The 72,089-nt window shown below is 41.1% G+C and overlaps 1 protein-coding gene across 3 annotated transcripts; it reads left to right on the forward strand.

The window, feature by feature from the left end:
• The first annotated feature begins 25,418 nt into the window (after window positions 1-25,418).
• On the forward strand, window positions 25,419-58,794 carry Aadat (aminoadipate aminotransferase). 3 transcript variants are annotated; one of them, XM_052162560.1, is made up of 14 exons: window positions 25,419-25,638; window positions 26,446-26,614; window positions 32,076-32,208; window positions 35,053-35,127; window positions 42,248-42,457; window positions 45,376-45,441; window positions 45,570-45,578; window positions 47,701-47,774; window positions 48,199-48,295; window positions 50,195-50,256; window positions 51,903-51,967; window positions 54,866-54,972; window positions 57,697-57,798; window positions 58,753-58,794. In XM_052162560.1, the coding sequence occupies exons 1-14, from the start codon at window positions 25,560-25,562 to the stop codon at window positions 58,792-58,794; spliced, it is 1,290 nt and encodes a 429-aa protein (XP_052018520.1). In that variant the 5' UTR covers window positions 25,419-25,559. The 3 variants fall into 3 exon arrangements, with proteins under 3 accessions (XP_052018520.1, XP_052018521.1, XP_052018519.1); XM_052162561.1 differs by having other exon boundaries at window positions 25,419-25,626; XM_052162559.1 differs by lacking the exon at window positions 45,570-45,578 and having other exon boundaries at window positions 25,419-25,626; window positions 47,692-47,774.
• The last annotated feature ends 13,295 nt before the right edge of the window (window positions 58,795-72,089 follow it).

Here is a 72,089-nt window from a genome sequence, read left to right on the forward strand (position 1 = left end):
ATGGATGGAACTGGAAAATATCATCCTGTGTTAGGTAACCAAATCACAAAAGAACACACATGGTGTGCACTCACTGATAACTGAATATTAGCCCAAAAGCTTGGAATACCCACATAAAATTAACAGACCACATGAAGCTCAAGAAGAAGGAAGACCAAAGTATGGATAGTTTGGTCCTTCTTAGAAGGGGGGTCAGTGTTCTTTAAACTAGCCTTTGTTCCTATACTGGCTGGTTTTGTGTCAACTTGACACAGACTGGAGTTATCACAGAGAAAGGAGTTTCAGTTGGAGAAGTGCCTCCATGAGATCCAGCTGTGGGGCATTTTCTCAATTAGGGATCAAGCAGAGAAGGCCCCTTGTGGGTGGTGCTGTCCCTGGGCTGGTGTTCTTGGGTTCTATGAAAAAGCAAGCTGAGCAAGCCAGTGGAAGCAAGCGAGTAAGAAACATCCCTCCATGGCCTCTGCATCAGCTCCTGCTTCGAGACCTGCTTGAGTTCCAGTCCTGACTTCCTTTGATGATGAACAGCTGTGTGTAATTATGACCTGAATAAACCCTTTCCTCCCCAACTTGCTTTTTGGTCATGATGTTTGTGCGGGAATAGAAACCCTGACTAAGACACTTCCCTTATGCCATGGCCCTATTACGGCCATGACTTTCCTCTGGTTCAACCTCACCCATTCCTATTTCTTCCCTGACTCCCATGATAGTGCTGTGGGCTAATGATCAGACTCAAGGCTACACGGATCTATTATGATTGTTAGTAGAAGACATGAGTGGCAGATGATTTACTTAGGCTCTCTCTAAAATAGAAGTGAATTCACAGAAATCTATCAATGTAATCCACTATATAAACAAACTCAAAGGGGAAAAACACACACAATCATTTCATTAGATGTTGAGAAAGCATTTGACAAAATCCAACACCACTTCATGATAAAAGTCTTGGAAAGATCAGGAATTCAAGGCTCATACCTAAATATAGTAAAAGCAATATACAACAAACCAGTAGCCAACATCAAACTAAATGGAGGGAAACTTGAAGCAATCCCACTGAAATCAGGGACTAGACAAAGCTGTCCACTCTCTCCCTACCTGTTCAATATAGTACTCAAAGTCCTAGCCAGAGCAATTAAACAACAAAAGGAGGTCAAAGGGAATCAAATAGGAAAGGAAGAAGTCAAAGTATCACTATTTGCAGATGATATGATACTAAAGTGTCCCCAAAAATTCCACCAGAGAACTCCTAAACCTGATAAACAACTTCAGCAAAGTGGCTGAATACAAAATTAAATAAAACAAATCAGTGGCCTTATAGTACTCAAAGGATAAATAGGCTGAGAAAGAAATTAGAGAAACAGCTCCCTTCACAACAGTCACAAATAATATAAAGTACCTTGGAGTGATTCTAACCAAGCAAGTGAAGATCTGTATGACAAGAACCTCAAGTCTCTGAAGAAAGCAATTGAAGAAGATCTCAGGAGATAGAAAGATCTCCCATGCTCAGGGATTGGCAGGGTTAATATAGTAAAAATGTCCATCTTGCCCAAAGCAATATACAGATTCAATGCAATCCCCCACCAAAATTTTAACTCAACTACAAACATCCAGTGGAAAAAAGACAGCATTTTCAACAAATGATGCTGGATCAACTGGAGATCAGCATGCAGAAAAATGCAAATTGACCCATTCTTATCAAGCTCAAGTCCAAGTGGATCAAGGACCTACACATAAAACCAGACACACTGAAACTTATAGAGGAAAAAGTGGGGAAAAATCTTGAACACATGGGCACAGGGGAAAAGTTCTTGAATATAACACCAATGGCTTATGCTCTAAGATCAAGAATTGGCAAATGGGACCTCATAAAACTGCAAAGCTTCTGTAAGGCAAAGGACACGGTCAATAGGACAAAATGTCAACCAAAAAATTGGGAAAAGATCTTTACCAATCCTACATCCAATAGAGGGCTAATATCCAATGTATACAAAGAACTCAAGAAGTTAGACTCCAGAGAGTCAAATAACCCTATTAAAAAATGGAATCAAGGAAACTTAAATGGCTCTAAAGCACCTAAAGAAATATTCAGCATTCTTAGTTATCAGGGAAATGCAAATCAAAACAACACGGAGATTCTACCTCACACTGGTCAGAATGGCTAAGATGAAAAACTCAGGGGACAACAGATGCTGGAGAAGATGTGGGGAAAGAGGAACACTTCTCCATTGTTGGTGGGATTGCAAGCTGGTAAAATCACTCCAGAAATCAGTTTGACGATTCCTCAGAAAATTGAACATAGTACTACCTGAGGACCCAGCTATACCATTCCTGGGCATATACCCAGAATATGCTCCTACATGTAATAAGGACGCATGTTCCACTATGTTCATAGCTGCCTTATTTATAATAGCCAGAAGCTGGAAAGAACCCAGATGTCCTTCAACAGGGGAATGGATACAGAAAATGTGGTACATTTACACAATAGAGTACTATTCAGCTATTAAAAATAATGAATTCATGAAATTCTTAGGCAAATGGATGGAACTAGAAAATATCATCCTGAGTAAGGTAACCCAATCACAAAAGAACACACCTAGTATGCACTCACTGATGAGTGAATATTAGCTCAAAAGCTCGGAATACCCAAGATGCAATTCACAGACCACATGAAGCTCAAGAAGGAAGACCAAAATGTGGATACTTTGGTCCTTATTAGAAAATGGATCAAAACACCCATGGCTCACAGCCAACCAATAGAATGAGCATAGGGTCCCCGACAGAGCAGCTAGAGAAAGAACCCAAGATGCTGAAGAGGTGTGCAGTCCTGCAGGAGGAACAACAATGTTGTACCAACCAGTATCCCCAGAGCTCCCAGGGACGAAACTGCCAACCAAAGAGTACACATGAAGGGACCCATGACTCCAGCTACATATGTAGCAGAAGATGACCATTTCAGACAACAATGAGAGGAGGGGCCATTGGTTCAGTGAAGGCTAGATTCCCCAGAATAGGAGAATGTGAGTCAAGAAATTGTTGGGGGGGATGAGCAGGGGGAGGGGTGGAATAGGGGGTTTTCGGAGGGGTAGAGTGGAAAGAGCATAGATACCATTTGAAATGTAAATAAAGCCACTATCTAGTAAAAAAAATTGTTAAGAAAAAAAGAAAGAAGAAGAAGAAATGAAAAAGAAAAGAAAATTGTGAATTCAATACAATCTTTTTTGCTGTTGGTTTTTTTTTTTATTTACATTTCAGATGTTGCCCCTCCCTTCCCAGTCTCCCCTCCAAAATCCCCCCATTCCATTCCCCCTACCCTTTGCCTCTAAGAAGGTGCTCCCCTGTAGGACTATGAAAGGCAGCCTGGTTTCTGGTTGAGTTAAGGCTGGAAAGCCTGGTGACCCTGAGGGACAGTAGTTTTGCCACACTCCTGGATACTAGGCTTCTGACACTAGGCCACAGATCTCCATAGGTTTGTAGCCATCAGTCCAATAAGTGCAATGCCCCAAGCCACTCCACAGGTAGAGGACATGACCACAGGTCACAAGACAGATCTCCATTTTAATGAGGCACCCAAAGGAGGCTTAGCCAATAAACTCCCTTTCCCAAACACTCCTCCCTGCAAAAAGTATTTAACCTCAGGCCCGCCCTGAGAAAGTGGGGCATGGTTTTATTCATCGCCACTCTCCACCATAACAATAAACGCCTTAAAACCATGGACTGTCTTTTTTCATCCTGATCTGCCATGGGAGTAATAGCGCAGGCCTTAGCCTTAAGAGCCAGCCCTCTAATCTCTCCTAGGAAGCCTCTCAGTGCTCCCAACCACAGCCTCCACCAAGCCAAGCCATGCACTGGACAAACCAAGGACCCTCCCCAAGTGACCCAGATGGAGATCTCCCTCTTTTCCCCGTCAGCCCTGCACTAGATCCAGCCTGCAGCTCCCTTCTCCATTCTCAGCTCTTCAGCAGCTCCTAGCAGTGCCTGGCTGCTCCAGAGTCTGAGAACCAGACAGCCCTGGCCTCCCTGCAGGCCAGGGAATGACAACGAGCTAGCTCCAACTGTCCCTCAGACTGCACTCCTCCAGCCCCAGAGCAGTGTCCAGTGGCTTCACATAGCCCCAACGCCTGCCCGGAGCCGGCATGGGGTAAGCACAGTCAAAACTCCCACTTCTGGCGTCCGCCAGTGGTTTGAGGCCTGTGGTGGAGTGGACAGACACAGGACACCCAACACTCCCCTACCCATCCACCCACCCACTTCCACCTCAGCACTCTAGCAGCTACTTATGCTGGGGCATCAAGCCTCTATAAGACTGAGAACCTCCCCTCCCATTGATGTCAGATAAGGCCGTCCTCTGCTACATATGCAGCTGGAGCCATGTGTACTCGTTGGTTGGTGGTTTAGTTCCTGAGAGCTCTGGGGGGTTCTAGTTAGTTGATATTGTTGTTCTTCCTATGGGGTTGCAATCCCCTTGAGTTCCTTTAGCCCTTCCTCTAACTGCTTCATTGGGGTCTCTGGGCTCAGTCAGATGGTTGGCTGTATCTGAGAATTATTACAATATTAATAGAGCCTTTCTTACTCCATTTTAAGATTAAAAAAAAATTCAAACGTAAAAAACAAAAACAGAAAAACCCCAATCTTCTGGGTCAGTTTTCCCTTTTTTGTCCTAACATTACTTTGACATATGCATAGCCATGTGTTCTGCTTCCTTTTAAACCTGCTGTTCAACATTAACTCTATAACCTGTAATATTTAAATAAATCACTTATATTTCTAAACTTTTTAATCTTCTGCTCACTACCAGCAGTTTTTTTTCTGTCTGGTACAGTTAAGTTAGTTTTGCATTGAGTTATCTTTATTCAAAAATCCCCCCTAGGCAGGCTCATGATGAGACACTACCAAGAAAGTGCAGCTTACAACAGTGACAGAAAAGCACCTTCATGCTGTGATTCACAGTGAATTCTGACTCTGCTGCTCAAAGTACTGAGGAAAAGTAACTGTTGGGTGCTCGGCCCTAAGCAGGACATTTATAGCACACGCGCGCACGCACAAACACACACACACACATATATACTCTCCCCCTCTCTCACCCCCCACACTACACACTCACACACATACTCTCTCCCCCATCTCTCTCACACATACATACCACACACACATACACACACTCACACACATACTCTCCCCCCCTCTCTCTCACACACACACATACCACTCACACATATACACACTGACACAAATACACACACATTCTCTCTCCCCATCTCTCTCACACACATACATACTACATACACACACTTACAAATATACACACACAGATTCTCTCCCTCTCTCTCTCCCTCTCTCTCTCTCTCTCTCTCTCTCACACACACACACACACACACACACATACACATACATACTCTCCCCCTCTCTCACCCCCCACCACACACTCACACACATACACACACATACTCTCTCCCCCATCTCTCTCACACACATACATACCACACACACATACACACACTCACACACATACTCTCCCCCCTCTCTCTCACACACACACCACTCACACATATACACACTGACACAAATACACACACATTCTCTCTCCCCATCTCTCTCACACACATACATGCTACACACACACACTTACAAATATACACACATTCTCTCCCTCTCCCTCTCCCTCTCCTTCTCTCTCTCCCTCTCTCTCTCTCTCTCTCACACACACACCACACTCACACATATACACATGCACACATATTCACACGCATATTCTCTCTCCTCATCTCTCTCTCACATGCACACAGACTCATACATATACACACATACCCTCTCCCCCTCCCTCTCCCTCTCCCTCTCCCTCTCTCTCTCCCTCTCTCTCTCTCTCTCTCTCTCACAGACACACACACACACACACACACACCACACTCATGCATACACACACAAATACACATACACATACTCTCTCCCCCATCTCTCTCTCACACATATACACATACATACTCTCTCTCTCACACACACACACACTCACACATATACACACATACTTTCTCTCATATACACACACATACATACACACAGAATGAAGACACAGAGAAATATGGAAGAGTGAATGTAAATAGTTTTAGGCCAGATGCCATGGGGGATGTAAAAATGCTGTCTTCTGAGCAGCCATGAGTCCACAGCAGCTGGAGTTGGAGCTGGAGTTGGAGCTCCATACCCAGGGCTTGCACAAGACCGGGCATGTCTGCATGGAGTTAGGAACAGGGGCAGGGCTTGTTACGGCCCTACCCCCGGCTGCTGGTGGGTGCTCTGGGGACTGGAGTCGTTGGCTTCAGTAGTGTAGCTACTGACAAGTGCCCCATGCTTCAAGGGGTAGCTCCACATGCATGTGCACAGTGATGAGACAGAGGGTTGATTTGACAAGAATGAAAGGAGGAGACTAGGTGGGGGTAAAGTAAATATAATCAGAATGTGCTGTGTGTGTGTGTGTGTGTGTGTGTGTGTGTATGTTATGAAACTGTCAGGGAATAAGTTTAGTTTTTTAAAAAGAAGAAAGAGGAGGAGTATGAAAGTCATGTCTACATTTGGAAAATATTTGTCATATATCCAAAATTACCCGCAAGTCAAAATATATTCATGCATATACATAAGGAAGCATCACTTAAAGTTTCTATCTAGCTTCCAGAATTAGTTTCATGAAAAACTATTTCGTTATTTCTTCCATCTTCATTTCAAGAACAAGACACTAAATATTTATAAATAAATATATAAGTATAAATATGCATATAAATGTATATTTATATAAATAAAAATAAATATAAAGTATTTTTTAAAAGACAAAGCTGAGATGAAACAAGCAAACAAACCTTGGAATTTATGGAACCAGGGCTAAGATAATCCACCCGAAATGGAAACAGATCTATGTGTCTGAGCAGCAACCTCTGCCATTTCAGCCCCTCTAAGATGTGGTTCCAGAGGCAGAAAGAAGCCAAGACTCAAAACTATCATGGGGAAGAACTGAAGGTCTGAAAGTAAGACTCTTCCTGTGAAGAAAAGTTTAAAATGGCTAGGATCCTTTAACAAGAAGCACCTTGCCAATTAGTGGGTTAAAAGTAAGCTCTGCTTCAAGAAAACATCTACAACAACTCCTGCACCTAATGCTAAGTTTGTGAAAAGGTGGTAAGAGTTTTCTCTGAAATATGTCTCCTAGTAATGTCAAAAGCTACACCCATAAAGTCTCACCAATATGATTGCCTAACATGAGCTGAAAAAGGATGACATCAGTGGACTTGCCAAAGTGGACACGGAAAAGCATATGAGGCTTCAACCTAGCACACACACACAACACACACACACACACACACACACACACAGGCAAACAAGAGAAGCTAAGAGCAGAAAATGTGGTCCTCCCCAGGGAAGAGGACTCCAATTGATTATCTAATACTGTCTTAGTCATTATTGTTATGCTGCTGTGAAGAGACACAGTTAATTAGGGACACAATTACTTGGGGTTGGCTTACAGTTTCAACGGTTTAGTCCATTGTTGTCATAGTGGGAATCATGGCTGGACACAGACACACATGGCGCTGAAGAAGTAGTTTGACAGTTCTACATATGGATCCTTGGACCCCAGGAAGAGAGAGGCATTGGGCTTGACTTGAGCATTTGAAACCCCAAAGCTCACCCATAATGATGTACTGCCTCCCACAAGTACACACTTACTCCAACAAGGCTACACTTCCTAATTCCTGTTTAGTAATACCACTACCAAATGACCAAGCATTCAGATATATGAGCCTGTGGGAACTTTCCTATTCAAACCACCACAAATATCACATTATCAGCTCTGAAAACATACATACAAATATCAGTATACTATTGAATGAGTAGCATATATAAGCATATATATATGTGTGTGCATGTGTATGTATGATATATATGTATATGTATGTGTATGTGTATGTGTATGTGATTCATATGTATATGTACATGTATATGAATATGAGTATGAGTGTGGGTGTGAGTATGAATATGAATATGTGTATGAATATGAATATTGTATGAATATGAATATGTATGTGATGTATATGCATATGTATATGTGTGTATGTGTATGTGCATGTGTATATGTATATGTATGTGATGTATATGTATGTGATGTATATGTATATGATGTAGATGTATATGTATATGATGTATATGTATGTATATGTATATGTACATGAATATGTATGTGTATATGAATATATATGTGTATATGTATGTGTATGTGTATATGTATATATGTGTATATGTATATGGTGTATATGTGTATATGTATGATGTGTATGATGTGTATGATGTGTATGATGTGTATGTGTATGTGTATATGTATATGGTATATATGTATATGGTGTATATGTATATGGTGTATATGTGTATGTGTATGATGTGTATGATGTGTATGTGTATGTGCATGTGCATGTGTATGTGTATGTGTATGTATATGCATGCAATGGCAGTTGATGATAAAAGGGGTCATGAATTGCATGGAGAGAGGTATATGGGAGGAAAGGGGAGGAAAAATGCTATAATTATATTATAATCTCAAGAATAAAATAAAAATAATTAATCTGACTGCATTACTAAGCAGTGCCAGGCGCAGAGAATAGAAAGCATACTGTGAAGAGGAGGCTCAACAACTCTTGACAGAGTCTCCTCTGTGTTCTTGGGAAGCCAGAAAGGAAGGAAGAATGACGAGAGGAGACCCCCAAGCTCCTCATCTAAGAGGTCAAAGACACAGGGAAAGCAACTGCCATGGAGTTAAGAGATAAAGAAATTCAGCTGCAATGTACTATAAGGAAAATTGAAATGAGATTTATTTTATCTTATACATATGAGCTTTTCACTCACATGTTCATATGTGCATCACATGCATGTCTGATGCCCACAGAGGTCAGAGGAGGGTATTGGATCCCCTGAAATGGGAGTTATGAGTAGTCGAAGTTACTGTGTAGGTAGTAGGAACTGAACCCAGGTCTTCTGCAAAAGCAGCAAGTGCTCTTATCCTCTGAGCCATCTCTCCAAGTCCAAGTATCTACTTTTAAAGTCAGATAATACAGCAAACATATGAATGTATCATGAATATCAAAAGACCCATCACATCTCCAGAAATAAAAATAAATGCTGTCTCCAGAATTTTGAGCACAGGGGAAAACATGGAGTGAACAATTAGAAATGATTGAATAAGAAACTAATAATTTAAAAATAGAACTGCAGAATCTATCAGATGCAAAGTGGTAAGATAAATAAAGGAGATACAAGATGTGTTTAAATAAGTGAGTAATAACAGACTGAGAAACTTCATAATACATAAAACATGAAGGGTCATGCTAGGCCCGATGTGTGTCATTCAAATGCAGGACCACAAACGCTCCATCATCAACTCCCTGTCTGCCATGTGTCTGTACTATAAGTCAGTGGTCCCTATAGTGACAACCATTTCAGGCTCTCCTTGCAGCTGAAATCCACCCAAGAGCTAACTTCACCACTTTAGGCTTTACTAACAAGACTATCCCCATTGTAGCATTGACCTTCTACCTCCATTACCACGTGGACCATGCATCATGAGCCAAAACCAACCTCTTTGTTTTACCCAACCTTGGAGAGTTTTGTCAGGGCAGTGAGAAACTACTAATAGAGGTGAGGAATGATCCCACTTTGAGCTCTGTCTGTTTTTAAATCCATTGGTGATACCATGGCGCCACTTCAAACCAATGATTTTTCTCATAGTTTTAGGGGTGATGCTGCAGACTGAACCTAGCCAGAGTTCATGATCCTAGCTTCATGTATGCTAGATCAATACTCTATCACTGAACTGTACCCCAGCCTGCCCAGAGTACCAGTGCTAGGTAAGTACCTTATCACTAGCTCTGCCCTCAGCATGGCCTATGCTAGGTAAGTGCTATATCACTAAGCTATATCCCCAGCATACCTGTAGTGGGTGAATGCTCTGATATTGAGCTATATCTCTATGATATATCAATACTCTATCACTTAGCTATCACTCCAGCATACCTATGCTAGATAACTGCTCTGTCACTAAGCTATATCCCCAGTACTATCTTCACTTTTTTTTAACTTCCTAGGTACCATTCTACTTTTCATAAACACTAGGCACAGGGGTGAAATGTCACTGATACTGAAAGCCATGAGGAAACTGTTTGCTATTATGATTCTCTGTTGTAAGTCTTCATTTCTTCTCTCAGTCTGAGGCAGTATTTCTCTGTTGAGGTAGATCTGGAGGAGGGGTAAACCTCACTTTAGGTTCCAACTGTGTTAACCAAACATTGGTTGATTCCTCTAGTTAAACTACATCCTTAGTAGAACATCTTCTCCTTCCTCAGGAGCAATGCATGTTAATATAGCTCAGACCATACCTGTCCCCCAAAGGTCCATGTATTGAACGTCATGTTGGTGATATTGAGAGATAGCAGAGCCTTGAAGTGGTAGAGCCTCATCCGATATCTTTGAGTCTTTGGAGTCTGGACTGGAAGTGGATAGTTGAGCCTTAACCCCTTCTCTGTGCTCTCCTCCAAGAACATAAGGTGAGTGGTTTCCCTCAGCTCTACACCCCTGACATGATATCTGCATTATTTAAAGCAAAGAGATGAATCCATCATGGACTAAAATCTAAACTGAGACTAACTAAGCGTTTTCCATAAGATGATTATCTCAAGTATTTGTTAGATAGGGTAACAAAAAGCAGATTAACACACAAGTAATCAAAGTGTATGGACAAAGCTCTTACAGCTGGTTTCCATCTTTATTGGGATGATCCAAGAACAAAGTCAGAGTTGAATGGTTGAGGGTCAATGAGTGCTTAAAATCACCGAATAGCTTTGCTCTGGAAGTTACCTGGTTCTTTTCTTTTATCAGATTTAATCTCCATATTCTTCCTATAGGTCTCTTTTTGTTCCTATCAAGGATGTATCTGAATGAAAGTAAAATAAATAAATAAATAGATAGGTAGATAGATAGATAGATAGATAGATAGATAGATAGATAGATAGATAGATAGATAAATTTTGAGTGCAATAATGTTGCACTCAAATAGGATTTCCTATTATTCATTTTACACTGCAGAACTGGGAAAGGAATCCATACGTGGACTGGGGGGTTCCCATTTGCTATGGAGATCTATTCTTTGCTTTGCTTTCCCACTCTGCCTGAGACCAGAGGGCTCATCACTTAGCTTCAACAGTCCTCTTTGCACTGGCTTCCACGTGGGCACATTCAGTGGTAATCCCCAGGAAAAAAGTAAAGAAAAAAAAAGACAGGGAGATTGGGTGTCTAGTCCTTGCACTAGCTCTCTGCTGGCAGCTTCAACTCTAGGTGACAACCCCTGCCAAGCAGTTCTTCCCACACACCCCCTTCTCACTTCAGTATGTCCACTGGGGTACAGAGTGGAGTGCTGAGTTTAGCAATTCCTACAGATCAAGCCATGCCTTTGTGAATACTGATGCTCTTTGAATGTTCCATCTGCTTCCCCCCAGAATTCCATCTCACAGAGTAAAGATCTTCCATCTGCAAGAATGAACATCTGTTGCAACTGTTACAGCTTTTCAAGAACCTGTAACTGAGTCCAAGAGGGATACAAACAGAGAAAGGCTTTCCAAGGGATTGTAAGCCCCAGGTAGCTGTGGCTATTTCCTTACTTGAACCAGGTTTATAGTCTCTGCAAGATAAAGGCCCACAGTAAGCCCTGGTAACTGCTTAGCACTCATGCCAGGTTTGTAATGGATTCTTCCTTTACTAGAAAGGAATAAAGGAGGGTCAGGGAGATGACCGCTTGGCCAGACTTCAGCATCTGAGAAAGCACGGTGAGGGCTGCTGTCACATGCATCACCAACTCATACTGCATGTGATGGGCAGGGATGGTTGCTCTGTACTGAAAAGTGGTTTGTGGCACAATCTGTTCTCCTTTGTTTGGTTTTTTTTTCTCCTTAGATGACATTATTGAATGCTACAAGCAGATGGTACCTGCAGCAATTGACATCCTAAAGAACAAAAACAGTTTACATACCGGGTTTTGTTGCTTTTCTTGCTTTCTTCTTCTTCTTCTTCTTCTTCTTCTTCTTCTTCTTCTTCTTCTTCTTCTTCTTCTTCTTCTTCTTCTTCTTCTTCTTCTTCTTCTTCTTCTCCTCCTCCTCCTCCTCTTCCTCCTCCTCCTCCTCCTCCTTCTTCTTCTTCTTCTTTCTTGTTCTCCTCCTCCTTCTTCTTTTTGTTTTAATCTGATGTTCACATCTTTCCTGACACCTTGGCCCATGCCCCTGAGCCATTTCCCCTATTACACAGTCAGAAAGGATGTGCCAGTTTGTCATTAGAGATAGCTGCCAAGTCCTCAGGTGGTTATAAGTGTGCAGCTATGTTCTAAGCATTTTGACAGAGCCATAATGCAAAGTAAATTACATTTAGTTTGTTTCATTCCCTTATATGTATGTGTCACCATCTTACCAGAGTTATTTTCAGAAAGAAAAGACATGAATTCTGTTGGGGTCCAGGACTAGCCACACAAAAACCACTCAGACACCATTCTCGGTCAGATAACAATGATTTATTGAACGCACACCACAAGACTGATTAATCAGGGACACAGCCAGGAGTCAGGATCCAAAACTCCAACAGGCAGTCCTCAGAACCAGTTTTTATATGGGCAAAACAACAACAGGTACATTTGTAGCATTTACAACATCTAAACGAAGCAGTGCTGTCTGACCCTTAAGCACATAGGCTGGGTCTAAAGGCAAGCAGGCTAGGGGATGTCCAAAGTCCAGGACTCTCCATAATGAAATATAAGTTGTTTTGGTCAGGCCACGGAACAATAGGTCAAGTTAAGGTTATGTGCTACAAAATGAACTTTGAAGGAATATGGCAAGGCTATGGTCCACTTATAATATTTAACTAATTCCTATCCTACTGGACTTTTCCAGAGATGAGAAGGAACATTTGGACATTAGTTTATTGTAGATAGTACACCAATGGAGGATCAACAAAACTATTCTACTCAAGTCTAGCTTGAAGAACCAGTGGGTTTATTGAGATTATGATCAGAAACATAGGTGAACGTCACTCTCAGATGCATGGAAGGCTCAAACACAGCTGCTTTACTAACTTGCTCATCTGAGCATGTGTGATGGATGAATCACAAAAGCTGCATCCCTGGAATGTCCAGGCCATGGGCAGCCCCAGGTGGAAGCCTCCTGTTTTCCAGCATCCTTTCTCTCCTGCATCACCCTTCGAGTCGGACTGTTCTCTGGGCTTCTTGCTCCTTGTCTGTGTCCTTATCTCCCTGAGTCTCATGACCTTCCCCCCTCCCTTCAAGAAAGAGTGTTTTAATGCCCAGGAAACAGGGTACACAGCAAGCATTAAAGAAACACTGCTCTTAGAGACTAAATCAGGTTTATGAGAAACAACATGAAGGATTTCTATAGCACAAAGGGAAAAACCCAAGGCAGAGTGGAGGATGCTCATGTATAAGAATTACAGGGTGAACCCTTTCTTCAAGTATGAGATCACCCTACACCAGCACTGTAATGTGTGTGTCTTTTATGATGACCACTGAATCCTCGAAGTTCTTCACATTTCGATATCTGCCACAAACATATACATATACACATACACGTACACATATACATATATATATAAATATATGCTGCTTCTACCTGCTTTATATAACACTTTATATTCCTTATAAAGATCATTTCCACTTTGACTTTGTTTTTTCTGCAAGGTCAAAAGGAATGCATCTGTGCACCAAGGAAAGCAATTTTCAAATTGGAGTAGACTTTTGGTTGGATCTAACTCTAGAGTAGGCTGAGCATGAAACCGTTCAGGCTCGCATGTCCATCCAATAGACTGAGATGTTCAGGCTCTATAATTTATATTATATATACTCTATTTTATATATGTTATATGCATTATATCATATTATATGTGTCAAAATATTTTACTTCTCTGAGCCTAAGCTTCTTCATCTATAATAGTAAATACATCGGGAATTCAAAGGTAAAGCACTGAGCACACTGCCTGTCACATACTAAGCACGCCATAACTATCAGTCTGCACTAGCATCACACTAAAACATGTAGCAAGAACCATAAGTACAATAATCACGCCCATGGGTATGGTTTTCACACTACAAATGCTCCAGAAAACAAGAGGTCCTTGGAAGAATTCCCCTAACTTTAAACTTCTCCCAGAATAAGTAAGCACCATAATATGAACTTTATAGATTCTACTACAAAATTCTCTAGCAAGTCAGCATAGTTCATCTGCTGCAGTAGAGCTGAATATTTGTGCTGATTGTGTTAGATGAGGCAATAATGGGTATAATAAAAGTAACAGGAAAAGCCAGAACCAAGAGAAATAGTTCTTGGCAAAAATTTCCCCTTAGGTGGAAACAGTAAAAAATAAACACTGTGTTGTATGCAAAAGTCTCACTTTCTAGGACAAAGGGGTCTGTACTCTCGTTGGTGGACGTCTCTTACTGTCAGACAGATGATTCAGGCTGTCACAGTTTGGTTGCATGTTACAGTCTGTCTCCGGATAACCAGGATTCTTTGGTCCAGGAAGACACAGGTCCGGCTGGAAATGACAAACTGACATGACCACAGAGGTGGTTTGAAATCTGAGCGTATTTCTCTCTCCCAAAGTCCTGTCAAGTTAACATCTCAAATTAAGCATCATATGCATCTGTAAAAGGCTAGCTAGGTTTCCTCAGGCAATACAGGGTGTTTACCCAAAGTCCAGGGGGTATGTGGCTAAACTGCTTCTTCATCTTGGTCTTGATGTCACACCAGCCTGGGAGCTGAAGAAGGATGATTCTCGTGCCTAGCCTCCTGGCAAAAATGGTGACATTGTAGAGCTTGGGAAGCTGCCTGGCTCTCGCTGTCTTTCAAGAGTACTTCTACCCAGTCTGTCGATTGCATTCTTCTGTGCCATGCCCGGGGCCATCGCAGGCCCTGGGCGATCAGCTCTAGTGATTAGCTTTGGTAGCAGCCTCTAGCCTCCAGCCTGGATGAACTAACTAACTCATTTCTCCTCCAAGTGTCTCTCTCTGAGTAGAAAGTATATACTGTCTCTCTGCCTCTTCGAGTCTCAAATGAGTCTTTGTGAGTATTAAGTATAAACTGTATCCTGAATCACACCCGGATAAGCTAAGAAAAGGTTGTTTTGCCCAAAGAGTCCCTGGGTGGGGCCTGTAACAAAAGGCAGTTTCTCATAAACTTCCCTTGCTATTCAGGTGGGCCTGAGATAGCCTGTCTGCAAGCAAAATTAAGAGTTAAAGGCAGAACTTGATTAACTTGTGGGGGAAGGTAGCTAGGGAACCAACTGGAATGTAAATTCTTTCTACCTTGCCCAATATTCATTTGTAAGGCAGGGACCTTGTAAGATTTTTCAGATGTAAATATTCTTAGTCTGGGCCCAGTTTTTGAAATACACCTGCCCTGAAAGGCAGTGAATAGAAAACCAAAATCAGAACTTGTGACTGGAATTTCTGGAATGCCTTTTCTACCATAATAACATAAATGGTTGGAACAAAGCAAAGCAGAATTTTTTGGCTACAAGATGGATTCTTACATATCTATATTTGCTTGGTTACACCATGTCCCAGCCATCAGAATTGCCAATTGAGATTTTCAGCTTCTGAATGTAAGAAAGAGTTCCATTCTTCCCAGGAGACATTTTCTCGCCTCTGCCTGTAAAATATCATTTTACAGGCTATACTGGGCCACCGTGGCAGTTGCATACTTTTTTAAAGTTCTGTAGCAGGTAATCCCTTCCACAGAGTGACTTCACAGTGGTTCACATCCTGTATGCCCTTGGTGGTGTACCCTCACATCAAGAGAGCCTTATTTTTCTACTTTACTGAATCTCAGCTTTCCGCTGTGATCTCTTCGATTAGTTGAATGCCAGAAAAGTAATTCTGTGTCAGATGTAACCATGACTTGGCCTGACAGCATTAAAATGCCAAAGCCCCAAACAGAAGCCACCTGCTAGGCCTCCATGAGCCAGCTTCAGTCGGATTCTCAGTACACAGCTGCCAGTCAGGCATGGCGACTCTGGGTAATGACCGAGTCAAAGCTTCAGCTCACTCAACCCCTCACTGCCTCCTGGCCACAGACCAGACATTCCTCAGAGACAGGTACATGTTGAGAGCAGTCAACCCATAAAACCAGGGGATAACAAACTAGTTTAAACTCTGTGAGTTGGTTTCTTAAAATTTAACGTATAGCCAGGAAAAGTTTATTCAATTCAGCACAATTTACTTCCCTTTGTCTACCTCCATTTTCTCTTCCAACTAAAGCTAGATGCTTTTTCAAAATCTCTTTCCTCGATACACGGTTAAAAACAATTTATTTAAAATAATAGTAAACTGCATTAATGTATTTAGCCAAGACTGTTATCATTATTAACTAAGACATCAGAAACTCAATTTTAAAACTTTAACTTGAGAGCCAGTGAGGTGGCTCAGCAGGTAGAAGTGTTTGCCCACAGGTCTAAACACTTGAGTTTGATCATTGGCCTCACAAGGTCGTAGGAAAGAATTGACTCAGCAAGCTGCCCTCTGACCTCCACATTCACTATGTTAGCTCACACTCAGAAACACACACATTGTTTTTTAAGTTGAGACACTGATGTGAGTAAAATTTCCTGATACTGGTTGGTTGGACCAACGATAGTAGCTCAATAAGCAAATAATTCCTATCCATATCAATGCAAGTAGAGAGCCAATCTAATAAAGTAATCAGATCACTTTTGTAGTTATTGCTAGCCTGAAAAATATACCAAAAAGTCAACTAATGAAAAAGAGGCTATAAATTTAAGATAGAACTGGGGGAGGAGGTCCACGGGAGAGGGAAGTGAATGGGAAACATAACAAATGTTTGCAAACTATTTGCAATAGTAACATAAGGGCACAAAAAGTGAATTAGGAAGAAAAAAGGAAGAAAAAAAACTTTGTCATGATTGGTCTTACTTATGAACTTGACTGGTTTAGCATCCCCAAGAAAGTGTACCTTGGAGTGTGTCTATGATGGGGTTTCCAGAAATGTTTAACTGAGCATTGAAGAGCCACCCTGGAGATAGATGGCACCATCCATTGTCCTGGGTAGCAGACACACTAAAAAGTAGTCAGGCTGACACACCTATGGCCACTTGATCTTCGACAAAGCGGCTGAAAACATCCAATGGAAAAAAGATATCCTTTTCAACAAATGGTGCTGGTTCAACTGAAGGTCAGCATACAGAAGAATGCAAATTGATCCATCCTTGTCTCCTTGTACTAAGCTCAACTCCAAATGGATCAAGGACCTCCACATAAAGCCAGACACCCTGAAGCTAATAGAAAAAAAACTGGGGAAGACCCTGGAGGACATTGGTACAGGGGGAAAGTTTCTGAACAGATCACCAATAGTGTATGCTCTAAGATCAAGAATTGACAAATGGGACCTCAGAAAATTACAAAGTTTCTGGAAAGCAAAGGACACCATCAAAAGGACAAATCAGCAACCAACAAATTGGGAAAAGATTGTCACAAACCCTACATCAGATAGAAGGCTAATATCCACTATATACAAAGAACTCAAGAAGTTAGACCCCAGAAAACCAAATAACCCTATTAAAAAATGGGGTACAGAGTTAAACAAAGAATTTTCACCTGAAGAACTTCGGATGGTGGAGAAGCAGCTTAAAAAATGCTCAACTTCATTAGTCATTAGGGAAATGCAAATCAAAACAACCCTGAGATTTCACCTTACATCAGTCAGAATGGCTAAGATTAAAAATTTAGGAGACAGCAGGTGATGGTGAGGATGTGGAGAAAGAGGAAATTTCTTTCTGCTGGTGGAGTTGCAAATTAGTACAACCACTCTGGAAATCAGTCTGGCAGTTCCTCAGAAAACTGGGCACCTCACTTCTGGAAGCTCCTGCTATACCACTCCTGGGCATATACCCAGAAGATTCCCCAGCATGTAATAAGAATGCATGCTCCACTATGTTCATAGCAGCCCTATTTATAATAGCCAGAAGCTGGAAAGAACCCAGGTATCCCTCAACAGAAGAAAGGATGCAAAAAATGTGGTATATATACACAATGGAGTACTATTCAGACATTAGAAACAATGAATTCATGAAATTCTTAGGCAAAAGGATGGAACTGGAGAACATCATACTAAGTGAGGTAACCCAGACTCAAAAGATCAATCATGGTATGCACTCACTAATAAGTGGATATTAGCCTAGAAAACTGGAATACCCAAAACATAATCCACACATCAAATGAGGTACAAGAAGAACGGAGGAGTGGCCCCTGGTTCTGGAAAGACTCAGTGTAGCAGTATAGGACAAAATCAGAACAGGGAAGTAGGAAGGGGTGGGTGGGAGAACAGGGAGAGGGAAGGGGGCTTATGGGACTTTCGGGGAGTGGGGGGCCAGAAAAGGGGAAATCATTTGAAATGTAAATTAAAAATATATCGAATAAAAAAATGAAAAACAAAAAGAAGTCAGGTTGACTTTGTATGCCATGTGACCAGTCATCCCACACTCTTAATACTATGATTGCTCCCCAAGATGCACCCAAGTCTGGTCAACCTTGTGACACTGCAACAAGATATTGTCATCTATAAAATGTATATGCAAGAACCACAGTAGAAGATGTGGTCCTTATAATGAGATTAATGCCAAGATCTCAGGGTGCAAAATTAGGGGAAAAAAAGCCTATCAAAGATTGGGTTTTCCCCATATGAATGTAATGTGAGATCAATGGACCAAGAGAAGTGAGACTATTGGAAATAAGACAGAACCAATCAAAGATAGCAGCTGGTAGAGAAAGTATAGGGTCCCATGGTCTAAATGTGCCTGGAAGTTGGATGACCCCCTCCATGAAGCTCAGAGCTGCAAGAAAGGGATCTAGAGAGATGGAAATTGTGAGCAGAAGCTAAAAGCTTGTACTAGAATATTAGATGTGGGCTCCAAAGTGACACTAAATTTAAAAATACCTAGAATGGAAGCTAGAGGGAAAGATGAAGTGGAGCTTGGGGAGATGTGCCAGGCAAAGCCAAACACGACTCTGGTGCAATGGGCGTTGAAAAGAAGGGCAGTCTGTTCAGGAAACTTTCCCCTGTGCCCACGCATTCAACGATCTTCTTTACGTTCTCCTCTATTAATTTCAGTGTGTCTGGTTGTATGTGGAGGACCTTGAGCCACTTGGACTTGAGCTGTGTACAAGGAGATAAGAATGGATTGGTTTGCATTCTTCTGCAGTTGAACCAGCACCATTTGTTGAAAATGCTTTTTGCCACTGGATGGTTTAGCTCCTTTGTCAAAGATCAAGTGTCCATAGGTGTATGGGTTCTTTTCTGGGTCTTGAATTCTATCCCATTAATCTACCTGCCTATCACTGTACCAATTCCATACAGTTTTTATTACAATTGCTCTGTAGCAGAGCTTGAGGTCAGCAACGGTGATTCTGCCAGAAGTTCTTTGGTTGTTGAGAATAGTTTTAGCTATCCTAGGGTTTTTTTTGTTATTCCAGATAAAATTGGAAATCACTCTTTCTAACTCTCTGAAAAACTGAGTTGGAATTTTGATGGGGATTGCATTGAATCTGTAGATTGCTTTCAGCAAGATGGCCATTTTTACTATATTAGCCCTGCCAATGCATGAGCATGGGAGATCTTTCCATCTTCTGAGATATTCTTCAATTTCTTTCTTCAGAGACTTGAAGTTCTTGCCATACAGACCTTTCACTTGCTTACTTAGAGTAATACCAAGTTATTTTATATCATTTGTGACTATTGTGAAGGGTGTTATTTCCCTAATTTCTTTCTCAGACTGTTTATCCTTTGAGTAGAGGAAGGCCACTGATTTTTTTGAGTTAATTTTGTATCCAGCTACTTTGCTGAAGTTGTTTATCAGGAGGTTTAGGAATTCTCTGATGGAATTTGGGGGGGGGGGGTCACTTAAGTATAATATCATATCATCAGCAAATGGTGATATTTTGACTTCTTCCTTTCCAATTTGCATCCCTTTGACCTCCTTTTGTTGTCTAATTGCTCTGGCTAGGATTTTGAATAGATATTGAATAGATATGGAGAGAGTGGGCAGTCTTGTCTAGTGCCTGATTTCAGGGGGATTGCTTCCACTTCCTCTCCATTTAGTTTGATGTGGGCTACTGGTTTGCTGTATATTGCTTTTACTATATTTAGGTATGAATACCTGATCTTTCCAAGAATTTTATCATGAAGAGGTGTTGGATTTTGTCAAATGATTTCTCAGAATTTAAGGAAACAATCATGTGGTTGTTGGTTTGTGGGGTTTTTTTTTTTTTTTTTTTTTTAGTTTGTTCATGTAATGAATTACTTTGATGGATTTCCGTGTATTGAACCATCCCTGCATCCCTGGGATGAAGCCTACTTGATCATGACGGGTGATCGTTTGATGTATTCTTGGAGTCGGTTTGCAAGAATTGTATTGAGTATTTTGCATCAATATTCATAAGGGAAATTGGTCTGAAATTCTCTTTCTTTGCTGGATCTTTGTGTGCTTTAGGTATCAGATTAATTGTGGCATGGCCTGAGATCAAATGAGACCTCATAAAATTGCATAACTTCTGTAAGGCAAAGGACACTGTCAATAGGACAAAATGGTAACCAACAGATCAGGAAAAGATCTTTACCAATCTTACATCCAATAGAGGGGTAATATTCAATATACACAAAGAATGCAAGAAGAGCTCCTGATAATCCAATAACCCTATTAAAATGGGGTACAGAGCTAAACAAAGATTTTCACCTGAGGAATATCAAATGGCTGAGAAGCACCTAAAGATATGTTCAACATCCTTAGTCATCAGGGAAATGCAAATCAAAACAACCCTGAGATTCCACCTCACACCAGTCAGAATGGCTAAGATCAAAAACTCAGGGAACAGTAGATGCTGGAGAGAATGTGGAGAAAGAGGAACACTCCTCCATTTCTGGTAGGATTGCAAGCTTGTACAACCACTCTGGAAATCAGTTTGGTGGTTCCTCAGATATTTGGACATAGTACTACCTGAGGACCCAACTATACCACTCCTGGGCATATACTCAGAAAATGCTCCAACAGGTAATAAGGACACATGCTCCACTATGTTCGTAGCAGCCTTATTTATAATAGCCAGAAGCTGGAAAGAACCCAGATATCCATCAACAGAGGAATAGATACAGAAAATTTGGTACATTTACACAATGGAATACTCCTCAGCTATTAGAAACAATGAATTTATGAAATTCTTAGGCAAATGGATGGAACCAGAAAATATCATCCTGAGTGAGGTAACTCATTCACAAAAGAACACACATGGTATGCACTCACTGATAAGTAAGTGTATATTAGCCCAAAAACTCAGAATACCGAAGATACAATTCACAGACCACATGAAGCTCAAGAAGAAAGAAGACCAAAGTATGGATACTTTGATCCTTCCTAGAAGGGGGAACAAAATACCCATGGGAGGACATACAGCGACAAAGTGTGGCACCACCATCCTAAAAGTTGCTCTCCAAGGTAATTATGAGATGAGTATTTGGTGCTTAGGCCAAAGCTGAGGAGATATTCATACTCACTGTCCAGATTGGACACTATTATGAGCCCCATTTGCTACAAGTGAAGGAAGCACGAGGGGAGGTTTTATTCATCCAAGAAGGGGAACATTCTTACAAACTGCTTAGACACATAGATTAGATGGTCCTGGAGACTTGAGTTAAGTGAGCTGGTGCCTACTCATTCTATACCATTGCTTGGTAAAGTTTTGCTGGGCTTAAAGACAACTAAAAATGTGTACAGTCTGTACAGATTGGGAAGCATTTTCTAGTGTATTTTGTAGAAAGCCCTGGAGATAGAACTTATAACACACAATCAAATATGGGTCCCCCATTATAACTTCCGGACCCTGACAAACAGTTTCATCTTAGTATCAACAATAATACCAAAGCCCTGACTCCTTCTGTTTGGGATAGGAATTTTAAGGCGGTAAACTAAAGTTAAATGAGATCCTAAGAGTAGGCCTGATTTGATATAACTAGTATTCTTAAGAAAGAAGAAAGAGACATCAGGCATACAGTTCTCCCCCAAAGAAATTTCTATATGAGTACACAGAGAGAGAAAAGAAATCCACACAGTAAAGGGAATGCCCTCTGAAGAAACCAAGTCAGCTATCACCTTGACCTTGGCCTGACAGCCTCCCTACTGTGAGAAGAAAGTCAATTTCTACTTGGTGAGGTGCTTTGGAGTATTTTACTACAGAATCACTAATAGACTCATTCGATTGTGTTTGGGGACTGTGCTTCTTATAAATAGGCTCATTTTTTTCATCTCACCAGCCAAAACTATCTCAGCAACTTAGCCTCAATGTATGCAAATTCAAACATGAGAAAAATTCACCCGTGAGAAAAATTCATCTGAACACAATTATATTTGCTTATTTTGTTCTGTTTCTCTCTGCTCTGTGGCCCTGAGGACTAAGCCTAGGATTCTGTACATGCTCAGAGAGTGCTCTCTCTCTCTCTCTCTCTCTCTCACTGAGCAGTCTCTAGTCTTGAACATGGTGTTTAAAAGCATGGCTGTCTCTCTGCTTGCAGAATAAGACTCTGGTAAACTAAACACAAGCCTTTCTTTGTCCTCTAAGTTTTAAGAGAAGGGCTTGGGGATTTAGCTCCATGGTAGAGTGCTTGCCCAGCAAACATAAGGCCCTGGGCTTGTCTTCAGATCCTGAGGTGGGGGGAGACAAAATAACAAAAGTTTTAAGAGAATTTTTCAAACAATGACAATTACGCTGTGCGTGACCTTATTTGGTTTTGCAACCATGACAAAGATCATAGAAGAATACAAGTTTCCAATCCACTTGTGAAGTCTGCCCCCCTGGTCCCACCCCCACCCCATTCTCAAACTTGTATCCACCTTACAAGCAAGACACTGCCTTGTATAAAATCACTCAGCCCTTCTGCTCTTCTGTCTCCCCCACCCTTTAAAATTCATTACATTCCTTGGCAGAGAGTAAGGATTCAAGAAATGTTTGGATAAAGGATCTGGGCCCCTTGGTTCTATCCTCTGGCAATCCTAAACTAAGTCTTTAAAGACTCACCTGGAAGACTTGAGTGTTGCCCATTCATCTTACTCCCTGGAGACAACTGCTCCTGTTCTCTTGCCAAAGCCTTCCTCTCCAACAATCAGCTCTAACTTGTGACTCCAGATTGACTGCTGAGCTCTTCTCCACTTTAACTCTTGGCGGTCTGTGGTGGTTTGCTGTGAACTCTCCTGTAACACTCAGTGAGGCTATTTAGGCAAGTCTTAAAACCTTTAGATGAGGAGCCTCTCTGGAGGAGGCGGATCACTAGGGGCAGGCCTTGAAGTCTCACAGTCTGGTGCCAGCTCTCTCTTAACTTGCTGCTTCCCAACTGTAGATGTCATGTGACCAGACTCTTCATTCTCCTGCCCCCAGCTTCTCTGCCAATATGCCATTATCTCCCTGAACTGTAATCCAGAGTAGCACTCTGGTCCTTTACGTTGCTTCTTCACAGGATTTGGTTACAGCAACAAGAAAGACCAACGAATATGCAGCCTTTCCCATGAACTGTGGTTAGACTCTGTGATGCATATCTATAACCACAGCCCCAGGACCCCCACATCCCACCTTCTCTGATGGGCCACTTTGCTTCCCTACCTGGCCAGAATCATCATTCAGCATATAACCAGTCCGCATCTCAGGTGTTTTTCCCGTCTGATTCCAGAATATGGCTGCTTGAATGGGAACGGTCTCCATAGGCTGGTTATATTTAAACACTTTGCTCCCAGTTGGTAAGACTGTTGGGGAAGGTGGGGAGGTGGAGCCTTGGCTGGTTTCAAAAACCCACGTCTTTCCCAGTGAGCCCTCCCTGCCTCTTGCCTGTGAATCAAACTATAAGCTCTCAGCTACAGCTTCAGGGCCATGTCTACATGTCTGTCTGCTACCATGCTCCCTGCTGTGGTGGGCAAAGCATCTAGCCCTGTATAGAAAGGCGAACCCTGAATCAAATGCTTTCTAAGTTGCCTTGGCCATGGTGTTTTATCAAGACAGTATTTAATCTTAACTAAAACACAGAGAAGTCTGCATAGAAAATGCAGCACGCTTTTTGTTAAGAATCTTTATTTCATGACTTGATGGTCTTAGAGACTGTGCTTTCTGCTCTGTCTTCAGAGTGTAGGAGTGCAGCAAGAGGCTGACCTCCCATGCTGAGAGAAGTCAGGCTATTTGTGGCACATATTTCTTTTACTCTCAGAATGGTTACAACCTCCAAAGGCCCTCTTGCCAGTCCGAGGACCATCCTCCTGAGTGGAAAGTCCTCTACCGCCACAGCTGTTTTAAGCTACCATGGTCAAGTAAAGCTGACATCTCAAAAGTCATGAGATGTCCTGTTTCCAGGGACAAGTTTTAACTCTGTGTTCTCAGCTGTTCTTTAATAATCTTGGAATTCACTCACTATATGGCCCAGGCACCTCGACTGCCAAAAGGGCTCCCTGAGCAATTCGACCACCATGCCCTCCTTTAAATAACTGTGAATTTAAGACAATTTCTCTTTGTATGGTCATCGACCAGGCAGTTTCATACTTGATAATCGCTTTATCTCCACCATGTCCAACACGCTTTCAACCGAGTGCTTACACAGTGGAAACTCTGGAACTCAGTGGGAGAAGAGGCTGAGAATCGAGGAGACCGCAGATTGAGTCTTCAGATTTGGGAGATGGGAGTAATATCCCCACTCCCTCTATCTATCGGGCTTCTGTTTTGTAGTTACCTGAATTCATCTGGGTCCCCTTGAAGATTTGGGAGGTGGGGGGGTGAGAAAGAGGAGAAGATGAAGAAGAGGAGGAGGAGGAGGGGAGAGAGAGACAGAGACAGAGAGACAGAGACAGAGAAACAGAGACAGAGAGAGAGAGAGAGACATCTTGATACTGAGATACAAGGCTGAGAGCCTCTTATGATACCCGCTGCAATGGAACAAAGCCACCACCAGAGGGTACTGAAGGACCGGGATCCTGAGATCTGGTCCAGTTCCAGCAGCTCATTTCAAAAGTTCTGCCGGGGATAGAGAGGGGAGGAGGGGACGACCCTGTGCAGCAAGGTCAAGAATCAACGGCGCTTTTACGTGAATTCGGGCACCGTTCCCGGTTGCTACTGTGCATCACAGCAAGGCCTCGCGGTTTTCGTCTCGCCACGCCCATCCCTGATCGAAGACTTGGGCTGCCTACAACCAGCTCTCATAGGCCTGCCCGCGGGGCGGGAGAGGGCGTGGTCTACTTCGGTCCACTCGGATCAGCCACTGCCCCTCTGTTGATGGACTTTGTCCCTTCTGCTGCCTGACCCGGGCCTATTTAGATCTCCGACACCGACGGCAGCCGGTAGCCAGGCAGATTGAGTGGCACTCCGCAGGGACAGCTATCAGTGCAGCCTGAGTGAGCGGCGAGGCCATTCTAAGTGACTGGCTTTCCTAATCCTGCTCCACGCGACCAGCAGAGACATGAATTACTCACGGTTCCTCACTGCCACGAGCCTGGCGAGAAAGCCATCCCCCATCAGATCTACAGGTGAAAACCAAAGCCAGAGCGCCCGCGCGGCTCTGCAAGAGTGGAGTTTTCTTAGCCGAAGCTCTGCTCCGTGCCCTGTTTGGGCGCTCACCGCTAGGTCGCGCCCATTCATTAAAGTATGAAGACAATCTGTGAGCATTAGTGACGCGAGGCGTTATTTAACTTTTGTTCATTAAGAGTTTGGGCTGCAGGCAAGGAAGGCAGTGAGTACTTTTGCTAGGATGTTGGAGATGAGCCAAAGGGCCAAGCATGGGGCCCGTCTTGCAAGCCAGTTTTAGAGAAAAGCTCTACAGGGAAGACAGAACTGGGGAATGGGAGTCAGAGGTGGGGCTGGGACACGCACAGGTAGGTACTGGGCAACCGGGAGAAAGGTCTGCTACTGGGGCCCTCTCCATTTTTCTTGGCCATCCGCATTCTTGGATTCCTCCATCAGTGAGGAAGTCTAGAAAAAGTTATTTTGCATTTATTTCAGATTAGCATTCAGTCTTAGCCCAGTATGCTGCTATGTCAGACTACAGGAGCGGTAATTTAATAAACAGCAAGAGTGTACTCTCATTTCTGGAGGCTGCCATGCCCAACATCAGGTCCCAGTGAGGGCAAATCCAAATAGATGATGCTTCTCGCTGCAGCTCTGCCTCTTTTCTAAGAACACTAATTCCATTTCTGAGGGCAGAATAATATCTAATTATTATGATCTAATTCCATCTTTAATATATCGTATCAAGTACTAGAGTGTAGTATAGGACTTGGTCAGAGACATTTACGTTCAGACCTTGGGACAGTGGACACATTTTTTTCTTCTTTTCATATTTATCATAGTGGACATAATAAGCAGAGCACCAAAAACCCTCATCTCCCTGGCTCCTGGATCTCCAAACCCGAACACATTCCCCTTTAAGTCGGCTGCCTTCACTGTGGAAAACGGAAAGACCATCCAGCTTGAAGATGCCCTGATTAAAACAGCGCTCCAATACTCTCCGAGCTATGGGTAAGTGATCAATTGTAGCTGCCCACAGCTACATCGAAAGGGTTACCGGGTTTCCTGGAAGGAAAGCTGGGAATAGAAAGGGATGTCAAGAGGAAAATGAAGCCAAGACAAGATGTCCTTCCTGCTCAAGCTCCAGGTTTATTGGGGCGGGGGAGTCTCCAAATATATAGGCGAGGGAAGACCCTTCCCCCAAATGCTGGAAACAGGTCTGCAGAACTGGTTCGCTTGCTCTGTGGGTGGCCAGCATCAGGTGGCTGGTACCTCCAGAAACTGCAGATCCTCAGAGAACCATGGGCTAGAGCTACACCCTAGGTGGGAACTAGTGACTAGCATCTGAAATTACCCGCTCAAAGGCGGGGGAGGGGGGGCACAGTCAATAGACGGTAGGATTAATATTGGTTCATTTTCGAATGCCATTGATGAGGTGACTGAGTTCTTTTGTTAATTAACTGTACAATGACTGGGGAGGTTGGGAGAAGAAACTTTAAAACGCTAAAAGCAAAATCAGTACTAAATGCTTCACACAGCCCCGTGACTAGCTTTCAACCTTAAAGGATTGGGAGAGCCAGAGAAACATCTAGAAGAAAGTCCCATTTGAGCTGAGTATGATTCTAAAAAGAACGCTTGGTGAAGCATTATAGCGGGAAGAGAGGAAATGTATAGAACAGCCCTTAGCCAATAAATGTGGATTTCTTTTTTTCTATAGAAAATATATTCTTATTCTATCTGAACATGCCTTCTTCTCTGCTCCTCCGTTCCTTCCCACCTCCTCTCCTCTCTTGATCCATGCCCTTTCTGTCTCGCTCCTTAGAAAAGGACAGGCTTCTAAGAGATAACAACTAAACAAGACAAAATAAAATATAAGATGAAGCAAAAACTGTCATATTGAAGTTGAACACGGCAACCCAACAGGAAGAAAAGAGCCCCGAGAGCAGGCGAGAGAGTCAGAGACACACTTGGTTCTCATGGTCAAGAGTCCCATAAAAATACTAAGCTAACAGCAATAATATAAGCAGAGGAGCTGGTGTAGGCCCAGGTGGGGCCTGTGCTTGCTATTCTAGTCACTGTGAACTCCATTGATTCAGAGACCCAAGTTCTCCTGGTGTCCTCTATCCCCTCTGGCTCTTACCTCTTCCTCAAGATTCCCTGAGCTCTGGGGAAAGGGGTTTATTTGAGGGAGAACTCCAATTTACACTGTCTCCATATAACGTCTGGCTGTGGGTCTCTGCATCTCTTCCCATCTGCTGCTAGAAAAAAAGCCTCTCTGGATGCAGCAATGATCGATGACTATACCAGGATATCATTAGGAATCATTTTATTGGTTTGGTTTGGGTTTGGGTTTTACTGGTTGTGTTTGATTTTTTTCCCTTGGTCTTTGAGCTATCTAGTCCCAGGTTCCTGATTTCCCAAGCAGTGTTGGGTAAAGGCTCCTTCCCATGGAGTGAGACAGAAGTCAAATCAGACATTGGTTGGCTGCTCCCACAAGTTCTGCGCCACCATTGTCCTACAGATGGTGTCCACATTTCTCTTTTGGTACTCTGAAGAGTAGCTGCCCACACCAAAGAAACAGATGTAGGGAGGAAGGCTCCGCGTAGGCAGCAGCCTGGCTGCCTTGTTCAGTGAGTTGCGTGGACGCTGTCCTCAGCAACAGGACCCTGCAAAGTTTTCCCATTGTCTTAGTAACAGCCTTAGTCGCTTGAGGATCTCCGTGGGACACCCTTGGCTGACAATTGAATGCAGCCTGGTCCTGCCACTAGAAGCCTCACCTGGCAACAAGAGATAACCTGTCAGAACTCCTTTTCCGCCATTACTAGAAGTCATCATTCCTTCCTCTTCTCTACGCAGACTGTTTCTCTTCACATAACCTCTCCGGGTCTATGGATTATGTCTTGTTTATTGATTGTTTAACTAATATCTACTTATAAGTGAGTATATACCTACATGCCATATTTGTCTTTCTGAGTTACCTCACTTAATTTGTTCTAATCCCATCCATTTGCCTGCAGATTTCATGATGTCAATATTTTTAAGAGTTGAGTAATTTTCTAGTGTGTAAATGTGCCACATTTCCTTTGTCCATTCTGTTGCAGGACATCTAGGCCATTCCCAGTTTCTGGCTATTATGAGTAAAGCCACAGTAAACATGGTTGAGCAAAGTGTCCTGTGGCAGGATGGAGCATATTGGGTTTATGCCCAAGAGTGGTATAGCTTGGGTCTTGAGTTAGATCATTTCCCAATTTTCTGAGGGATTGTAATACTGATTTCCATAGTGGCTGTGATTCCTTTGCAGATAATTCTCTGTTTAGATCTGTATTTCCATTTTTAATTGGTTTACTTGTTTTTCTGATCACTATTCTTCAGTTCTTTATATAGTTTGGATTTTAGTCCTCTATTGAATGTAGAGACAGTAAAAACTTTTTCCACTCTGGGAACTATGATTTCACCCAGTTCATGGTGTCCTTTGCTTCTCATAAGGTCCCATTTATTAATTATTGATCTCAGTGTCTGCACAGTCTGTGTTCTGTTCATGACGTCTTCTCCTGTGCCAATGCATTCAAGTCTCTTCCCCCTGCTTGCTTTCCCACCAGGCTCAGTGTATCTAGTTTTATGTTGAGGTTTTTGATCTGCTTGGACTTGAGTTCTGTACAGAGTGATAAATATTGACCTATTTGCATTCTTTTACATGCAGCCATCCAATTTGACCAGAACAGTTTGTTGAAAAAGCTCTTTTTTTCCTCCAGTGTATATCTCAGGTTTTTATAAAAACCAGGTGTCCATAGGTATGTAGATTTATGTCTGAGTCTTCAATTCAATTCAGGTAATCAAAGTGTCTATTTTTATGCCAATACCACAAAGTTTTTATTACTATAGATCTGTAGTACAACTTGAAATTAATGATGGTGATACCTTTAGCAGTTCTTTTACATTCAGGATTGGTTTAACTCTCCTGTGTTTTGTTTTGTTTTGTTTATCTGTTCATTTGATTATTTTTTTGCTTTTCCATATGAAGTTGAGAATTGTCCTTTCCAGGTCTATGAAGAATTGTGTTGAAATTTTGTTGGGGATTGCATTGAATCTGATTGCTTTGTGGTGGAATGGCCATTTTACTGTGATGACCTGATGATTCATGAACATAGGAAATCTTTCCATGTAGTGATATCTTCTTCAAGGTTCCTTTTCAAAACTTGATTTTTTTTTATCATACAAACCTTTCCATTTGCTTGATTAGAGTTATATAAAGATGTTTTATATTATTTGAGGCTATTATAAAAGCTATTGGTTCCCTGATGACTTTCTTAGTCTGATATTTGTATATAGAAAGGCTACTGATTTTTTTTTTTAATTAACCTGTATCCACCTACTTCCCTCAAAGTTTTTGTCAGCTGTGGGAATTTCCTGGATCACTTATATTATCATATCATCTGCAAATAATATTTTGGCTTCTTCCTTTCCTATTTGTATCACCTTGATCTCCTACAGATGTCCTATTGTTCTAGCTAAAACTTCAAGCACTGCATTGACGGATATGAGGAAAGCAGACAACCTTGTCTTGTCTCTGCTACTGTAGTGGAATTGTGTTGAGTTTCTCGCCATTTAAGTTTATGTTATCTATAGGCTTGCTGAAAACTGCCTTTATATGTTGATGTATGCCTCTTGTAATCCTAATCTCTCTAGGACTTTTATCAGGAAAGAATGCTAGATTTTTGTCAAAGGCTTTTTCAGCATCTAAGAAGATGATCTTGTGGTTTTTCCCTTCGTTTATATGATAGACTACATTTATCAATTTATATATATTAAGCCATCCCTGCATTTCTTGGATGAAGCCTACTTAATCATCGTGAATGATTTTTTGATGTGTTCTTGGATTCAGTTTGCAAGTGTTTTCTTGAGTATTTTCATGTCTATGTTCATAAGGGAAGTTGGTACATAATTTTCTTTGTTGGGTCTTTATGTGGTTTGGGTATAAGTGTGGCCTCATAAAATGAATTTGACAATATTCTTTCTATATCTATTTTGTGGAATAATTTTAGGAATATTGCATTAACTCTTCTTTAAAAGTCTGGTAGAATTCTGCAATAAGCCATCTGCCCCTGTACAATTTTAAAGGTTGTGTCCATTTCACTGGTGGTTATAGGTCTGTGTAAATTGCTCATCTGATCTTGATTTAAGTTAGATAAGTGGTACTTATCAAGAAAATTATTCATTTCTTTTAGATTTTCCAATTTGGTGGAGTACAGGTTTTTAAAGTGTGTTCATATGTTTCTCTGGCATTTCTCCGTGTCTGTTGTCAGGCCCCCTTTCTATTTCTGATTTTATTAATTTGGATATTCTCTCTCTGCCTTCTAGTTAGTGTGGATGAGAATTGGTCCATCTTGTTGATTTTCTCAAAGAACCAACACTTTGCTTCATTGATTCCTTGAGTTGCTCAGGTCCTTTGTACTTTATTGATTTCAGTTTGATTATTTCTTGCCATGCACTCTTCTTGGGTATGCTTACTTCTTTTCGTTCTAGGGCTTTCAGGTGTGTTTTAAAGTTGCTACCATGAGAACTCTCTAATTTTTTAATGTAGGCACTTAGAGCTCTAAACGTTCATCTTAGCACTATTTTCATTGGGTTCCATAAATTGGGGGTATGCTGTGTATTCATTTTCATTGAATTCTAGAGTGTGATAGCTGTGTGTTGCCTGTTTTACTGGCCTACTCAGCTGGTATGTCCTCACAGAATGCCTGAAGGTGCTGAGGACTGGGAAGTAGTGATGTGTGGGAGAAGGGATGGTTAGGAGGAGATGGTCTGTAATTCTGCTGGCTCCTTACCAGGTTCTCTGACACATGTCATGATGTTTCCTTTTAAACAAGAATACATGGATTCTATAAATTCTAAATGCTGAACAGCAAACTCAACCACATACCACAAGATTTCCTTTAGCTAATCTTCTTTGTATGATAAAGGCTAATTTATTAATACTTTATATAATAGTTTATTAAATGTATTTGTGGCCAGGTACAGTGGGATATAGGTCACCTCAAAACCAGCCTGGGCTATATATACACAGCCAAAAATAAAGAAACAAAAAGTCTTCTGTTGGAAGAGTTTATTGAAATCATCCTATTAATGTACACATGGATTGGGTAAACATCTAATTTATAGTAATCTTCCTAATGTAACAAAGACTCTATCATGTAAAGAACGACCTAGGGGAGACAAAGCCTTCAGGCTTCAAATTAAGTAGGACGTAGATTCAAGCTTGGCCCATGGATTAAACGACTGGCTTTATGTGAATCTCTTAACATCTAACGCTGTGGCTTCATTTTTAAGTGAGAATTCTGATATTGCTGAAAGGCATTTGAGGGATTTTTAAATTGAATGTATAATGAGTTTGATATTAAGCCACTATTTCTTCCCTGCCTACTATTTCTATGATTATTAAGACCATAATTTTAAAATGCATTGTATGCCTTAGAATTCCAGAACTTCTGTCCTGGCTAAAACAGTTGCAAATAAAATTGCATAATCCTCCCACTGTCTACTACCCACCCAATCAAGGACAGATGGATCTCTGCATCACGTCCGGCTGCCAAGACGGTCTCTGCAAGGTAAGAACGGACGGAAAAGGAGAGCTGTGTGTAGAATGAAGCACACTCCTGAATGTGGTCTTCCCCCAGGAACAACAAGGGGGACATGATTTGTGGGCTACTAGTGGCTCTTGTAACAAACAAAATTTGTTTGTTTGTTTTGTTTTTGTCTTTGTCTTCACCTAGGATACTAAACAGGAAACTCAAAGTCAAAAGATAGGATGGGAGGGGTGAAGGCCAGGGGTGGACTGACCACACACACAAGGCAGGTGCACATGCTTTGGGTTAATCAATTGACATTAGAAATCAAAATAACCTTTTCTTTTTGTGTTTAGAAAAGGGAAAGAAATTAGCTACTGGGTAGGTATTGCTAGAAGAGAAATATTTGTGAGTCTATGAATTCATACTTAGAGATGGTCTCAGAGATATGACTTTCTTTGGAAAAGCATACGGTGACCTTTCCTTATGGAAAGAGACAGATAACAGTTTCTTCGTTATCTGTTACAATTCCAGTCATGCCAAAGAATTGTTAGTATAAGTGACTTTATTATGGAGGCCATGACAATTAATCTCATTTAATATTTGTTCCACTGTTTATAGTTGCCTCCTTCATTTTTTTTAAGTAACGTGGCTTTTTTCTACCTGGCTGCGTCAACAATAGATTTTTTTTTCATTTCTCTCACATCTATTTTACTTTTTAATTTATTCTTGGAGAATTTCATAAATACAAGGATATGTGATCATGTCCCAACCCCTATTTCCTTCCTCCAATTCTCCTGAACCTACAAATACATCTTCCTCCAAAAATCACATTCTCTTCATTTTTTTTAGTAACAGGGTAAGTACAATTAATGTTCACCTATGTGTGTGTGGGTGTGTAACCATCCACTGGAGCACCGGAAACTACCAGTGGACAAAAACACTGAGAAAATAATCCTCTCCCTCAACAGTTGTCAGCTGCCACTAGGTCCTCCACTAGAGTGACCCTTGAGAGCTTATCTCCTTCTAATTTCCAGTCTTTAATTAGTGCCACAGGTGAGGTATAGCTCCCCATTTCAATTGGGACACTTGATGTTTGTTGTCACCCACCCCAACCATGGAAAATATACATGATAAACTGTTCCTTTTATTTGTTGTTAAGACCCATGTCAGTCCCTCAGATGATTTCCTTGGTGACAGGCTGTCTTATAAAAGCAGAGTCCATTAGGAATTTTGTGAGGAGTATGTTTTCTGTAAGAGGTCAAAAGCTCAGAAAGAAAAACAAATGAAGCATCAGACCAAGTTAGAGAACAACAGTTAAGTCTTCTAGCTCAATTTAAATAGCCCTGATTTTTAGTTAATATCTAATAGCCTATATATCATAGGCTATTAAACTGACAGGAAGAAAGACCCGAAGCAGGGACTGTGATCTAACAGGCAGTAAGGAGGGACTGTTCTGTGACTTGTGTACAACTGAGTCATAATAGACTCTACATTTGGACTGCAAAATATCTGCCTGTGATGAATAACATCAGGGGTCTTCTTCACAGGTCACACCACCAAGCCTTGCTAAATACTGTTTAGCAGCACAGACCACTTCATGGCCATCTAACTCACTTGGTGTGACTTCTCCTCCCTCAGACTTGTGAGGCCTCCTTTTAATTGGCCTAGCTCCGATGTCCTTGAGTAGATCTGCAAGCAGCCTCTGGGTGTCTTGGCTCAAGCACATGCCTACCACTTCCAGGCTCTTTCCAAATGTGTTTGTCTATTCTTCAATGTAACCCTACAGCAGGATGTTTAAAGGCAGGAAAACAAACAAACACAAACACCACGGAAACAACTCATCCACCCCACTATACAAGCAACATCTTACCCCTTTGTTTAAGTGATTGGCACTAAAAGTCTTCACTCCTTTTGTAGCCCATGAATATGCCCCATTGGTTTTCCCTTCCTAAACACCTCGCAGGCCTTCCCTACAGTCCCACCTCTGTACCTGTGCCTATCCCTAGGACCATAACAGTCCCTCCCCAAATACTCCCACCTCTCCTCCAAACTGTCCACCTGTTTCCCCCCTATTATTATTTTATGCAGCAGTCAGAATAATCTTCCTAATAATGTGGATGCTTTCTCTCCTTTCTTAGTCCTTATGTCCTTAAAGTCCTCCCATGGTCTGAGTGCTTACATGATGTACCACTCTCCAAACTTCTCTCCCTCCCTCCCTCTCTTCCTCCCTGCCACTCTCCTCCTCATTCTCCACCTCCTCTTCCTTTCCCTCCTCCTCTTCAGAGTCCACCTGAAGTCCCAGAAGTCTTCCAGTTTGCTAAAAGGTGCCAGTTGTCACTTATCCCCTATTTACACCTGGACATCATGGAAGCCTTTCCTGAGTTCTCTGAAGGCTCAAGTCCTGCAATGAGATGTCCATATCGGCCACCTGACCCCAAAAGCACTTGCTACTGATCCTGCCTTCTCTATTTAGATAATTGCCTGAGTCACATCTACCTCTCCCAGAGGATCAGCAACCTCATGAGAGTAAGAACCTGGTCATCTTGCCAAGGATTTTGATTTCCAGTACTCTTCTCTGGTTTGAGTCATAGTTGATTAACAAACACATTTTTCAAGCAGTAGGAGGAACAGATGAGTTTAGGAGCCTAGCCAGTTATGTTCTTTTTTTATTTTACCCTACAATAGAAGTTAACCAACCGGTCTCCAGCAAAATCCAGACCATTAGCTAAGTTGATAAATAAAGCTTTATTGGCACTCAGTTTACTTACACATTGCCTGTGACTGCTTTCTCACAATAGAGCCAGAAGTAAGCAGCTGCAGCAGAAGTACTGTTTGGCTCACAGTAGCCATTCTGTCTGAGCTAACCTGTGTTTCTTTTGTTAGGCATTTGAAATGCTCATCAATCCTGGAGACACTATCCTGGTCAATGAACCGCTGTTTCCAGGAACTCTTTATGCTGTAAGTACATATTTTACAGAACAGCAAGTTCTTACAACCCTTTACATGGTCTGTCACCTCAAAGGCCAGTTTTTAAAAAGATCTCTTCCTTTGCCATAAAGCTTAATAGTGTGTTTTTTAAAACGTGTGTAGTTTATGACCATATGAAGAGCTATTTGGTCTCCAATCTTTCCATAATAGTAAAGTCACTTTCATTATAATTTATCAGTATGCTTGATTTTGTGTGACAAATGAATTCTGGGTGTGTGATATGTTACTAATCATACACTAAAGTCGTAGATGTCATTTTTTTTAAAAAAAATAAAAACTGTGCTCTTTTGAAAGGCAGTTTAGGGAACTGGAGAAGTGACCCAGGGATTTAAATGTTGGTTTGTGCAAGGAGAGGACAAGAGTTTGGATCCAAGGAACTTCTGGTGGAAGTGAGGCCTGCCTGCAGTTCCCGACCAGAAGATAGAAGCCATAGCAAGACTATGTGTGAGAACTCTGGATTCGATTAAGACACCCTGTCTTCATAAATAAGGTGGACAATCGATGGAGGATGCTTCCCCACCATCCACCTTGGACCTACATGTGCACGCATGTATGTGCATTCACATACAAGTGTGCATCCCCACACATGCAACACATACACACTCAAAGACAGAGGTGGCAGGGAAGGTAGAATAAGAAAAAAAGTATAGTCTGTACGAAATCGCTCTTAGGGAACATTTGGTTCCCTATAGTCCGTGAAGTGATCTGGAAGTTTGTATATCTTTCCGAGGGCTTACTCTCAACAGCAGTGGGCTTCTACTATCATACAGTCCTAAGTTTAAGGAATGGAGGGTGTGTGTTTCCATTCCTTAGAACCAAGCAAAAACGATCCATTTGTGTTGCCGGAAATGCAGTTCTATCTATAGCACCATGGTATGCCAGCATTCAGGCCAGGAGTTGTGAAGAAGGCAAAGAGTGGTTGAAGGATAAGTAAACAATTTAAATTAGGAAGTTTAAGTAAATGGGATTATGTTGTTTAAATATATTTAGTGTGATCTGGTAGTTTGGGATCATATTATTAACCTGTGGTTGAGTTTCAGATAGAAGTGTTGGTGATTACGGGTGAGTGTGCTGTGAATCAGTTGCCATTTCTGCTTTGTGGAAGTTAGTGACTTCAAATACTGCATTGTTCCTAGGAGATATGTTATCTTCCAATTCTATGCTTATGGTATAATGTGATATCTGAAATGCTATATGCTATGAAGTACACTTAGATTTCCAAAGAAGATTGGGGTTTTATGCCATTTTTCTTTGAATTCACAGCAATATGAAGATATAAACAAACAAGACACAATCTGTCCACAACAAATTAAAATATAATATCTTCATCTGTTACCCAGAGACTCTTAAAAGGTGTATTTGACACGCTAAACACGCCCTAGTTTGTGTATAGGATAAAATTTAAGAGAGTTTTTTTTTTCTAACTCTTTTTTTTTCTAACTAAGTAAACTCGGCTTACTCCCAAATAATTGAGATAGAGACCTATAGATTTAAGCTTTTGGTGTTTTATAGATTTAAGCTTTAAGCACAATAATTGAGTCCTAACCCTCTATGCTATTTCTCAGCAACATGTCCTGGGTTACTTGCATTTAGTGTCACCTTGACTTGCTATGATATAGCTGTCTGTGCTCAAAGAACTCCCTTAGTGGCTTGTTCCCATGCCTGACTTCAAAGTGATCTCCTCCTCCTCCTCCTCCTCCTCCTACTACTACTACTACTACTATTACTACTACTACTACTACTACTACTACTCTTATTCCCCCTCCTCCTACTCTGCCTCCTCCTCCTACTCCCCTCTTCCTCTTCCTCCTCCTCCTCCTCCTCCTCCTACTACTACTACTCTTGTTGCACACCTGCCTTGTGGTGAACTCCTTCCCCAGGGTGGGATGGGAAGTCAAGCTTCCTATTCTCTCTGCTCACACACTGGCTATTCAGATTTTTGTTAAGCATTCAGAGATAATTGGGGCGCATTCCTTAAGCTGCATAAGTACTGAAGACTCTTCAAAATTCATGACAATGCACATGTCCAGATTGTAGCTAGATTTTGGATCACAGAATCAGCATCTGAATACATAGTGCACAAGACCCACCTACAACCTCCTATTTCTTCTTTTAAAAGGAAAAGAATATATTTCTACATGTTTAGAAAGGAATATTTCTTCTGTTTCTACAATTCTCCCATTTCTTCTTTAAAAACAAAAGGAATGTGTGCTAAAATTACACCATATAAAATCCACATCCAGTTTCTTAATGTTTTATATCAAATGTGATTTAATTTATAAAAACTTGTGTTTTCATTGCCAAGAGCCTAAGTAGAAGCATGTTATGTGTTAAGTTACTCTAACTCTCAACCAGTATGTTATGTTGGAAATTTCTATTCCAGTGTTGAGTATACAGGAAGTAAGGGTTATCTGCCTCACCACTGACTCTTATGTTGAGCATTCCATTTTAGGATAGACATGTCCACAAACTGGAACATAAACAGGAAAGTGCATCTGGGATTTCTCACAGACCACCCCAGCTGGTTATGGGGGTCCCTGGGATGAGGGTTCTCAAAGTCCAGGTGGGTAAGGATTCAGCGGTAGCAAACAGAAACAAACACAGAAGCGGTTTGAATCTGAGTGAATTTTGCAGCGCTCAAGTAGGGGATTTCATACATTTAACCAAACATGACATAACTCTTAGAAACCATACCCAGTGAAGCAATCATGAATACCAACAAGAATCATTTGGCACAGTAAAATACAAAAAATCATCTAAGCATTACGACTCTGAAACTGCATGTTCAGTGAATCACAAACAGAACAGGTAATGTCATCATCAAAAATATAACAATTCTAAAAGAATATGTTCAATAGATGATCATCCAAGGCTAATGGCATACTCCCAAGGACAGGTTAATAAATCTTTACAGTCAGTGCTCTTAACCACTGAGCTAACTTTCCAGCCCCTATGATCAATTATTACTTAACATCCGAATGCCTGATTTTTTATAAATCTTCAAAGCATACATTTAAACTATTTTAATTCTTTCTAATTAAGACTTTCTTTACCATATACCAAAACCTACCTCCAATGACACACATCTAGCCATATGAAATTTTATTGTTGGGAAAGTTTTTATCCATCATAATAATTTTGTAAATGATTTGAAAAGTAAAGCGTTGGTTTCCCTGGAGAGAAGGTCATGTTACTGACCCGTCTCAACGGGTGGTTTCGTACCCATTATTCTTGCTTAAGATCATTGTCTAGGCTACCAGGAACCTGTAGGTAAGAAAAGGAATGAAAGAGAGCAAAAAAGAAAAATTGCCATGAGAACTTCTGCTCAATACGTTTTTGTCAATGTTATGAGTTCCACAACAAGTTCCAGGAGACCTCCTTCTTTTGAAGTCTAATGCCTCAATCTCTGGGACTTGTCACAGAGATTCTATTGGGGTCAGTGTGGCATAGATTAATAGATAATTCAAAGCTATCCAGTGATTCTATAAATGGAAACCTGTGGCAGGTTTCCCCCTCAAAGAAACATGGGACTTCTCCTCATCATATAGAATAATTACATCTACTTGTCCATGTTGTTAGGGTGATAGAACTGTAGGAAGCTGTTGCAGGATTTTCCTTGTCCAATCACATTAGGACAGTGAAAGGCCTGTGATTGGACAGGAAAAGGAAGGCGGAGCTAGGAGTTGGGAGGACAGAGGTCAGAGGAGGAGGGAAGAAACGAAATGGAGTCCGACATGGTGTTATCAAAAGGTTAGAATAATTGGGTTAAGGCTTTATCATTATCAATTGGCTCAAAATGACTGTATTGGCATCCTGTAAATTGAGATATTATCGATACACAAATCTGATTGGTTAATTAGGCCTTAAGAGTTTTAATGTACTTGGTTATTGGAATGTGGGTCCGCAGATGTGGAAAGGGAGCACAGCTGGCATGCTGTGGGAACTAGCTGGGAGAGAATAGCTTGGCAGTGAGATTGGTGCCACCGGGACATGGGGGGTTCTCTTTTTTAATATCTCTCACAACAGGAAGCTATCACTTTTTTATTTAAAAAAAATAGATTTAAAAATAGATTTTATCATGCAATATATCCTGATTACAGCTTCTCTTTCCTCCGCTCCTCCCAGTTCCTCCCCATTTCCCCTCCCCTCTCTGTCTTTATTAGAAAAGAAAGGCTTCTAAGAGATAACAACCAAATAATACAAGATAAAACATAATAAGAAAAAGCAAAAATTTAATATGGGAGTTGGACACAGTTCAATAGGAGGAAAAGAATCCCAAGAGCAAGCAAAAGAGTCTGAGATTTACTCTTTCTCACAGTAGGAGTTCCACCCCCCTCAAAAAAAAAAAAAAAACCCTAACCTAATACCAATAATACACATGCAGAGGACCTGGTGTGCACCCGTGCGGGCCTGGTGCCTGCTGCCTCAGTCTGTGGGCTCCTACGCGCCTGGCTTAGCGGATTCAGAGAACCACATTCTCCTGGTGCTCTTCATCCCCTGTGACTCTTACAATCTCTCTACTTCCTCTTCCAAAGGACTCTCTGACATTTTAGGGGAGGGATTTGATGGAGACCTCCAATTTAGACTTCTATTCCACATAAGATCTGCCTGTAGGTTTCTCTCTCTCTCTGCTTCTGTGAAGGAAATTCTCTCAACTCATATTAAGAATTATCGAATCGTTACTATTACCTACCAATCTGCATGCAGGGATATAATGACTAATGTTCATTTGCAGCCTGATTGGCTGGACAGTTCATTCCTCCCCCCTCTCTTTCTCTCTCTCACTTCCTCCCTTCCTCCCGCCTTCCTTCCTCTTTCCTCCCTCTCTCTCTCTCCCTCTATCTCTTCTTCCCTCTTGCCCTAGTCCTTACCTCTGCGTCTCTCCCTCTCCCACTTTCTCTTTTCCTGACCACCATGATGTAAGTTGTCCTGCTCCTCTATGCTCTCTCTGCCACAATGAACTAATATTTCTCTAACCATGAATCACCATAAATAAATCTGTCATTCCTTAGATAGTTTTGTTTAGGTGCTTTGTCACAGCACTGCAAAATGCATGTGGCATTGCTCGTGACTGCCCATAGGAGCTGGTGAACCAGTTCTATCTCTTGTCAGACAATTCAGTCAGAAGGGGCAAGTCTCAAGTGCTGGCAGCTGCCAAGCTTCATGACTCTCATACTAAACACCAGCACCAGCACAAGGCTACCTGCAGGTTGCTCTACGCCATCTTTCTCCCAAGCCCCAAGCTCGCAGAAGCACCCTGTGTTTACAACATTGCCAGATAACCAAGAGCTGGAATTTTTAAGGATTTTGCTTAGGAAAAGAAAAGCAGATCACTGCTGCTCACCTTTTGTGAACCAGAATAAGGCATGCATGACCAAGTTTAAATGAGGCAAAGAAATACAAGCCTGGGGACAGACGGGAGCTATTGCTGACCTCAGAAGAATGAGAGGATTGCAGTCTTCCCAAGTGCACATGTTTATAAAAGAAAAAATTATTTCTTTTTTTTAATATTTTTATTTTCTATATTCTTTGTTTACATTCCAAATGATTTCCCCTTTCCAGGATCCCCCCTCCCCATATGTCCCATAAACCTTCTTCTCTCCATCCCTTCTCCAATCACCTCCCTCCTTTTATTCTCTGTCCTTATATTCCCCTCCAATGCTAGATCAATCCTTTCCAAGATCAGGACCTTCTCCATACTTCTTCATGGGAGTCATTTGTTATGCAATTTGTGCCTTGGGTATTCAGGGCTTCTGGGCTAATTAATATCCACTTATCAGAGATTGCATTCCATGTATATTCTTTTTGTGACTGGGTTACTTCACTTAGGATGATATTTTCCAGATCAAGCCATTTGCCTAAAAATTTTGTGAATTCATTGTTTCTAATTGCTGAGTAGTATTCCATTGTGTAAATATACCACATTTTCTGTAGCCATTCCTACTTTGAGGGGCATCTGGGTTCTTTCCAGCTTCTGGCTATTATAAATAAGGCTGCTATGAACATAATGGAGCATGTGTCTTTATTGCATGCCAGGGAATCCTTTGGGTATATGCCCAGGAGAGGTATAGCAGGGTCCTCAGGAAGTGTCATGTCCAGTTTTCTGAGGAACCACCAGACTGATTTACAAAGTGGTTGTACCATCTTACAGCCCCACCAGCAGTGGAGGAGTGTTCCTCTTTCTCCACATCCTTGCCAACACCTGCTGTCTCCTGAGTTTTTGATCTTAGCCATTCTGATTGGTGTAAGGTGAAATCTCAGGGTTGTTTTGATTTGCATTTCCCTAATGACTAATGATGTTGAGCACTTCTTAAGGTTCCTCTCGGCCATCCGAATTTCATCAGGTGAAAATTCTTTGTTTAGATCTCTACTGCATTTTTTAATAGGGTTATTTGGTTCCCTGGGGTCCAACTTCTTGAGTTCTTTGTATATATTGGATATTAGCCCTCTATCAGATGTAGAGTTGGTGAATATCCTTTCCCAATTTGATGGTTGCCGTTTTGTCCTTTTAACAGTGTCCTTTGCCTTACAGAAACTTTGTTATTTTATGAGGTCCCATTTGTCAATTCTTGATCTTAGAGCAGAAGCTATTGGTGATCTGTTCAGGAACTTTCCCCCTGTGCCCATGTCCTCTAGGGTCTTCCCCAGTTTCTTTTCTATTAGTTTCAGTGTGTCTGGTTTTACATGGAGGTCCTTGATCCACTTGGAGTGAAGTTTAGTACATGGAGATAAGAATGAATCAATTCGCATTCTTCTGCATGCTGACCTCCAATTGAACCAGCACCATTTGTTGAAAAGGCTATCTTTTTTCCACTGGATGTTTTTGGCTCCTTTGTCGAAGATCAAGTGACCATAGGTGTGTGGATTCATTTCTGGATCTTTAATTCTATTCCATTGGTCCACTTGTCTGTCACTGTGCCAATACCATGCAGTTTTTAATACTATTGCTCTGTAGTATTGCTTGAAGTCAGGGATACTGATTCCCCCAGAATTTCTTTTGTTGTTGAGAATAGTTTTAGCTATCCTAAGAAACTGGGGCTTGCATTTTAGAATCATGCTACATTCTTGGACTTTCTTCTCTTCTCCACAGATGAAACCACTAGGTGCCAACATTCTTAATGTCCCCAGTGATGAGCATGGGATTATTCCAGACGGTCTCAAAAAAATACTTTCCCAATGGAAACCAGAAGATTCCAAGGATCCCACAAAGAAGACTCCGAAATTTCTATATACTGTCCCAAATGGCAACAACCCTACCGGCTACTCGTTGACAGGTGACCGCAAGAAGGAAATCTACGAGGTAACTACGAGTGGGTGGCCATAATGTGTTCTAGTTTCTTGTTTACCTTTTGGAAGAGTCTTAAAATCCAGGTGCTTTCCTTAATACCCCCTTTAATTTCAGAAAATACACTTTGTTTAATAAAAAGGACTCATTCGTCTAGGTCAGGGTTCCTACTAAAGTGACACATAACAAATTGCCACATCTTTTTTGTCTGGAATTTATTTTTCCTTAATTGGTATTTTAATGCATGAAAATGACATTCCTGGACACCTGCTATGCAAACACACTTGGTTTTCATTGTTGGGTGTTTGTGTTTGCACAGTCCTTTAGGCGTGCTTCATCTGTCTGCTACTCAGTGTCAATTCAGGCTGCAAAGAATCTTTATATTTTTGCAATTTTTAATGTCAAGCATATATGAAGCTATAACAAATCTGGGGGAAAAAGCATGACAAATATGCCGTTTGTAAAGTCTTGCTGCTGAATCTGAGTGAGTCCCTAACCTTTCTCTGCAAATTATTTTTACAATAAGTGTTAAGCCCCCATTTGACAACCTGGAAACCTAATTGTGTACATTGGAATCACAGCCACCATTTTCTTTACTTGGAAAATATAAAGGTTCAAGATATTGCTTTGATATTTATATATGATTTTATATAGTCCCCAGTGTGGTGTTCTATGAAATAGCAGTGAGGTATAAAACATCAGGAGGGAGCACCTCAGGCCTAGTACGCACGGGAGTTTATTTGGGGGAAGAGGAAGAGACATGGAGAAGGGCTAGAGGCAGAGGAAGGGGGAGAGAAGAACAGAAAAAGAGAAAAGAGGAAGAGAGGAAGAGAGGAAGGGGCCATCCAGAGACAAGTAGGAGGAGAGAGAGAAAGAGACAGAGACAGAAGGAAGGGGAGAGAGGGAGAGGCAATGGGAGTGGAAGCAGGAGAGGGAAAGGAGGGATAGAAGGGAGGGAAGAAGAGAGGGAGGGAGAGGGAGGGAAGAGGGAGGGAAGGGAGCTTGAGAAGAAATGAAGAAAGGAGAGAGGAAGAGGAGAAGGACAGGGAGAGGGACAGACAGGGACAGGGAGGAGTAACCAAGCAGTTCCTATAACTTAGGTTCCCTAGCACCTGGAGCAAGCTGTTGCTAGGTAACTGTCTGGCTGATGGACAGAGCTAACAGGAACTGCTAACACTGCTCTGTCCCGAGTTCTGTGTACTATTGTTATTGTTATAAATTTCATTTCCCATAAGATGATTTCTGCCTTCTTCAGCTCCGTATCTTCCCTGAACTCCGACTTGAGAGTCATTGTGCTATCTCCATAGACGTCCAATAGCATTTCAAACTTAACCTGGCTCAAATAGAGCTGGCTTTTTCCTAGCCCCAGCCCTGAAACTCTCACGTACACCCAATCCCTCCATGCTCATAAATAATGTTCATGAACAGTTACCTTCATTTTTTCTTGTTCTAGTTTCTCTTCTCCCGTTACAGCTAATCCACCCTGTGGACTCCATTGTCAAGATTTTTTATGTCTGTCCTTTTGTTCCACCATTACTCCAACCCCACTTCCTATGCCACTACCTGTCAAAACTCCATAGTAGCATGACATCATCATCATCATCATCATCATCATTGTCGTCGTCGTCGTCGTCGTCACTCACAATGTTTCAGTTGGCTCAGAGTCTAATTGACCTTTGTGTTTGCATGCCAATCAGCCCTAGCCCCTGCTGAATGGTAAATGAATTGTCAGACTCCTGGCTTTCCAAATTCTGTATGATTCTCCCTTCTCTCTCTCTCTCTCTCTCTCTCTCTCTCTCTCTCTCTCTCTCTCTCTCTCTCTCTCTCTCTCTCTCCTCTCTTTCTCATCTCTCTCTCTCCTTTCTCTCCCTCTCCTCTCTCTCCTCTCTCTCTCCTTTCTCTCCCTCTCCTCTCCTCCTCTCTGTCTCTCCTCTCTTTCCTCTCTCTCCTCTCTCTCCTCTCTCTCCTCCTCTCTCCCCTCTCTCCTCTCTCCCCCTCTCTCTCCTCTCTCTCCTCTCTCTCTCCTCTTGCCCCTCTCTCCTCTCTCTCTCTCTCTCTCTCTCTCTCTCTCTCTCTCTCTCTCTCTCTCTCTCTCTTTCTCTCTCTCTCTCCCTTACCTACATCCCATATGCCAAAGCCATATTGTACTCTTTGTCTCTTAGCCCTCCCAAGTTTTTGTTCACCCCACAATCTCGCCTTTCATCCATCCCTCGGTCTAGAATCCTTCTTCTTAATATTCATACAGCTAGTTTATTCTGGTCGTTTTGAGTTCTAGTCTTACTTTGTTGAAAAGTGCTCCATAGAGGTTTGACCTGAGTAACTATAAATATCAGAACCAAAGCGACTTGGGGAAGAAAGGATTTATTTGGTGTAAGCCTGCTTCCACATCACAGTTCATCACCAAAGGAAGTCAGGGCAGGACATCAAGCAGGACAGGAACTCAGAGGCCATGAGGAGTGCTGCTTACTGGTGTGTTCCCTGTGGCTTGCTCAGCCTGCTTTCTTATAGAACCCAGGACCACCAGCCCAGGGATGGAACCATCCACAATGAACTGGACCTTTCCACGTCATTCACTAATTTAAAAATGTGCCTTCGAGCTGGATCTTATGGAGACATTTCTCAATCAAGGTTCCCTCCTCTCAGATAACTCTAGCATGTGTCAAGTTGACAAAAGATGGGCTAGCAGGTGATCATATCACTCTCCCTCAAGTGCAACCACTATTTAATTGGGTAATATTTAATTACCCAACTGATTTGTTCATATCTGTCTTCCATGAGAAAAGAGCCTTTAGTGTCTCATTCATAGCCATCCTCAATGTTTGAGATAACAGGAACTCACCAGTTCATGAATGACTGAATGAATGAATGAGAACACAGACAATCTTCATTTTAGACAGCTTTTAAGAAATAAACATATTGCTTTAACCTTTCAGCTTGCAAGAAAATATGATTTCCTCATCATAGAAGATGATCCTTACTATTTTCTCCAGTTCAGCAAGGTATGTGATGCTGTGGGCTTACGCCGCCGTCCACAGGTCATTTGCTGTAAGTTGTTAGTTGCACTGGATGCTAACCTAGCTCGAGTCAAAGGTATCTGCTCTCACGGTGAATTTGGGTAAACAGTGAGTTCTCTATAGTTTTTCAGTCTTTCTGTTTTCCCAGTTTTCTCTTTTGTATTAATGCTTGGTCTAGAAATTACTTTCGGCATAGTAGCTAGTTCTCTGAAACGTGCATTTAGACAAGCAGACCATTCAGGCTGGTGGTGCTGAACTCCAAATCCTACGTCATATTACATCAGACATCAAATGGGAAACATGGCATGGGTCTCGTCTTCAGTCTAGTAATGGTAATTGACTAGAATGATGCCTAAGAGGGACTGATGGCACTCAGGCTGAAGGAGAAGTAGGACTCTGCTCACTCCATACTCAGCATAGATAAGAGAAAGCACTGCAGCCACAGATTTACATCCTTGCCACATCCTCTGAACCTTATCTGGAGGATCGTGGCTCTTAAAAGTCCTCCTCGATATATGTGTGTTGCGTGTAATTTTAAAAACAGGCTTGCTCCTTTGCCCAGAGCTGCTCTCTTTATCTCAGACAAAGGTCAGTTGGCCATTTTCCGCAGGAACTTCAATCGCTCTCCTAGTCCTAGCTTCACCAAGCCACCATCAGTCGCCCTGGCCACCCTCTTTCTCCTCCTGCCCACCTTAGTGCCTTGGATGGAAAACACTAGACAGTTTGTTTATTTATTTTAAAACTAGCACGATAACTCAATGTCTAAATGAAGACTTTCCTGCTGTAATCTTATCAACCAGCTCCCTCCATCTTCCTTGCCCCCCATCCTCTATCCCCTCCCCCCACTCCCTCCCACACACACACACCCTCACAGCAGAGGACTACAAACTCTAGGAACCCCGAGACTATATATCTGCTGCTTCTTCCTTGATCCAAAATCTGGTCTGAAACCTTTTTTCTCCATCCTTTCTCTTCCTCTTGGGACACAGAAGTCCCACCTTTTTCCTTATGCCCAGCAATTGGCTTCTGCCTCCTTTATTGACACAATCAGGAACCAATTAGGGGATCGGCACCTCCCTCTACATCTGTGTATGCTACATTTCATGATGATGGTTTTCTAGCAGACAATAGCATTAGAGCATGCCCTCAGGACTCTAGACATCCATCCTGTAAGTAGATTTACATCTACTGAGAAGAAAAAAAAAGCTTGCTGCTTTGCTGCATAGTTTTACAGAGTAAGGTTTGCCCTGCCTCCCACCCTGAGTGTGACCACGAATCCCTTTCGAACTTGACCCTACATTGGAAGAAAATCTTAGTGTCCGTATGTAGCATTAACTAAAGTTCTCACCTGCATTCACATAATTTTTTATCTTTCTAGTCAGTTCCAAGGATCAACACAAAATGGTGCTGGTCATCTTGAAAGAACTTTTCATCTTATCTGAAATCATTTCTGCAGTGTAGGGGGTTGGTCTGGTGCTCCTTGTATTTAAATGCTGAATACTAGCTTCTAAGATCTGGTTGCCTTTCCCAGGAGATCCTCATGTACACAAAGGAGTGCTATGTAAACTCTGCTTCTCTATTTAACTGGTCAATAAAAGGTTTGAGCCTGTGATTGGGCAGTGGAGGGAGAAAGGTGGGACTTGAAGAGCAAGAGAATCAGGATCCCAGGATCTCAGGGATCTCAAGGACCTCAGGAAAAACCAAAGGGAGAAGAAAAAAGGACACGGAAAGTGGAAGAGTCTAAGAGGAGTTGGACCATGAGCCTGTGGCCAGGAAAAATAACAAGAAGCAAAGGACACATGGCTGGGAAATAAGTTAGAACAGCTCCAAACCTGCCTGATCCAGGCTTACAGCTTGTGAATAAAATACCTGGATTGTGAGTCTTTTTATATGGACTAGTTAGAATTTATAATTCCTTTACATTCCTGGGTCTTTCCTCTAAATCTAAAATAATATTAAATTTCAGTCCCAGGGAGGCAAAGAGGGCCTGTTTGAAGTTTCTCCAAATTCATAGTAATGTCATCTTGAGCAAATAAACCTTTGTGAGCATACTTAGCAAAGAAACTCCAGGGTCAGGAAGACACTAGTAAAAGAACACCCACTTCACAGGCGTAGACAAGGGTAAGATGTAACTGCCACATGTGCCCAGTCTGTGCCTGTTTGCCCTGGTCCATGCTAAGTAACCTTATAATGATAACAGTTTGCAAACCAACAGTGGTGTCCTTCCTCTTTCAGCCCTGGGAGCCCACCTTTCTCTCCATGGATGTTGATGGGAGAGTAATCAGAGCTGACAGCTTTTCCAAAATCCTCTCCTCGGGGTAAGGCTCATGTCTCTAACTCGATGCCAACTGCAAAGCTTTTAGTTCAAGGAATTCTCCTTTTATAAAAAGCGTGTATTCCACTTGCCTGAAAATTCCACTTAATCATTATTAGACACGTGGTATTTTATTCTCTTTGCTATTTTCCAGTGTTCAAGATGCTTGGCTATAATTAGTCTAAGTGGTAGGAGGATGATCAACATTCCGGAAGCTTATATTAGAATACCATGTTAAGATATTCCTAATAATATTTGCATTTTTGTCATATATAAATTGAAAATTTTTTATGTAAGAAGTAAGTACTTTGATTAGAATATCCAAGTTATCTTTGTCCCTGAGCCCTGTCTCTTCTAGTGAAATTAGCAAAGCAGTTCACATTAGTTGTTTATGTGGGGTTGGAGTAACACCTTTCTCTGTCTCACAGGTTGAGAGTAGGGTTTATGACTGGCCCCAAGTCCTTGATAGAGAGGATTGTTCTCCACACACAAGTCTCATCGCTACATCCCTGTACTCTCTCACAGGTAAGCACCATTTAGGATATTTTATTTTTTTAATCAGAAACAGTAAGCAAATAAGATTAACTTAAGCTGACAGGGAAGAAAAGTCAAATGCTGAATCTCCATTTCCTAGACAGAATTAGTAGATCAGCATCTGCAGAGGCTTAATCTAAGCAACAAATGAGAAATCATTTAAGCTAGTGTCTTGATATTGCCTGTACAGAGTGCTTATGAATCAGGGTATATCATCTGTGTCTCGGGGAGAAGGCTAAAGGTCAGTCAATTAATAAACAATTTTTAAAAATTGTAGAGATAGACAAAATAGAACTGAATTTGATGAAGTAACTCAATCTTCATTGCGTTGGAATTTATAATGATATGAAGAAATCGGGCTTTTTAGCGCCTTCTGGCCTCAACTGCTCCTAAAGCCATTCATCATTAAGCATTTTAATTAAAATAAAGTTTAGTGTGGAGATTGAATAAATTTTCTCACAAGCTTTGGAAAATATTGGATTCGGACATGACTGTGATCTTGAGATTTATATCCTGCATGCATGCTTGCATGTGTTTGTGCATATGTGTAAGTATGGACGTAGGTGAGCATGCATGTGTGCACATGTGTGTGCAGGTCACAGGCCACCTTCACATGTCTTTTTTAATTGCTTTCCATGTTATTGGGGACAAAGTCTGAAATAGAATCTGGGGCTCACCTGCTTGGCGAGGCTACCTGGTCAGTGAGCCCCTTGCACCCTCCTGGGTCTACCCTCCCCACTGCTGTCATCACAGGATCCTGCTACTGTGCCTGGCTTTTAAGCTGAACAATCTGAATTGGGTCCTTTGGTTTGCACTCCAAGCTCTTTATCGACTGAACCACATCCTCAGCCATCCAAATGAAACGGTTATACCTCAAGGATGCTTGTTTTGTATTGCACATTCTGTAAAGTATAAGTATGGAACCAAATAAGGAACTTTTCCCATAATTTTTAGATCGTATCAGAAAAATTTTGTTGCATCATTTAGAGCTCCACCATGTTAAGTAGAAAATCTCTCCATATTTAATATGGAGTATACCTGTCATGAACGTCTAGAGGACTAGGGGTTAGCAGTCCTAACTCGGTGGTTTAGTACGTGCTTAGCAGTCATTTGGTCTTGGGTTTGATCCCTCACACCATCAAAAAGGGAAGAAAAACAAAATATTCTGTATGTTCTCAAATTTACAGAGGCATTATACTCCCGTAGTCGATATCATGGATCTGCAGCTGGAAAATCCATCTTGAAATCCAAGTTCTATAATCAGTTCTTTGACATAAAGAAAATTAATCTTTGTGCTTCAGTTTCTTTAGCAGTAGAGCAGAACTAACATCCCTTAAGTGTTATGAAGGTTCAGATAGACAGATCCGTCAATGTGTTATAGTAAAGCCTGACATATAAGGAAGCTTTATATTTAAGGAGGCTTTTGCTTTGTTTGGCTGATTGATTGATTGATTGATTGATTGATTGATTGATTGATTGTGGGGGGCGGGGGAGATCAGAGGTCAGCACTGGGTGTTTTGTTATAAGACAAAATCTTCCACTGAACCTGCTGCCTGCTTGCTAGGAATTCCCAGGCCCCTGACTTCCATCACTGACATTATAATGCATAGCATTGCACTCAGCATTGTCCAAGGCTTCTTGCAATGATGCCTGAGTGTGAACTCAGGCCCTCAGGTTCATGCAGAGGACACCTGAGCACCTGAGCCTGCCTGCTGTTGTCAGCCTGGATTTTAATTCAAGTTTCCTGAAGTCACTGATACCACCCAGACTCCTTGTTGCATCTCTCCGTTTGTTTCCATATGAGCGAAAGCAAATGACTTCTGTGTTTACAAAGTACAAACTCGGTTTTGAGAAAGAACCATGACGTTACTACTATTCTGTCTCTTTCAGCTCATGATATCACAGCTTCTCGACCAATGGGGAGAAGAAGGTTTCCTGGCTCATGTTGACAGGTATTGAGTGAGTTGTTAAAATTTTTGTGAGCAAAGTAGGAGCCCAGAATACAAAATACAAACCATCCAGAATATTATTCTTCCTTCTTTTTTAAAGATTTATTTTTAGTGTGTGTGTATGGGTGTTTGCCTGGACATGTCTGTGTACCACATGCCTGGTGCCTCTGGAGACCAGGAGACATTGGTCCCCTGGAACCAGAGTTAACAGACTATTGTGAACTAGCTCTGAGGTGATTATAGTTGTTGTGTCCATACTAAAACCCCAACCCTGGTCCTCTGTAATACTAACAACTGTTCTTAGCCCCTGAGCCATCATCTCTGTATCCCCTTTATTCCTTCTTCAAGGTCCAAAAGTCACACAAACTAAATGGGCATTTTATTTTACTTGCATTTCACATAGAAAGTCTTCTCAGCAGCATTCTAGGTACAACCTGAACTTCTGAACTCTTGTCCCTCCCACCCCCACCGGACACCACAGTGAGCCAAGCTCCCCAGGTTAGAGTTCACTGTTTTAGCTGAAAAACTAGGCAAACACTTAAGCATGTTGTTTGAAAATCAGCAAAGGACACAGGGCCTGGGAACTGACTCAAGTATGAATGGTTGAAAGCACACTTTGTAGGTATAATGAGGCCAGTCATGAATTATTTTTGTTATGTAAATGTGTTTCCCAGGTCACTTATAAACAAGTCTTAATAGGATCACCTCTTTCCCAGACTAGTGACTCAGCATTTCAATACAGTTCCCTCTGATCTCACTTGTTCTCCTACCCTAAAAATGACAATTCCTCACTTGGGAGGCAGAGGCAGGTGGATTTCTGAGTTCGAGGCCAGCCTGGTCTACAGAGTGAGTTTCAGGACAGCCAGGGCTACACAGAGAAACCCCGTCATGAAAAAAGAAGAAGGAGGAAGAGGAGGAGGAGGGGGGAGGGGAGGGGAGGAGGAGGAGGAGGAGGAGGAGGAGGAGGAGGAGGAGGAGGAGGAGGAGGAGGAGGAGGAGGAGAAGGAGAAGGAGAAGGAGAAGGAGAAGGAGAAGGAGAAGGAGAAGGAGAAGGAGAAGGAGAAGGAGAAGGAGAAGGAGAAGGAGAAGGAGAAGGAGAAGGAGAAGGAGAAGGAGAAGGAGAAGGAGAAGAAGAAGAAGAAGAAGAAGAAGAAGAAGAAGAAGAAGAAGAAGAAGAAGAAGAAGAAGAAGAAGAAGAAGAAGAAGAAGAAGAAGAAGAAGAAGAACAAGAAGAAGAACAAGAAGAAGAACAAGAAGAAGAACAAGAAGAAGAAGAAGAAGAAGAAGAACAAGAACAAGAACAAGAACAAGAAGAACAAGAAGAAGAACAAGAAGAAGAAGAAGAGGACAATTCCTTAAGTCAACTAAACACATCTAAATTCCATGTTTTATGTAGAAATAAATTCTGCTATATTCATTTTTATATTTTGATTTAAAATATAAAAGTGGGGGAAAGGCATTTTTGTCTTTGGTTTTTTGTTTCTTTAAGTCATTTAGCACACACCTTAAAGCAATGCAGTGTTCTTCTATGAAGCAGTTAAAGCAGAAACAAACTCTTCACAGACTGGAGTCCACAGCTGTCCTTATGTCTGTGGTCAGTGTTCTGCACTCGACAATCAATTCTGATCCTTGTCATTGCCTTCTTCCAGAACTATTGATTTCTACAAGAACCAGAGGGATTTGGTATTGGCAGCTGCGGACAAGTGGTTGAGTGGTAAGTGGGGAGAATCTGGTGTTAATGGAAACAATGACATCTCTAGAGCTGGTGACACATAGCGTGTGGTCAGTCCTGGGGTGGAGAGGAGGAAGGGCAGGCACTTTCTTGTCAAGGAAAGATTGCCCTAGGCTAGTCTCACATGAACCACATTGTCAACCCTTGAGTTCTATCATCTCCACCCTCTGCCACAAGATTTTTTTCTTTAAGACAGGGTCTCATGTAACCCAGGCTGGCCTTGAACTCATGATCCTCCTGCCCCATTTGCTAAGCATTGAAATTGCAGATGTGTACTGCCACATCCAGTTTAGAGGTGTTGGCAATGAAACCTGGGTCCCAGGAATTCAAAGCAAATTATCAACTGAGCTATGGTGTCAACCCCTAGATTCTGTGGTTCTAAGAAAAAAAAATATATTCAGTCAAAAAATTAACCAGCAATATTACCCGCAGCAATATTACCTGAATAGAACCCATCTTCAAAAACTTTCAGCAATTATTATTAGTGTTATGAAATATAATGCGGTGGGGAGTGGGGGACACCTGGCAGCCCATGCCACCATGTGTAACAGATATGGTATAAAGGAGGTTTATTTGGGGGAAGGGAGGGGAATGGCAGCCTTGATAACGGGAAGAAGCAGAGCAAATAAAGGGGAGCCAGGGAAGGATGGAAAGAAGGACAGAAAGGGACAGAGAGACACCGGCCGGCCAGGAGCACATGGGAACGGGGAAAGAAAGGGTGAGAACTGGAGTGTCCAGCAGACCTTGTATATGCTGCACTTGGTAGAGGCAGGTAACGACTGCAAATGATGATAGACGCCATTACTAGATCCCCGGGAGGGGCCTAGCCGACAGTTGTTTCAAACGTTTGCTCCCAAAATAGTCTGTTTATAACTAAAAATGAACTTAAATGAGTAGTATAGTATCGTCAAAAAAATCGCTGAAGGAAGACCCCAGACTCAGATAGTGTGGAAAAACAAAAAGCAATTATTCAGCAGAAACAGCCAGAAAGTGGAGGGTGGTCAACCATTCTTCAAAATGGCTACCCCAGATGAAGGCACTCAGGCCTTCTTATAGGGAACCAGGGGAATTCTCTAGAAGGATTAGGTAATCTAAAATTTCGTTGGTGGATGCTAGGGTCACAGGTGATCAGTGATCTATATTCTTATGTCACAAACATTCAACCCTGGGATAAAATAGGGCTGCCCAGGGCAGATGGCCCATTCTGAGATATTTCCCCATTTTTGTGGTTATCCCCAGGCTGTTCCTTGGGAGGGGGTTCTATGATCTTGTTCTGGAGTTTATGGTCTGCTCCTAGAGCTGTTGTCTTATGACCTAGTTCCTGGGTCTATTCCTGAAGCTGGTACCTTACAGCCTTTTTTTTTTATTTAAATCAGGCCTGGTTCTCAAAATAGAGATAAATGGGGTTTATATTGTCCTTTCAGTATGACTTAAGATTCTTAAACTCATTAAAATCCTTTTTCTTCTATTCATTAGCCACAAATATTTATTTGATATTTTTATTGTTATTTTTAACTTGGGATGGTTTTTATTATTTTAAAAAAAGTTAGATAAATTACCCAGCTTTAATAATAATGTTAAAAGTGCATTTGGTGTGAAAACTATTTAGTCAAAAATATCAGTGTCCAGTGTCTGACATGTATCATTCTCTATAAAGTCTTCATTAGAAGCAGGATTGTTCTCTGTATGATAAGAGTGATTTTCTACCACTCTGAATAGGAGTGATGACAAAAAATATTAATGGCAAATTTTTTAAGTAATTTAATCAAAATACTTGTCCTTTCTCCTTAGTTTTTCTATCATAATGCACACAAAGCTTGAAGATGAGTCAACAATTCTTAGATTTAAGAACCTTTATCCTAAATAATTAAATTTCTGTAGAAATTTATCCATCCAGGCATGAAAACCATTCATATCCTATATAAACATTAGGATTTATGAACCCAAGGAGACTCCACAAACAACTGAAGAAGTAAGGTTAAACTTAGAACAGCCCTTTGTCATAGGTGTGAGTCTGAGAAAGAGACACTGAATTTCTTGCTCTCTAAAGGCTGACAGCTCTTTGCACACCAAAGCATACATTCTCCCTTACCTTCAGCCTCTTTTGTTATTCGATATATTTTTTATTTACATTTCAAATGATTTCCCCTTTTCTGGCCCCCCACTCCCCGAAAGTCCCATAAGCCCCCTTCCCTCACCCTGTTCTCCCACCCACCCTTTCCCACTTCCCTGTTCTGGTTTTGCCCTATACTGCTACACTGAGTCTCTTATTCCAACCATTGCAGGGCTTTCTGGGATCCTGCTTGAGGTTTAATAATTAAGACACAGATATCCACAGGCTGTTTGTTGGCCTTCCGCTGGGGCCGCCTCCCAGCTAGTCTCTCACTTACCCCACTTCTCCTCCATTAACCAGATCTTCTCCCGGTAGTTCTCAGAGTCAACTCCAACCGGTCCCCCTTCTGTCTTCCATCCACCTCTGTCTGCTTCTCTCTGTCAGTGTCTCTACCTGTGGAGACTTTTTATTTTCTATTTCTTTATTATTCAAAAAGCCACAGTCCTTACTAACCAGTTAGCTTTAGAGGCTGCTTGTTAAAGATGACCTTGCATTTCTTTTAAAGGCCTGTGAGGAAGTGAAACTTACATATCTTGCTAACCTGGCTCTGGCTCAAATGAACAATTCAGAACACAGAAAACATAATATTTGTGGTTCGGTCCAATACTGAGAACATCAGTTTGGGTGTGTTGTTGGATCATATTTTTGAGTTTTTTCCACTGAAACAAACTGTCTAGAAGTGCTTGTTCATAATCACTGCGCCTGTGTTATAGAACTGTAAACCGTCAGAGCCATGACTAAAGTGTGCTATCTTCTTTTCTTTGTAGGTTTGGCAGAGTGGCATGTTCCCAAAGCTGGCATGTTCCTATGGATTAAAGTTAAGGGAATCTCCGATACAAAAGAACTGATTGAAAAAAAGGCTATTGAAAGAGAGGTAAAAAAAATGGGAATTGGGCGGAAGAGATGACCAAAAGAAAATCCATACTATTTCTTTGGATAAGATGAGATATTTTTGTGGCCCAGACACTTGTGTTGTTGGAATATGCTGGATACATTGTCTCATCATTAAAATTATAATCAATTTTGAAGTTACAATTCAGATGGGCTAAACGGATGGGAATGGTCATTCACATCAGTGACTTGATTGGTGCCCCAGTCCAGACATCCTGCTTGGGTTTGATTTCATAGTCACTCTTTATCACATATGTAGCACTGGGTCACTTACCCACCCCTGGGACTTGTTGATCAATAAAGACAACAAGAAACCTTTCCTAGACTAGTAAAAGAGCCTGGCAGAAAGAGCGTGCTGTTTGAAGCCTGGCATGACCTAAATTCTGTCTTGGAACTCAGAGAAAGGTGCAGGAGCAGAATGATTCCAGACTTGTCCGGGCACCACAACATGCACAGTGTAGTGTGAGCACACACACAAACATGCACTTTTGCAAAGACTGTAAGCATCCCACTCCATCAAGTTGCTATGATGATTAAATGACATGTGCACACTAAGTCCTGGCCCCTTTGATGTGTGCACAATAAAAGCTTGGGAGGCACTTGCCCTTAGTACTTGGGAGGGAGGGAGGGAGGGATGGAGAGAGGGGAGAGGCAAGAGGCCAGGAACACATAGAGAGAGGGTGTAAGAGGGGGGGAGAGAGAGAATGGGGACAGAGAGAAAAGAAAGTCAGAAAAAGAAGGGGCAGAGAAAGAGACAAGGCACCAAACAGTCCCTTTTATGGCCAACCAGGCCTACCTGGCTGTTGCCAGGTAACTGTTGGGTGGAGCGTAGAAGGAATGCTAACACTTAGCCTTCGCTTGTGGGCACAGAGTAAACTCAGAACTCTAAATGAAATTTTCTGTGTAGCTTGTCAGCTGACAGAATGGACTCTTCCTTCTCCCCATTAATCCCCTTATCATGTTCATCCTGTTGTCTCTGTAAGACCTGAGATCTGTTTCCAGAATCACTGTTGTCTAGATAGTAACTCTAAAAGAACAGATTGGCTCAACAATGGCCATCTACCGTGCAGGTACACTAGAAACAAGTCCCTCCATGGTTAGATCTAGAGGAAGACTGCCCAGAGAAGGGTTTTCTCTCCTCTGACCATCTGAGAGGACAGGACTCATGCTGTGCTCATGCTACATATCCTTGTTTCTGCACACAATAAGCACTTAGTCCATACATGCATATAGCTTATGTCAAATGAATTCATTTTAATATAATTGGATAACTTACTCTTTTCTCCAGTTTGATTTTTTCTGTCAACGACATCATTATTAATAACTTTTGGTAAGTAACAGTTTGAATGCATCCATGAGCTATATGATAAGAATGGAGACAGATACAGTGTCCACTTTTCCCCCTAAACTCTGCATCTATTTTGTGTGTGTGTGTGTGTGTGTGTGTATACCTATTTCTTAACCTATTTTAAATAGTCCCCAATTACATCACCAATGCTTTAGTCCAGGTTTTGACAACATCCTCCCTCTCTTATAGGTCCTTGCTTCTTGTCCATCTCAAACGTTTCCTCTATATAAGGAAAAATGATGGTTTTCATATTTCATAAATCAGGATAATGAAACCCATCTTCTGCCTGAAATCTTCTATGTAGAGTAGTACCCCATTTCACTTCAGTCTGAACTATCTTGTTTTATCTAGGAGTACCCAGGTGTGTATAGACTGCAACAACAACCAGTTATTTAATGTTTCCAAGGATCCCTGGCCATTACTGTATAAAATATGAACTGTAAATCTTAGGACTTAAAACAGTATCGTTTATTTCTGACTCACCTAAAACTTAAAACCTTGGGTCCTTCCATCTTTGGCCAACAATCTTAATGAGTATTCTAAGATTGCTACAAAGTGGAAGGAGCTTATCTCCATTGGTTAAAAGTTACCAATGTGGCCCATATAACTACAAAACGGGCTAGCGGGGCTGGGAGGACAGAGTGCATGCTTAGAATGCATGAGGTCCTGGGTTCAACCCCAGTGCATTCACGAGGCTGGAAAGAAGGGGCAGAGAGAAGGGAGGAAGAGAGGGAAGATGGGATGGAGATGGAGAGGCAGGGAAGGGAATAATGTATATGTCTATGACAGAGTGAGTGTCTGGCCACTCATCATGGTCATAAACCAAGCAGTTTGCTGTTCTCGACACCTCACCTTAACACACTTACTAACTTCTACCTCACGAATTAAACATTTGTATCCTTTCTGTCTCTTTCAATGTATCGTATCCCAGGTTTCTCCCTAAAACACTGGTCCCTACTCTTTGTTAAGCCAGCATCTAATTGTCATTAGAAATCTCAGTGTTTGCAATCATATTACTTTGGCAGCTAGGTTAGCCACTCTCACTAACCTCTCTTTTATACAGTTAAGCTTAAATACTTGTGTTTTCTTCTCATTTTTATGCATTCTTTATACGTGAAGAAAAAAAATAGCATTGGTCATATTGATGGTAGACATTGTCGTAATTCTACATACTCCGGTTTGTCTAGCACATGCCATATGTATTTTATATGATATTTTTTATTTTCTATTGCCATTTCTTAGTTGATAAACAGCTTTTACACTTGAAATATTCCTCCCACGGTAATACTAGATCTTCCTAAATTTTCTTTGAGCTTTTCTTCAGTGGTGTGATCACTTATTTTTGACAACCTCTCACAGGTCTTACTTGTTCCTGGAAATAGTTTCTTCGTTGATGCTTCAGCCCCTACCTCCTTCTTCAGAGCCTCCTTCTCTCTGGTTACTCCAGCGCAGATGGACACAGTGAGTATCCTCTGCCAAGCCACATGGTGCACTAGCTCTGAAGTTGGATGTGTGGCTCTCCCTCTAAGTTAGAAATGATTTGGTTTCTTCTTGTGCTTCTAAGAATCAGACTTTAGTGCACCAGTCCCGAGCTTAATAAACAACCACCTTTCCACTGCTGCTTGGCAGTTGTGGGCAAATGAGACTAAACTGGAGATAAAGTTTGTTGTCTTTGAGAGTGACTGGTCAGAGCTCCCTGAACAGTTCTGGGGTGTTCTCAACAGGTTCTAGGGTAAAACTTTCTCTTTCCTTCATGGACTCACATAAATGAATAGTAAAATCATAAGCCATTGGCCCATTTCCCTGAGGAAAAATGTCATAACAAGGATTAAAAATATTCTAAGAAATGTGTGCAGAGAAATCCAAAAGAAATCTACTAACCAAGCACTGACTTTGACTTTCAGAAATGTGTGTGTGTGTGTGTGTGTGTGTGTGAGAGAGAGAGAGAGAGAGAGAGAGAGAGAGAGAGCATGCGCAATGGGGACAGGCTCCTTGTGTGTCTTTTCTTTACTTACTTCTCATGCTACTTACGTGCTATCGACAAGCACACTCTGCTTTGATAAGAACAGATTTAAGCCGTCCAAACTACATAAGTTATGTTTGCAGATGAGAGAATATATAAATATTTTGTGTTTTCATATAAACACAAAATAATTACACTGTGGACAACATAAAGGAAATTATGCATGAAAGTTCTAATGAGAGCAAAATCTGGAAATGTATTAGTTCGGTGTATACTATCTATCTCAGTGAGTCTGGAGGGTGTTCTGCCAAGGTAAAGCTGTTGTCAAACTTACCGTTTACTGTGTCATCCTAGCTTCAGGTAGATATTCTATTTAAATCTCTAGACTTACAAGAGAGGTTTTTCAAAGTAACATGCTAATTACATCAATTTTTATCTCTTTTCTGTTTCAGGCCTTCCAGAGATTAGCCCAACTCATAAAAGAGTGTTTATGAAGAAGTCAAACTCAACATTGGATGCATAATTTTTAAATAAATTGCTTCTGTACTTTGCTGAAAAAATGGTTATTGCTGTTTGACTGTCAGGATGGATCCAGTTTGTGAAACATCTGTAGCAATTTCACTGAACAACTTTAAAGTCCCCTTAAATCAATCACATTGCCAAAATAGCTTTCTGATCTACTTTTGCCCTTTGATTAATTTTCAACTGTCAAAACATTAAATTTTATTGTAAAGAGCTCTATAGCTGCTTTATAATGTCCAATAAATTTTTCTTGAAATGAACATATTATACTGAATTATTTACAAATTGCAAGGAAATTAGTTAAAATGTCCTATAATATGCAGGGTTTTTCTATTTTAAGGAAATTTCATGAACGTTTACTGCAAAAATTATTATAATTTGACAGTTATAAATTATTTTGTAGCCTTACATGATGTCACAGAGTCTCTTTGAAATTAAAGTTCTGAAGCCAAGCATACCAAAAAGAATCGTACATATTAATTTCAAGTAAAGAGATAGAAAGTGTGATCTTAGGAAACTCTACTTGTGTTTTCATAGTGCTACATAATTCACAGAAGCACAATTTACAGATACTTCACAGCTGACTCCTCTTGCAGCCTTTTAGGTTGTACAGTTTACTGCTCTAGTTGGTAGGGTCTGGGATAATGGAGCTAATAAATAACGCAGATCAAAGTCTCATGCAACAACCAACTTTATCCACCAGACAATTTGTACTCTGAAGATCAAGAAGACTCACATGAGTAAATTATATAATCGCAAGGGCAAACTGCACATGACAGGCAAGCCACACTGGGCAAAGACATGATTTTCCATAAATGCATATAAACAAATAACAATAGCCAGTTGTAAAGAATAATCTGAAGTACACTGACTCCTATCTGCTACATCTGGGAGAGGCACAAAAGCATACTCCAAGAACTATTCTGTATTTTGATGTTGTTTCTGTTGTTGTTGTTTAGAAACTGAAGTCACAAGACTCCTGACTTGTTTTCTTGGCTTTTTTCTCATAAGCACTCTGAATTCTCTTCATATGATTCCATTCTTGAACCATGTTCCGAAATCTTCATCCTTTTTTATTTTTAGTAACAGAATATTCAGAGATTTGATTTGAGATGTTGTCGATAAATCGAATTGTCATTTGATGTATAACTATCCTATAACAAAGCAAATTATAAATGTAATGAGTAATATTAGAACAGTGAAACCATTGTAAAAGCATTCTGCCATCAAGAACAAGGATCCAAACTATGTCTAGTACTGTTTGGTTACATTATTATATTGACCAGAAAAATCTAGAGAATGGTTTGAAAAAAGACCCATATAATTAGTAGTTCTAATACCTTGTAAAACATATACCCATAAGAACACAAATGCAATTATGCTCTATGCAAATGGGAAATGATTCAAATTCCAAAGAAAAATCAGCTTCAAGACTCCTTCAGATGAATGAAAGAGTCTGTCATGGCCCCAAGGTCCTCCATCAGTACAGAGTCATTAGTAACGATAACAGGCTCTGGATTCATCTACTATACAAGCTGAAGTAAAGAAGGATGGGGAACATTAGACAATGCACATGTTCAGAGGCGCTCACCACAGATGCACAGATCACAGCAGCTAGCATCTCCAGAAAAAGATTCTCAGGGGACACAGGGCTCTCTGAGCTTCACAGAAAACCTTCTCCCTCAGTGCATAGGGCTATAACATGGCCCCAGGTGGGCAGAGTTGACCTCTGATGATATGATTGAAAACTCTTTTTGCCCTTTAGCTAAAGGATTGCTATCTTGCTAGTGATGTCCACTGTCTTCTCGCCCTCTGCCCTTGTCCTTGATGATCCAGGACTGAAGAAGCCAAAGAGGAATCCATAATGTTTTGATGGATCCGTCAGTAATTCCAGATGCAAGCTCCTTCCCAATTTTCTTCTAGGGAAGTAAAAATGGGGCAGGTTGATGCATCTGCTTGCATTAATCAGGAAGGTTAGAATGTGCATGTGTGTGAGCAATAAACAAAGGACGTAGCCAGATGTTATATTTAAGTGTTTATGAATTAGCCTTAATAGATGAATCAAAGCAGCCCATTCCAGCTGTTGGACTGAGGAAAAAGAAGTATTAATAGATTTGAGAACATCTGGACCATGAATCCCTTCTGTACCCTTAAGTGAGCTTTCCTCTTGTGATATAATACTTGTAGGAGACACTTTTGTGGGTAAAGTAAATAAGTTTAAAGGAAACTAAGGATCCGCACAATACACAATTGCTTCTTTTAGTTGTCTGGGTTCAAATAACTGCAGTTCTTTCCTTGCCTCTCGAGAAAATATGTGAGGACTGTCCAATGCTGTCCTTCCTTCTAAGGTTTTAAATAGATTAGTGTATTGCAAATACCACCATGTGCAGCTCACAAGGCCAGGGAAGAATTGGGAAACAAATTCTTCTTTCTTGTTCTGCCCTAGCTTCCCTAGGTTGCAAAGTTAGGTTTTGTTATAGGCTCTTGTAAGTCCACAACAAAAATTATGGAGATAATTCTAGATTAGATTGATTATCAAATCCCTCTCCTCATGCTCCCAGGTCATTTCCAGACAATGGAGGATACATACCTAAAGGAGGCTCTAATAATTGAGCTGATACAGTCATCACCAGCATCACTAAAATCAGTGGTGCTGAATTTACTTTCAATTTTGCCTAAAAGAGGAAAATCGCTTTTTGCCTATTTTACCAATTTTAAGGTTTGGTCATCCAGCTTACATTCAAGGAATTATCTGTCTCTTCCTCATGATTACTATCCTCCTTTCTCTTCCTTAATTATTTCAATAACTGTCCAAATTAATGCCCAAATGATCCAAAATTAAACCGAGATCTTTCCCCCTTGTTTATATGCCTTTTCATTATTCATTCAGATTCTGTCCCATGCGTCTTCTCTAAAGTTCCCTTTTCAGGAAACCAGGAATTACAATCCTATACAACTTAGAAGCAATCTAGTAGTAGTGATTCTAATATTTGTGCTTCTCCTTTCTTTAAAAGTGATGTACAAGCTCAACATAAGTCAAAGACATTCCTGGTTTCTGCCCCATCATTCTCTCACCCTCTTCTTTAAGGTCCCCGCTCTCTTATTTCATAGCTGACCTCAGGCCCGTACTGGGTGCCACTTGTTCGTTGCTTCAGTTGGTGGTGGGATCTGGGGGGAAGGTGTCAATAAGAAGAGAAGATAGGCTACAGTCTCATGCAATAGCCAACTTTATTCAGAGCATCAGACAATCTGTTCTCTGAGCATTAAGAAAAGTCCTATGAGTAAAGTGTACAGTCACAAGGACGATCCACACACTCCATAGAGGCATATAAACAAAAACAATAGCCAGTTGTAATGAATAATCTGAAGTAAACTCACTCTTACCCCACTGTGCCTGGGAGGGGCACAGAAGTGTAATCCAAGAGCAACTCTGTGTTTTTGAAGAACCTGAAGTCACAAGTTTTGCTTTCTTGGAGATTTATCCCAGATACTCAGAATTCTCTTCACACAATTCTACTCTTGGGCCATGTGCCAGCATTACATAATTTTTCAATGATGTTTTTCACTTCCAAAATATTTTTCCCATCAGGTGGGTCATATAGTATCATCTTAAATTTACAAGGTTTCCTGAAAGGTAAAAGATGAAGCCCACTTAGTGTCTCAGTGTCTGCAGCTACGCAGTATCTGGTGACCGTAGTTACCAGAATCTGCCCCCTTTCCTCGGTGCATACACATGAACTGCTAAGAGAATAGGAGCCTCCGGAGGCCTATGTGCGCTGCATTCATCTTCAAATACATTCCCTACTGAACAACTTACCCCAGAGTTTCAAGACAGCAAAACTTTAAAAAGCTAAAGAATAAAATTAAAGACACCGGAAGATGGAGATATTTCCCATGTTTGTGAATCAGTAGAGTTAATATGTGAAAATGACTATATTATTGAAAGTAATGCACAAATTTAGTACAGCTCCCATAAACATTTTGGTGATGTTCTTATAGAACATACAGAAATAGCAATTCATGTAAAGCAGAAAAGATTGCAAGTAGCCAAAGCAATACCAGCACAGCACAAAACTGACCTCTGTTTATACTATAGAACTATATTACAAATACACCGTGGGACTGGCACAAAAACAGACACATGAATTGATGTCATAGAATTGAGTACTCATAAACAAACCCACAACTAATAGTTGGGTGATCACTGACAAGGTATCAAAAAATACATTGAAGAAGAACAGCCTCTTCAGCATATGGTACCAGGAGAACTGGATACTCACATACACTATAGGCAGAAGCTAGATCCATATCTTTCACACTGCACAAAAGTCAAAATTGATCAAGAGCCTGAATATAAGGGCAAAAACCCTGAAACTGCTAGAGGAAAACATGATCAAAACATTGTAAGATATGGGAATAACCTAGGACTTTCTGACGGGCTCTAGGCAAATATCCTAGGTCATTCTAAATCCTGCCAATTAACCATTACTCAGGACCATCTTATAGACCATCACACAAACCAACATGAACTGCTACTATTCCTAATCACAATGCTCATCACCGTTGGGTAGGGTTGGTAGAGCAATATGGTAAGTTATAACATTGTAGACAGACATTAGAAATTAGTTCCTATTGGTAAAGACTGCTGTTTGACTGGGATTTAGTACTTCCCACAGCATATGAGATCTGCAAGTAAAACTGATTTCCTAAAATCAGCTGCTTCTGCTGTAAGTATGCTTTTGAAACATTGAAGACATACCTGAGCAACTGGATCTAATTCCAGGGTGTTCTTTCCCACATGTTCTACATTCACATACTTCACATTCATGAACAAACAAGAAAGCAGGTTTGGTAATTTGAAATTCCCCAGGTTGATAGCAGTTTGTAAGAACAGTTTAGTTTTATTTAGATTATGGCTATCTTCCCAATTTAGAGGCCTTTCAAGTCCATTTTTAGTGAATTTATATAACACTGAGGACCTATGATCTGCAGAATGTTCTTTGGCTCCTAGAAAACTTCTTGACATTTGGGTGTAAGCCAAGGAAAACTGAATACTTTCAAATCCTCTCAGCAGCCAGGTTGCATTCTAAGTAGTGAAGCAGTTTCCTGAAAGACTGTGATCTTTATAGGCAAATTGCTAAAACACTGCTGTACACTGAGTCCATCTCACAGCAGTCTTAAGTACAAGGGAATGATGTTAGATTGTCTGCAGATTGAATGAGTGGAACTGTAAAGAAACTTCAGGATTGTTGAATTTTAGCCAATGCCTCCCAATGAGCCCTGGTGGTGCTATAGCGCAGGTACATTGTTGACTTCTCCAAGAGCAATCGAAGAACTTGCTTCTTCTCAACAGGAAAATTAATGAAGACTGAGCAAAGGTCTACAACGATACACCATCTGATGTCTTGATTTTATGGTTTTTTTTTTGTTTGCTGACTGTTTCTGCTTTATTAACGGGTGCTGTTTTATGTCGATACGTCTGGTACAGATAAGCTTTCATTTCCTTTTTGTCTGTTTGTTCTGAGATTACATTTCTCCCTTCCCTTTCTTCCCTCCAAACCTTCCCATATATGTTTCCCTGATCTCCTTCAAATTTAGACTTTTTCATCGTTATTATGCAAATATTTATTTGTATATACATCTATATTCAAAATATAACCTTGTTGAATCCATACGGTTTCCTGTATGTATGTTTTCAGAGCTAACCTTTGGCGCTAGAAAACTGATTGGAGTGCTCTCTCCTGGGCCGGACCACCTCTGCCACTCCAAGCTTTATTCAGTTGCCTGGAGGTCTTTGTGTAGGGTTAGGGCCTTGTGGGCTTTTCTTTGTCTAATTTTGCACGTCTGTTGTTGTCATTCTTGTTTAGCTCATATTTGGGCAGCCCTGTTGGTGAGACTTCATGGGTGTAGTTTCTGATGTTACTAGAAGACCCAATCTCAGCAAAATCCCTCATCCTCTGGCTTTTACAATTGTTTTTCCTCTTCTCACATGTTCTCTGAGCCTTAGAGGAAGGATTATTTTGTACATGTCAGTCCACTGAGACTGGTTTCTACAACACTGTATATTGATTGGTTGTGGTTTTTTTGTAGTGGTCTCCATCTGTTGCAAAGAGAAGTTTCTTTGATGAGAAGTGAAGACTACATTTATCTATGTATATAAGGACACATGTTTGTAGATTGTTGGTAGATATTATGCTGGTTTAGTAAATTAGTGATTGTAGATTCTCCTCTAATAACCATGACTTCGTTAGCAGAGATTAGCTAGCTAGATTTCCAGCGCCAGGCCTGGTATCCCTCTTGTTGAATGGGCTTGACCAATAAAGGTAAGACTTGCAACCAAACATACAAGCCTTTATTTATTTTTACTGATTTTTAAATGTTTTGTTATTTCAAACAATTTTTAAACATCTTTTAATCATATTCTTCCCCATCTCCAAGTCCTTCCAGTTACTCTTCCCCCTCCCTACCCCTCAATGCAACAACAAAACCCACAAAAAAACCGAGAAAAAAAATAATAAAACAATACACAAAAGTAAAAACATCAAGTAAAAGCACATTTTAAAAAACTATGTAATACATGGTTTCTTGGAATAAAGCCTTCTCTGGAGTAGTTGATATACCCAGTGTCACTCCATCGGAGAAAACTGATTATTCCTTTCCTGGGGACTATAAATAACAGTTTGGTTGTTAACTTTTACCATAACGGCTAGGTTTTCATCCTTTCACTCATTTATTTTTAAAAACTAGCAAAAGAAAATATAATGAAATTAAACAAAAATTGTTACATGCAAAGCAACAATAAGAGAAGAGCCCAGGAGAAGGCCCAAGAATCAGAGACCCACTTGTTGACACACTCAGGAATCCTGTAAGAACCCTAAGCTGGACATAGACAGAGGGCCTGGTACAGACCCATGCAGTCCCTGTGCCTGCTGCTTCAGGGTTGGTAGTTGACATAAGCTTTACTCTTGTTGGTTTAGAAGGCCTTGCTTTCTTAGTGTCCTCCATCCTCTCTGACTCTCATACTCTTTCTACCGCCTCTTCCTCGGGGATCCCTGAACCCTAATGGGAGGGATTTGATGGAGACATATCATTTAGGACTAAGTGTTCCAAGGTCTCTCACGCTCAGTGTAATTAATATCTGGCTGTGGGCTTCTTTATTTGTTCCCATTTGCTGCAGGAGGAAGCTTCTCTGATGGTGGCTAAATAAGGATCAAACCAATAAGTATAGCAGAATATCATTAGGCGCCATTTATTACTACATTTTTTTTATTTTCTAGACCAGTATTATCTGATTTCTCTTTATATCCCTGGGCTATCTACTGTCAGGTTCCTGGACACCCAACCAATGACAGGTATGCATTCCATCTCATGGAGTAAGCCCTAAGTCAAATTAGTTATTGGTTGGTTACTCCCACAAGGCTTGTGCCACCATTGCCTAGCATATTTTGCAGGCAGTACCGTTGTAAAGCAAAGGTCTTGTTGCTGGCTTGGTGTTTATGTTTCTTTTCTTGTAGAAACAGGGTACCTTCTTTACCAGAGATGCTGGAACATAAAAGGCATTAAAGTAGGCACTAGCATGACATTTCTATGTTCAGTTATTTGTGTGGTTGTTATTTACAGCAACAGGGCCTTGCTTTCTGTTCATTGAGAACAACCTGTAGCTTTGGCCACAGCCTTTGTTGTTTGAAGATCCAACATAGAACCTCTTTAGTCCTCAATTGTAACCCAATCCCAGTACTAGAAGTTTCATTGCTCATAAGAGATATCCAGTTGGGGCTCTGTCTTCCCCATCATTTGTGGATTTAATTTAAATCACCTTCACATGTGAATAAACTTAAAGAAACTTCTACTATATTGTTTCCATACTACCCCTCAAATGAACCTTAATTTTAGATGTCTCTTTCTATAATCTCTCCCTTATCCCACTCTCTACTGTGGGTATCCATTTATTGTTTGTATATAAGAGGGCTACTGACTTCTATGAGTTATTTTTGTATGCACATACTTTGATCAAAGTGTCCATCAGCTGTAGGAGTTCCTGGTAGACTTTTATAGATTGCTTATGTATACCACCTGTAAATATCATCTCAAATATGCACAATACTATCATTTGTTTGATCATTGATTTATTTCTTTCCAATTTGTGTCCATTAGATTTCCTTTGGTTGTCTTATTGCTCTAGCCACAACTTCAAGTGCTATATAGACTAGATAGGGAGAAAGTAAACTACTTTATCTTGTTCCTGCTTTTAGCAAAATTTAACTTTGAGTTTCTCTCTATTTAAGTTGAGTTGGCTCTGGACTTGCTGTAAACTGCCTTTATTATGCTGATGTATGTCCCTTGTATCCTTAATATCTCCATGACTTTTATCATAAAGGGCTGTTGACCCTTTTCTGAATCTGAAATAATCTTGTGGTTTTTGTCTGTTTGTTTATATAGTGGATTACAGTTATTAGTTTATATATGTTGAACCTTCCCTGCATCTCTGGGATGAGTCTACTTGATTGTGGCTGATGATCTTTTTGATGTGTTCTTGGATTTTGTTTGTTAGCTATTTATTGAGTATTTTTATGTCTGTGTTCATAAGAGAAATTGGTCTGTAATTCCCTGTCATTGGTGAGTCTAAGTGTTTTGGTAACCGTGCCCTCATAAAATGAATTGGGCAATGTTCTTTCTGTTCCTATTTGTGAGATAATTTGAAGAGTATTGGCCTTAACTTGTTACTGGGTTCTAGTGAAGACATATTTTCTTGGCTGTTACTCATTGGCATCTATGCATCTGGGATTGGGAAGATTATCATTCTAGGTACTAATATCTAGTTTTGTCTTTGTTGGGTGGGTGTTTTGCTCCTTTGTTTCTGTTTCTTAGGAGAATGTGGTAGCTGAGTGTTACCTGGTAGAAAAAAATTCTGTGGTCCTTAAAATGGGTGGCTACTGGGGATTCCAGGTAAAATATTTCTGTGCATTGCATCTGCTGAGACTTAGGAATAGGAGCAGTTTGGGGGGGGGGCATTAGCTTCACAAGAGGGATGGAAACAGGTTTTCTCATCAGCATGTGTTTAGTTAATCCCCTGGTAATAAAGGCAGTGAGGAGATGCCAACGCAGAAGTCTGCTATAGCACTGGGCATGAGACTTGGAGGGGTGGAGGGAGAGGTGAAGGTCTGTAGAAAGCCTACATGCTTCCCTAAGCAGAGTCAAAGCCTTCACTTCTTAAGAGAAATAATAGAACATCAAATTATATTACTATATAAGTTTCAATAACTGAATTCCACATTGTGATATAATTAGCACTATTTAGATAAAGCTAGTTTATAAAATTGAAATTCCAGGACTGCAGAGATGGTACGGTAGGTAAAGTACTTACCACTTATGTGTTAGTGCCTAGTTTAGATTGCCAGAATCCATGCAAAATCCCTGTGGACATGTCAGCCTGCCTGCAATCCCAGGGCACAGGAGATAAGTCACTGGATCCCCAGAGAAAGCTGGCGAGCTATGCTAGGAGAAAAGGGAATCCCTGGGTTCCACAAGAGACCTTGCTTCAATATTTAAGGTGGAGAATATCCAGGAAGACATCTGGCATCAACCTTGGGCTTCCACACAGAACCACATGCACACATGTACTTACATGCATACAAGGCTTCATGTGCACATGCAGCAGACACACACACAAAGAAAAACATAATTAATTCATATATTAGACATTTGAAGGATGATGCCATGGCCTGACATCTCATTATGGTGACTGTTGCCCCATTACTTTGGAATGCCTCTGTGATTAAAATGCAACATTTATTTATAGGCTTTTAATCCACACCTTTTAGAGCCTATAAACCCCTTCTCATTTTGCTGCCATATCAATTATTTCATGGTCCATATTTGATGCTGAGCATTGGACAAAGACCTCAGAAGTTTCAGGTCCTGTGAACTAAACGTTCCTTTTTACTTTCTTTCTAAAAAAGAAGAAAAAAAATTCTTTATTCTGACAAAGGTTCTCATTCTGCTTTCAGACACAGTGTAGGCCGTGCAGTCCTACGAGCTACAGAGACAACATAGATCATGGTGGCTTGTCTCCAGTGCTGGTCTGGTTTTGCTCTTTGAGTGCATCCATCTGTGCATATGCACATACATGTGCATATATGTTCAAATAACTACATGTCTATTTCATATATATTCTTCCTGGATGGTTGAAGGTGGAGAAAGAAGCAATGAAAGATGGTAGACAGTGTGCAGGATTTTAAGTTAGGCTGCTGTCCTGGGCTCTGAGCTACAGCTGCTCCAGTTGCTGCCTAGCAGTTAATCCTTTCTGTTATTTGCTATGAACAAGGACATACCATGAGTTAACTGACACAGGCCCACTCCGTGGACGCCAGATGATCAGGCATCCGTGCCTTTCTGTCTCCTTTCTCCTGGGAAGCTTTTGTCCTGATCCTGGCTATCTTTGTGGCCACTGCACAGACTGTGAGTGTCACGAGGTGATTATCTAAGCTTTCTGCGTGATTTGCTTCTTTCAGAAGCACTGTAGTTCTGTCTCTGTGCTCAATTTTTCAACCTGTGGGCCCTGCCAGACAACAAGATATTAGGATTTGGAGCTATAGAAAGCAGCCTTAACAATCTCATCAATCGCTCTAACTCTTGAACAAATCCATAGACCCATCTCTTTGACTCTCAGCTGGCATGAAGAGAGTGTGAGGAACCCTGGTAGATGGCATGATAATCTGTTTAATTGTAATCCTCCACATTGAGAAAAGTCACTGAAGGCTTCAAGCTTCAGTGACTATTGGGATCACTTAAAATTTCACAACAACCTATTTGAACTTTTATACTCCTCACACTTTTAACCCTCCCGATATAGGGAGGAGACCTACAAACAACCATATTTCAGGATGATCGGGAGTTTACAGGCACAGGGTTTGATCTTACCAATTTCTGCCTGTGGAGTCCATCACAGTGCTGAGTTCGGTATATCAAGAAGTCCCAAGACTACTTCTGATTCTCAAGACAATTTAAAATTAATTTTTTTTCTTTTAGCTTACATAAGACAACTCACACTAGTCAGGTTCTGAAGCAGTTTAGTGAAAAGCTTTGTTTGATGAAAATGGTTCTAAGATGGACTGAGTGAAATAATGGGAACTTTGAGAATAGAATCCCTCAATACAGAAATGCTCCGTTTACTCTGAAGGATGTCTTGGTTTATTAAAGCAGTGCTTGCAGAAGGCAGCCCTGCAAGCTATACACAGGAACCTTTTGAAGTTCGCAGTTGATCTTTGAAAGTGTGTGTCTCTGTGTTCCTGAGATCAGGTGAGGATCTGGTGATTACTATTTCACAGGCTCCCTCTAGTGGACACAGTTGGGCTGCAGGGAGCGAATGATTGCCCAGGCTGTCCTCCATGAAGAGAGATGCTCTGGGAAGATGAACTTGTGTTTGAAGACTTCTTAGTTATGGTTTTGGAAAGGTGAGATATCTGTTTGCCCTTGAGCCTGTAGGTTGCAATTGGGGGTATAAAAGCTCATTAGCTTTTGGGTTTTCTCTTGCTAGCATCTTCTTAAAATTTCTTAAAATTTGAAGGCTGACTGCAGCCTGTCTGGAGACCTCACCCAGCTTCTGCTTTCTAACTAAGCTAATAAAACTAGTCCATTTTCAATTACAACAGGAAATGCTCTTCTGCTTCTATAGCAAATACTTCTTATATACAAAATCCAGATTGGCTTTACATAGTTTGTTCTCAGGGCTGGAGAGGTGACTCAGTGGTTAAAAACACTGTGTGCGGTTGCAAATTGGTACAACCACTCTGGAAATCAGTCTGACGGTTCCTCCGAAAACTGGGCACCTCACTTCCAGAAGATCCTGCTATACCACTCCTGGGCATATACCCAGAAGACTCCCCACAATGTAATAAGGATACATGTTCTACTATGTTCATAGCAGCCCTATTTATAATTGCCAGATGCTGGAAAGAACCCAGGTATCCCTCAACAGAAGAGTGGTTGCAAAAAATGTGGTATATCTACACAATGGAGTACTATTCAGCCATTAGAAACAATGAATTCATGAAATTCTTAGGCAAATGGATGGAGCTAGAGAATATCATACTCAGTGAGGTAACCCAGACTCAAAAGGTGAATCATGGTATGCACTCACTAATAAGTGGATATTAACCTAGAAAACTGGAATACCCAAAACATAATCCACACATCAAATGAGGTACAAGAAGAAAGGAGGAGTGGCCCCTGGTTCTGGAAAGACTCAGTGAAACAGTATTCAGCAAAACCAGAACGGGGAAGTGGGAAGGGGTGGATGGGAGGACAGGGGAAGAGAACGGGGCTTACGGGACTTTCGGGGAGTGGGGGGGCTAGAAAAGGGGAAATCATTTGAAATGTAAATAAATTATATCGAATAAAAAAAAAAAACACTGTGTGCTCTACACAGAGCTGGGCTATCTGTGTAACTCCAGTCCCCAAGGATCTGGCACCCTCTTCTGACTAGGCATTCGCCAGGCTCGTACAGACAAAATGCAGATAAAGCTTTTATATACATAACAATGAAACAAGCAAATGTTTTTCTCAAGCTCTGTAATCCGATAACCCCTACAAGCCTAACAGCCATGATTTCTGCAGATGTCCGGCTTGCCTGCAGTGGGATTTTCTTTTTTTTTTTTTACTTTTAAACCAATAATATTGTCTTACAGCTTTAAAAAGAAAGAAAAATATCTCTATACACTAAAAGAAGTTGATCTGTGGATTTGGTTGCTATTGGTGGCAATGGTTTGTTTTACCTTTCAAATTATACAACTAACAAATCGTTTTTTAATGTATATTTTTATAGAAACATCTTGAGGATTGGATCTAAACTTTCCAATTTTCTTTTGCTAGTTTAAGAAAGGGGCTTGGTATAAGATGAGGAGTGTTTTAAATCTTCCTAGATTCTTCTCCATTTGACTGTTGCCATCCAGGCTACATTATCCTGCCAGTACGTACAGAAACATTGTATAGTCCTTCTCTGTAAGCCGCCATGATAATTCCAGAGTCTTCGATTGTTTAAACTCTTCAGACAATGGTAGTATTTTAAAGAACCAAACTACTCAGTGGTAGCAGGTACACCTGCCTGATTTTATGCCATTTTTCTAAAATGGCTTCTTAGCGGCACCATGAGAAGGTCATTGAACAACTGTAGATGGAGTTAGTAACGAAGTTAAAACGGAAGAGTAGGGGTCACTTTAGTCATGTGTGTTCTCGGCTTTTCTTCTGCCTTCTACAGAAATTTTAGGTA

This window comes from Apodemus sylvaticus, chromosome 18 (assembly GCF_947179515.1).
Source record: "Apodemus sylvaticus chromosome 18, mApoSyl1.1, whole genome shotgun sequence".
In the NCBI taxonomy this organism is placed as follows: Eukaryota; Metazoa; Chordata; class Mammalia; order Rodentia; family Muridae; genus Apodemus; species Apodemus sylvaticus.

Bases quoted from the DNA above. Each gene is read 5' to 3' on its own strand.
- Aadat (XM_052162560.1), top strand. From the start codon at position 25,560: ATGAATTACTCACGGTTCCTCACTGCCACGAGCCTGGCGAGAAAGCCA. The intron at 51,968-54,865 runs GTAAGTGGGGAG...TTTTCTTTGTAG, and splicing joins TGCGGACAAGTGGTTGAGTG to GTTTGGCAGAGTGGCATGTT. The intron at 54,973-57,696 runs GTAAAAAAAATG...AACCTCTCACAG, and splicing joins AAAAGGCTATTGAAAGAGAG to GTCTTACTTGTTCCTGGAAA.